Source organism: Leuresthes tenuis, unplaced genomic scaffold (genome assembly GCF_036924035.1).
Source record: "Leuresthes tenuis unplaced genomic scaffold, fLeuTen1.0.hap1 SCAF_10, whole genome shotgun sequence".
Classification (NCBI taxonomy): Eukaryota; Metazoa; Chordata; class Actinopteri; order Atheriniformes; family Atherinopsidae; genus Leuresthes; species Leuresthes tenuis.
Window position 1 is genome coordinate 35241403 of NW_027325364.1, and position 72089 is coordinate 35313491.

The following is a 72089-nucleotide window of genomic DNA, read 5'->3' on the forward strand; positions in this document are numbered from 1 at the left end:
ACCTGATTTGCATTGTTTCTTGTTGGTGGGTGCTCTCTGCGTCCGCATTCCCGTTTGATTGACATGATCAAACAGCCCGCCCCGCCCCCGATGACATTCCTCACTGCATTCTCCACAAAGGCATTTGATAAATACCAGATTTGAAACACGCATTTCAAAACTGGAGTTTGTCAATAACAGTGCGGGACGTCTCAGTTTGCTGGATGTGTGAAAGGTAATGAAAATGCGTGACTGTCCCACACAAAGCGGGAAATCTGGTCACCCTAGGCAGGAAACGTGCTGGTGGAATTTGGGGAGCACACTCTTTAAGTTTGAGTGATTAAAGTTACCTGTAACAACAAGAGCAGCCTCTGGATGATCAGTCTGTTGTTTACTAATGGCCGCATGAAGTTCATTCATTGCGAGCTTGGCATTAGCATCCGGGAGAACATAGGCAGTTGTGATGACGGTGGATGTGAATTCCCGTGGCAGTGAGAAAGGTCTACACTTGAGAAACTCTTGGCTGGCTGAGCAATGACTTCCAAGAGGGACCAAGTTTGTACACCAAACGTTGTTGGCACGAACCTCTGCCTCTCGTCTTGCCGGAGTCATCAGCTGATCTACTCACTCGATGAGCGTCAAGTCCGGCTAGCTCGATAGCACTATCCAGTACACCAACGGTGAGATTCATAACATTACAATCCAAAAGTCTCTTACTGTGGGTGAGTCGTAGTCGTATCTCGTCCATCTTGTTCATCAAAGACTGCACATTAGCAAGGAAGATGCTGGGCAAAGAGAGCCGGTGTGGTGGTAGCCTTAGCTTAGTTCTAATGCTGCCAAGTTTCCCTCACCTTTGTTTGCAATCATGTGATCAGCAATCAACCGGTGAACAAACCTCTTGCTCCATCCCATCAGCAGCGTATCATCACTCCCTCCACAGCCGATTAATTTACTCACAGTAAATGACAATGACTCACAGTTCTTCCCTTGAATGGCTTGGCTTCCCCTATCTGTCCTGATCATTTTCTCTCCTCCTTTCACTCACTCCACCTGTACTGCGACCACCTGTACAGCCTCTTTTATGCAAAAATCTGTCAAGCCAAGAACAGACCCCTGGTTGAACCACACCACCCGCGCTATCAGGCAACGTTGCAGGCAGGCGGAACACATATTGAAGAAGGACAAACTGCATGTGTCTCTGGAAATGTTAAGGGACTGTCTCACTGATAATCAGAGAGCCGTACGTGAAGCAAAATCTCAGTACCTCTAATATTATTTCTAGCAGCAGTCATTGTCCTAAGGTGTTATTTGATACAATTAATGCTGTTGTTAACCCATGTACTTCTGCTGTGACTGATCGATAAAACACAATTGTAACAAAAACAAAATATAAATAAACATGCAACTTAAACCAAATACACAATGCATAACAGAACCAAATATAACAAGTAGTGGATCACACTCGTGACACTCAGCCTAGGTAAAAGTCAGTTGCCACCGTACTACGCAAGATTCAGTCTTTGAAAAACCAGCTCTCAGTGTAAAGTCGGTTTCTGACTGGTGCAGATATCAGGTGCCTGGTTGAAATGTTGCACTTTTGACATGTTGCTTCTCATGTTTATACTTTGTATGTTATAGAGGGGCACTGATACTGTGGTTCGATTACGTTGAAAAAGATGTTAGAGCTGTTTGTTTTTGGAATTTTTTTGGAATTGTTCAAAAATACTTATCGTGTCTCAGAAGAAGATTGTATATCCATCCACTTCTGGCTTTAAGAAGTGAGCAGTGGCAGTATTGTGAACTTGGATATTGTATCGATAGCCACTTGTGAGAATTTTCTTCTTTATTTTGTTGACAAAGTTGATTCTGTCAGAACAAATACTGTTATTTTGAGCACAAATAAGGATCTGCCTGTCCCAACTCATTCTGCTGTTTGATCAGTTTGAGCGGGTTTCCCTCTCTTGTCTCTGTAATATAGTGAAATCTCTGAAACCTACAAATTGCCTATTGGATATTGTCCCTGCCAAAGTGTTGAAAATGGTTTTTAATACTGTGGGGCCCAGTCTCCTGTTTTTAATTAACTCCTGCCTTAGATTAGGAACTGTCCCAGCAGCCTTTAAAAATGCTGTGGTCAGGCCCCTTCTTAATAGGCCTAATCTTGACCCCTCAATGTTATCAAATTTTAGACCTGTTTCCAATCTGCCCTTTCTTTCTAAGGTTTTAGAAAAAGTTGTTTTTATACAAATATGGTTCTTTCTTGAGGATAACTCTGTTCTTGAGAAGTTCCAATCTGGATTTAGGTCTCGTCACAGCACCGAGTCTGCACTGTTAAAGGTGCACAATGATATTGCTCTGTCTGTGGATGCCAAGTGCCCTGTTGCCTTAGTGCTGCTTGATCTCACTGCAGCCTTTGACACGGTGGACCATGCAGTCCTCCTATTACGTCTAAGTAATTATGTTGGCATCCATGGCACTGCATTGAAGTGGTTTACATCTTACTTATCCAGTAGAACCTTCTCCGTTATGGTTGGTGACCTGTCCTCTTCCATTGCGCCTCTCTCCTGTGGAGTCCCACAAGGATCTATTCTTGGCCCTATCCTCTTCTCATTATACATGTTACCATTTGGGTCAATTATAGCCAGGCACAACCTTTCTTTTCACTGTTATGCAGACGATTTACAAATCTATCTGCCAGTGAGGCCAAATAGTAACAGTGCACAGTGTTCTTTGTTTGATTGTATTGCTGACATTAAGCAGTGGTTGGCCCAAAATTTTCTACATTTAAATGATGACAAAACTGAATGTATTGTGTTTGGGGATACTGTGACGGCTGACTTTAGCACCTTGTCTTCAAAGCTCAGTTCAACCATCAAAAATCTGGGAGTGACTTATGATAGTCATCTGAGGTTTGACAAACAAATTAACAATGTTGTCAGGACTAGTTTTTTCCAGTTGCGTCTCCTGGCCAAAGTTGAAATGTTTTTAAGCCGTCACGACCTTGAGAAAGCCTTCCATGCCCTAATAAGTTTATATTGGCGTCTCCCAGCCTTCTCTCAGTCGCCTTCAACTTGTGAAAAATACTGCTGCCCGTCTTTTAACCAGCACTAACAGACATATGCATATCAATCCTGTTCTTAACTCCCTTCATTAGCTTCCTGTCCTTTATAGAATCGATTTTAAACTTTTAATGTTTATTTTTAAAGCTCTTAACGGCCTCACTCCATCGTATTTATCTGAGCTTTTAACTGTCCATAATCCTGGAAGAGCTCTGAGGTCAACAAATCAACTTTTGCTGGAAGTGCCCAGGTCAAAATACAAGCTTACTTATTCTTTTCTTTATTTATTATCTGCTGTAAAGCACTTTGGTACCGAAATGGATTGTTGTAAAGGGCTGTATAAATAAATTACATTTACATTTACATCATGGCGCCGCCTACGGGCGCTTCTGCCCGGCCGGGTAGAGTGCGAAGCCTCCCGTGTTCTGGAGATCTCAGGGATGAGTGGGAGATCAATGATAAGAATGTCTGTGAAACATGATCCAATATCCAAAAGCTCATGAGCAAGAACAACACTGCAAAATAACAAAGACTGGGGAGACGCTGCGCCTTGCGATCTTCTCGCGCTGCCATCTTGTTCTAACAATAATGGGTGATAGTCAGGACAGGTAAACTTTGAGAGGTCCCTGGTCACACACAGGGCTAACATGAAGACAGACAACCATTCACTTATCAACTAATCCAACTTGCATGTACTTAGACTATGGCAGTAAACTGGTTCCCATAAAAAAAAAAACCCACAGAGGAACAGGGATATCATGTAATCTCTGCACAGAAAAGCCACAGCTTCTCTGTCTCATTCCTCAGAGCTTGTGCATATTCATTCGTGCTTTAGAACATACACTTTAAGCCCGGATAAGTTGAATTTACTAAACAAAATTGAGGAAACTGCTTGCCTTAAAATAATTGAGTAATGTATGATGAAAACTTAAGTACATCTAACTTGAAAGCTTGAGTTCAATACACTAAAAGCCAAGTTGATTCAATTTTTTGTTGCAAGGTCAACTGCTTTGCGCAACTATTGCACTTAATATATTTAAGTTTAATGCACTTTAGTCCAAGTTGACTGAATTCAAACGTATTTGTAATGTTCATTTATCTAGTCCAGTTATTATCTTCAATGTGTTGTGTGAACCTTTAAATAGCAGTGAGAAAAAGTAAACAAAGTGGCATCATTTTAGTGTTTTATTTTACTGAAGTTTTACCTTTACCGTGCTACAGGATGGAGACCCATGTCTTTAACATATTTTGAATAAAACATTAAAACAATATTTTATGACAATCTCTGTCAGCCGTTTTAACTTTGGATAGTTAAATATGTTCACACTAACATCACAACAAATGACATTTCAATTATTTGTAGAAAAAGTGTGAAAAAGGTCTGAATTATAAGCTTCAATTTACAGTAGAAAAGTTCTTCACAATATCCAAGTTCACAATACTGCCACTGCTCACTTCTTAAAGCCAGAAGTGGATGGATATACAATCTTCTTCTGAGACACAGTACAAGACAAGTATTTTTTAACAATTCCAAAAACAAACAGCTCTAACATCTTTTTCAATGTAATCGAACCACAGTATCAGTGCCCCTCTATAACATACAAAGTATAAACATGAGAAGCAACATGTCAAAAGTGCAACATTTCAACCAGGCACCTGATATCTGCACCAGTCAGAAACCGACTTTACACTGAGAGCTGGTTTTTCAAAGACTGAATCTTGCGTAGTATGGTGGCAACTGACTTTTACCTAGGCTGAGTGTCACGAGTGTGACCCACTACTTGTTATATTTGGTTCTGTTATGCATTGTGTATTTGGTTTAAGTTGCATGTTTATTTATATTTTGTTTTTGTTACAATTGTGTTTTATGATTTGAGTTCTTGCATGTATTGTCTTTTTCTGTTGACAAGTAAGTGGATCCACCTGATTGGCTGACTGCGGCGCCAGCCAATCAGGTGCTGGGACTGGCGCCTAGATTGTTTTTAAGGAGGCCAAATAGCCAGAACAGGAGGAGGAAAAAGATACGCAACAGGAGCGGTTGGTCGGTGCGGACGTGGACAAGCGAGAGGTGGCGGCGGCGGTGGCGGCGGCGGCGGTGGCAGCGGCAGGGACTCGTGGGTTGGCCAGAGACGCCGGAGCAGTGCATTGGTAGCTGTTGGGACAGCAGGAGCTTCTGCCCGAAAGCTGTGAGTCCCTGATGTACAACGCACTGTTAGCTGTAGGGTCAGGCCCACTCTGGAGGAGAGCGAGTGACCCTCCTGTCCGCATAGTTGTCTGCCGCCCATGTTCTTTGTTTTTCTAGGTCCACGTCTGTTGCTGGGACCACGGGGAGCACCGGGGACCAGCGGAGCCGACTAACCAGGAGACGGGATTGGCTGGCGTGGTGGAGTGGCAGGGATAATGGTCGTCGCGCACGAACTGCAATTTTTAGTAAAGTTTTTAATTGTGTTTTTATTTTAACAGAGGGATCCTGCTGTTTTTAAGGACATTGGTTCTTTTAATAAATGTTGTTTTTAATTGTGCACCCAAGCTGTGGCTCGTCAGTACCGCTCACACTCGTAGTCATAAGAAAAAACTACAATCGGTGGAGAGGGGTAGTTGGTAGTTCGTTGTGGATTATTGTAAATAAACGACCACCCCCCCACCTTCACCCGGTGACATGAGCATCACCTGCTGGACAAAGGAGAAAGTATTTTTCATGGACTTGGGATAGTGCAGGTGCAAGGCGTAAATCAGTCCATAAAGGATGCAGAAGGCCTGAGTAAGACTGGCCAACTCATCCATTACCAGACGTCCTTCCAAGATGATTCCCACTTTGGATGGGTTCAGCTGTGGGCCTTCTTCATCAATACACAGGAGTCCCACTGGAGTTTGAATGTATGAGTCCTGGACAGTTTTATCCTAAAGGAGAAACAAATTAACAAAGAAGACTATCAAAACGGTTAAATAGTATTGTGTTGTACACACAAACTGCCTTTAGGTGTACATTAACCTCCCGCTAAAGTGAAAGAAAGAAAAATCACACTACACATACAGGATGACTTCTGGCTCTGTTTACTTTTCATTTGTATAGACACAGAAAAATGTGTTATGTTAACTGAGCCCATCTCTGTCAAGATTTTTGTAGGCAAGTGTTTTCAGTCAATTTTGTGCCCTTAATCAGTCATAGAGATATTCAAAAAAAAAAAAAAGTTTCTAGTGAAAAAGACTGAAACACTAAATTAATCCTGTAATATATGGGATTCGTTAATGGCTCAAATATGAAAATGGGCAGAAACAACATGCATCTGCAACATGTTCAACAAATTGATTTACTTACAGAGCATGTTTTGAAGAAGGCAGAAGGATCATCTCCCAAGATGACTGGCAGCCCTCAAAGGCAAAGACACCGAATGTCTGTATAAGGATACTAATGTCTATTTAAAATATAATTTGACCTATAAGACATGTAAGGAAAAAACTAAGGATAAGATAAGAGAATGAGGGATGGAAATTTGAAAGGGAAGAAAAAAAAAAGGAAACAGGAGGAAAAAGAATAGAAAAAAAGACGAAAGGAACAGGGGTCAAATAAAAACTTCACAAGATGGGGATAATGTAGACAACTCACCTTTGTGCGATGTAAATGCTCAGCCAAAAGTTGACCAGCAAGGCCTCTCTTGTTCCTGAAGAGGTCCATCAGACTTGGAGAGAAACAGTCTAGTTTTCTCTGAGATTTTTCCCCACTCTTCTGCTGAACTCATAATAAACCTGAAACACAGTAAGACAATATATAAGCACATTGTCAAATTACATTATCTGACACCCTCAACAAAACATATGGGTGAAACTATTTAATGCTCAACATTACAGCTGAAACATAATACATTTATAATAAGTATCAAAAACATGAATACAAACCTGACTTTCTGTGAAAAGAGCAGGTCATCTTTGTACCATCTGGCTGATGGCAGGCTTGTCTTGGGCAACTTCCTTTCTACGAAGCGCAAATGTCATATCTCTTTCTTAACCAGGGACCCATTTGGCTTTTTCTTCATCATTTCATTGACCAGAACCTGACAAGCTCCCTCCAGGTTGTGTTTTTCCATCCCCTCAGGATAATCAGGCAGAAAATGTATTTCCCCTTTCCTTGGCTTCTTAATGTCTTTGTTGGGAGGGTCACCACTTGTAGAGTGCCTTCCACGTTTACCACCATTGACCGTGACATCAAGTCGACCGCACTGGCGCATTTTGGTTCTAGAATTACCCATCTTGAACTTGAGACTGTTCTTCCATCCATCCCAACCAGAGGGTGACCCTGTTTCTTTAAGGCATGGATGTGTTTGCACTAAAGCTTTTGCAACAGTTTCAAAGTCTTCCTTTGTTGGGTGTGCTTTAAATGCATACATTGTCTCTGCCAATTTTGTGAGGATGTCATGTTTCAGTTCTTTTGTCACTTTCAGATCGGTGGCATCCCTGAGATGCAGCAGGTTACCTTGACGTAGTCTATATTCAACATCAACTGGAAATTTCAAATATCTCTGGCCACTGAGAACTTCTGTCTGAAGAGGAGATGGACAGGATATCCGTGTCTGCCAGGCTGCTTGTGTCAGTACATGTTTCATGGACTGGTACAAGTTCAACCACTGGGATGATTTTGATTGTTGGTTTCTCAGGGAGCTCAGACAGATCTGTGAGGTTACACAGTTCATTGTTAAATTCAGGATGTTGGTATTGCAAGTCAAAACTGTAACTTGCTTGGAGAGTGCCTTTGAGCCAGTCAATTAAATATTTAAGTGTGTCTGGTCGTGTTGTCATTGTCAACTTTCTTATATCTCCCTCAGTGACAATAATCCTCATGGTAAATTTCTCTTGCACAGCCATCTGGAGAAAAATGATGGACAGTTATTTAGCAAATAACAAATCGTTTCAGTGTTACCATAAGCTCTCCTTGTACCCTGTATGCTGACAATGGGTGGACATCATTTAACTCTGACATCTTAATCACATATAAAGAGGTGACATCATTGCAATGTAGTTATAGCTCAATGTACCATGCTGTCATTTTGTGGCATACAAACAGAATATCTGCATCAGCTGCAATAATCTTTTCAATCTGGGCAAATTCAGGGAGAACTGAGCTTGACCCAGCAGAAAGTATCATGCCTGGATTATATTTTATTCCATCTACACACACAGATGACACATTAAGCACTGATCCTGGTGTTCTTCTGTTATTCGCAAGTACTGTTTGTACATTTGGAGGGAAAGTGCAAAGCAAAACTGGGATAACCTGTGACATCTCAACTGATGGTCTGAAAAAAGAGCTACAATCAAGGTGGTAACTGACTGCCCGCTGGTGCTTTGTTGCAAGTGTCATGGTGACATTTTTGCGCAGTGCGAATTACCCTTTTAAAGAACTTGTGCTTCCCCTCGAACCGCTTTGTCCAAACTTCACACAAGGGACCAAACTTCCTGATAAGCTGAGGGTAATGTTCCACAAAGTGGTGTTTTGGTCTCAAACGAAAATCTGGAAAGATTAGCTGTAGCAAGTGCCTGTGACCAATAAGAAGTGGAAGGAGCCTAATGAGACACCAGTTCTCATGGGCATTTCCACCAAGTGTCCCTTTGGTGGAAAATCCCTTTCCAATCGTCTGAGGTCGATCTGTTCTGTCACTAAAAGTGTACTTTAAGAATTTGATGGCCCGATTCAGCACATCAAGTGTAAAATAACCCTTGCCTATCAGGTCTGAAAGACACAGTGATACCTCGGTTGGAACAATGCCTTCCAAGATATCGTGCAAGATGTCAGGAGGGTACCCACTCACCACATGAAAAAGCTTAAGATTTTGAGTTAAAGGACATGCTCCTTTAACACATAAGACCGACCCAATCCAGGATCCCTTTGCACCTCTTGCACCTGCCTATCATGGGACTCTTTATCTCGCATGTGAAAAAAACCAGAACATACCTCATGTTGTTGAGTGTCACTCCTGCTGGCTGAACAGAATCTGCAGAATTTCTCGACACTGAAGCTCTCAAAGAATCCTGCAAGAGAGTGAGCAGCAAGATTGTCAGCTGCAACATACAAAACAGTACCTTTGACACCTGTACCTAGCTGCTCCATGAAAATGCCATTTTGCTCAACAAACTGAAGATCATAGATCAGAGGTTGTGGTACTTTTGCATCACCACACTCTTTGACTGTGGAGGTGTTGCACAGCAGAGCTAGTTGGATAGAGTTAAGGGTGGATCTATATTTTGCTGGGATGTTTGCAATAACCCAGTAAACTGCACACATCTTATGTTTCACCTTTGATGTTCCAAGAGGATTGGCTATTTCAAAGTCGTCAATGTAAAGGCCAAGAGCAATTGTGAACTCATCCTTTGAAAGAAGTGAATTTTCACTGAAGTACTGTCCATCTGCATATGACCTGTATTCCTGTGGGACATGGACTTTCTCCGACATAGCTTTGTCTAAAACATCAGTTTTATTCAGCAACTTCTGTAGCATGGGAACAATAGGAACATATGCAAGAGTTTTTTTGCCTTTTCTCACAACACATTCAATTGGATTTACCAGTGGAAACTCTCTGTGCACATAGGATGCTCTTTTTTTGGCAGTTCCTAAAGGTCCATCTTTGGAACAATGTGACATTGTGCTATTTTCTGACAAAGCATGAATAATCTCATTAACAAATGTTTCATCCAGGCGGCAGTCATATTTGTTTAATACAATTCTGACTCTGTGTTGTAGAAGTGGTTGTGACAGCTGATTTATTTGCCAAAGCTGTTGTACCACATCTTGCACAGCACTCTCTGGTATGTGCAAAACTTTAGTAGAAGAGATGCTAAGTCGTGCCCAAGCTGTTTTTTTAAATCATGGAGATCACGGTCACTGGTTACCTCACTGACCTTGTCTATGTCTTCAATATCATCTGTATCTGACATTTGTTCTTGTGCAGCATCATGACTTAAAACATCATCACCAATGATTTCTGACTTAAACCTCTTGCAGTTTTGTTCTTTATGTACTTTGCTCTTGTGTGCTTTGAATGTGGAGTAAACACTGCTTTCAAAGTTACAGTCTTTATAAGGGCATTTGACCTTATGATTTACTTTTAGATGCACATAATGCAGGTGAGTGAAAAACTCCCTCTCTGAACAAGACTCAGTAAACTCACATGACTGACAATTCAATTTTACTGGTCCATCTGCTGATGGCTGATCTGGGGTTTTGGTATGAATGCGGGATAAATGCACTTTAAGTGCATTTAATGATTTAAACGTGCACAGACATTCCTGATGCAAACAAGGAAATGGCTCTGTTCTTGCATAACTTCTATGTTTGAGTTGTCATAACGTTTGGACTTTTTAACAATGTATTTCTAATATTCCTGCATAAGCTAACATTGCCTTAATTGCCTTTTTGAGGGCCAATATGATCAAATGTATGAACTTACCAGTTTCAGTATCAAAGAGAAGAAAAGCGGCTGGACGTGTTTTCTCCCTCCCTGCACACACGACAGCCCGCCTCGCTGAACACCGTCTTCTCAGTTGAGATCCCAGAGTTGTATCTAAAACTGGACGGTGAAACTCTTTACAATTAATTTATATTGCTCTATCAGAATAAGAAACTAGCTCTACAATAGGAAACAGGCTAAGCTGCGCGATAAAATCAAGAATTTGAACAGTTTCCACTGTGACGAAACATCCCCGCCCCCACCGAGGAAAAGTAAGCTAGTGGACAGCCAGCCTTGAAATGTCCGTCAAACTGGTTAACAGTAAATGTCCTAAGCACCACACAGATTAAAACAAAAACTTCATCTTCTCACCAGTACTTCCTCGAATTCATGCAACTGCAATTGCGGTTGCAGTATGGTCGGAGAACAGTCGGCACAGGTCTGACTTTGGCTGAATGTTGAACGTTGTTGTGGTCATGGCCGTTTATGTTCCCGCCACCAGAATGCAATCCCGCCACAACAAATGTCACGAATCAAAATCTCAAAGTACTTTATTTTACACCGGAACATTCTTTAGGAAAATATATTTCAGCCCCACATTTTCTTGTGGCTGCAACTTTTATAGCGTTGCTTAATTCTTTTTAATCCAGTCATACTGTGTTTCATGTGAATAAACATGTTGACAAGAGTGTGAGCAGCTTGTGACAACAACAACATTTACTTTTTTTTTTCTCTTTCAATTTTCATTTACAAATTTGATCATAAAGAAATAATGTCAAAAATGTCTGACTATCATGTCTCCATTTTATTGTTTATGTGGCCAAGGATCCGGTCACATAGACAAGAAGGTGTTCATGATTGTCATTAAAATCTGTACAATGAAAGACAATATTTCTGTCTCACAGGTAACTATAACAATGCTGTTAGAATGTAGATACAGAAAATACATTTTAGTGCCGGCTGCAAATTCAAAGATCTACATCACAAATAAATCACCAAATCACAAGCTTGTATGGAAGTTCAGTTACACTTAATAGTCTTTGGTAATAGTCTAGTCTAAGGAACATTTATTGTTATTCATCAGGTTCAGAGGCCTGATTTTAAGCTCTGTTTAATTGGCCAGATCAATTATCTTGTTGTGAACAAGTGCCCAGAGGGAGAGAGATTCTTCTGAATTATGTCCTGTAGGGTTAGGGTTGACTGAAGAGTCTCTGAGATCTGGAACTCATGAAAAAAGATTATCTTTCCTATTCAGTTAGCATTGGATAGCCATGTGAATCATCTTTTCAGACAATGCTTTTAGGTTTGTCATGAAATAATTCTGTTTTTCCAAATACTATGTAGCGGAGTTTCCTCTCTATTCTGCTGCTGGTTTGGAATATATATGGTTTATTAGCTATTGTTTGAGTCAGATACTCTTAAATAAAACAGGTCATTAGTGTACAGTTATGCTTGTAGCTATGTGAGAGTTAATATTATGCGAGAGTTAATAATAAAAAATGTGTCTGAAGTCAAAAAAAGTTTTTTTCCATTGATTTTTTTAGTTTTGAAATAGCTTTTACAATTATCCTTTAGTTTTCCTCAGTTGTAGTCACCTTTTCGTGTTGGTTTTGGTTTTGCTATTTCTCAATGGTTTAAGCCTACAAGTTTGTAAAGTTAACTCCCAGCTTATTCCTGCCATTTGATCAACCGACGCAGTATCAGTGTTAAATCTCTGTTAAGAAATAAAGCGAGAGCAACTGAAATGTTGCTCTCGTAATTTATTTATTTGTGAATAATGATTAGAAAAAGTTTGGTAAACAAGGAATTAGAATAAATTTTGGCAGTTAGATTATGATGCTGCGTCAAAACTAAATGTGACATGATGGATGGGGTGGTTATGGGCTTCTGTTGAGGTGGAGTAGATGGAATTGGATAGAAAGTGATGCGCGATACACAGTCTGGAAAGAGAATGACAGCAGAAGTGAGATTTAATAATGATGGAAAAGAGACTGATTGGCTGGGTTAGAAAGTGCAGCAGGAAGACCATTGGAGCAGAGCAGTAACGTCAAAATAAATATGGCAGGTTTGACAGTATAAGAAAGAATCAGTGAAGCAGTGGAAAAGCCCAAATGACAAGAAAGAGGAAATTACATGTATCAGATCTCCCTTACTGAACATTTCAAGCATAGTATATATATGCAAGACTGTCTCACTTCTGCCTCTAGTACCAGTGTCACACCTTTTGTGTATAGGACTGTGTTCTCTGCTGTCATTGCTGCCAAATTTTTGCCAGAAAAAGGAACAATTCATGTGATTCATGTATTTCAACTCAACCCAGAGATGGCAGTTAATTGATAGCTATAATCCAGTGTTTTACTTCCCTGACTTGTAAGCACAATAAAGTTTTTTAGCACATAAAGTATAGAAACAGAGAAAGAAGAAAGCAAAAGCAACTGACACAGAAAAAAAGGGTGATTACCCAAAAATGTAAGTAAAATGATTTACACATGATGATTTATTTTAGTCATTTTCCTTATTTTCCATTTCCACAATCACTGTTTAATAAATTCCTCCTTATAATTTCTCACTCATTTTTTAAAATGTTTTATAGACTTCTTCTCTATGCTACACGCTTATCATTCTATAAAAAGAGGCCACAGCTAAAAGTCTGTTCAAATATAAATCTAGGAACAGACAAGTGAAAAGCTGAGCATGGGAGGGAACAGAAGAAATGCAGGAGCAATATCAATTATGACAGCAATGCTGTCAATGGGGTGATGGTAAACAGATGTGGAGACAAAAGGGGCAGAAGGCAAAAGTTGCTGAAATTTACAAGAACAAGAACAATACCACTTCCAAAATGAAACAGGGATTAATGGCAAATGCACAGTTAATTTTAATAATAATAATAAGTTGTTTTTTTTTTTATCTGAATTGCTGCAACAAAACTGAAATCTGTTGTTCAAAGAAAGTCATTAAAAAGAGGAATGAACTTGGCTTATTTGTACCATAAATCCACAAAGATATGGGTCGACATTGCCAAAAAGCAGGCTAAAGATAGTAGACCCTGATAGCCTTGTTAACACTGTGTCTTCTGCCAAGCTAATGGAGACTGAAAGTCATCTCACCTGAAAGTTTTGTGTTTACCACAGGATCAGCCATGTCATCTTGCCAACATCTTTTGCTCTCATGCAGCCCCATTTTCTTACACTATGCATTCATTGTAGTTTCTCTCACCAGGTACACTACCATGTACATAATATGTGTGTCTGTTTAAGCTGAGCAGATTTGTCTCGTTCAATAAAAGAATGTCTATTGGGTTAGTGTCCTTCACATTGAACCCACAACCACCTCAGCTGCAATTAGAGGTACAATGGCATGATATATACCTCCTGAGTAAAGCCATAACAGTGTTTCTAATGATTTATCTATGTAGGTCATCAGTCTTTATGTATTCCTTCCATGTTTGGGAATTTTCACATTTTAGTTCAATTCATTCTGTTATTCCATGAAGAACCATATGCCATAGCGTAGTTGTTCATACAGGACACAGTCCTTAAGGCCAACATAGAGAAAGCTCTGGTATTGGCTGGCACCTGGCCTGGAAATACAAGAGAAACCAGTTATATCTGTTGTCTTCAGTTAGTTACAGTTGAATTCTTTTCAAATAACAATATATTTTCGATTTAAAATGTGACTTTCCTCTTGCAGTCCTGTTATTATTGTGCAGCTCTCCTAAAGAGACCTGCAGCTCACTTGGTTATGAATTTCCAGTCCTATGTTTACCTTGCTGACTACATTCCTTCAGTCCACAAATCTTCCTCATCAGGATACTTGCCTTCAGTTCTGCAGTTCATTGTAACATATATGTTTTACACTTGCCTTTCAGTCTCTTCTACTGCGAAAGAGTCCCACTCCACCCAACACTATGAGCTCTGACATACCAAATGGATTAATGTTTCAGGATCCAGATTTACAACAAGCTTGCTCAGTGTTAATCTAAAGACATGAAAAAAAAATGGAATGCATAAGACCCTCAAAATTATACACATAAGATTATGATTTTAAATGATATATTCTACATTACACCTCTACATAAATCGTTTGCAATCTAAAAGCATGTTTGTATTATGTTTGATTAATGCTTTGTACCACACTGAGATGGTCTAACGCTGATATATATGGTATCCACTTTAGATATTTATGTGTTGATATATATCAGCTTGGCCACAGAAAGTCTGGCAGAACTTAAAGGGACCATATGTGGAAAAACAGAACCTCAAGACAGATGTGATGTTTTGCACGTACATTTGGGTATAAAAAGGAACTGGCTTCTTTTTCTGATATCTTTTGTGTGCAAGCTATATGTTTCCAACCTTCTTGAGTCAAATAATAGTTATTGAGACCTCAGGGCTTCAAAGCTATGATTATATTCATCCAAAAATAAGACTTAATATTATTCAATACAGATGTAAAGGTGTTTCACAGTTTAAGTGAAAACTTGCTAATGCATTGCTAATGTTTGTTGCTAATGTTATTTTTGTAGCTACAAATTGGCTGATGGTTAAATTGAGGGTAAAAATAATACACACAGGAGGAGTATTAAAATAACTTTAGAAGAGACAATGAAATCCAGAGCATAACACTGGGATAAAAGCCTGGATAGTGGTTAGAGTGGGTCGTCCAATAACCGGAAGGTCGATTCCCACTCCCACCGCTCAAAGTAGATTAGTGACAGCTGGAGGGGTGGCAGTCCACCTCCTTGCCATGGCCGAGGAGCCCTTGAGCAAGGCACCTTACCCCTATGCTCCCCAGGCGCTGTATGACATCTGTCTCTATGAGTGTGCATGTGTGTGTTCAACAGGTGCCAACGTGGATGGATTAAATGCGGAGAGTAATTTCGTGTAAGGCACCTGACTAACATGACAATAAAAGTCATTTTAAATCAAAAAAAAAAAAGCTAATATTTAGTATGGCTACGCAAGTCAGCGCATTTGACAACATGAAAAAGGAAAACTAATTGCTAAGGCAGAGGGAGTTGGGAGTGAGATACATTTTAGAACTGTAATGGCTAAAGAAGGATATGTGTGTCAAGCACAGAGCAAGTGAAATGAGCTAACAGTGCTTTAGTTATACAACAACTAATTGGCTAGGATAGAATAAGGTCTATAAATTTAGACTGCAACTGAATCTTTACATGCAATCAAGGAAAACAGTGCTGCAAATTTTAGGCATGAACATGTCATTGGAATCAAAGGTAGCACCCTAGGCTGAATTAAATCATGTTTAGCTCATAGATTCCTGCCGGGTCATGTATAAAATGATTCTTACACACACATTTTCCACATTATCCATGCCTTTATCCATCACATCATCCATGCCATTAGGTAATATTCTCAGACTGCAAGATGTAAACTTCCATTGCTTTACAGATACAGATTTGTAAAAAAAAGCCAGATAAAACTATTCATTTGTTTGACTTCTAAGCATGTCTTACAGAAATGAAGACCTTAGTGATCTGCAATGCTGAATTGGATAAAGCAGGTATACAAAATGGATGGATGAAGTTATTACTTTACCCTGAATCTTTCAGAAACACACTGTCTGACTGTATTATTTATCTGGATGGCATTACTTTGCTTACGAGTGCCACTAACATGCTACTTGTGTTTTCTTTAACTCAAACTTAAAACCTATAACCACCTTTTTTCTTCCTGTGTAATATTGCCAAAAATTTGAAACATCTTATCTCAAAGGGATGGAGAAAAACATGTACGTGACTAATTATTAGAATTAAAAACAATTTTCTTCACTCAAAACTGTGTTAATGACCAAGTTTCATTGTATTTCAAAGACATATTACTTCTGTAATATCACAAAGGAACACTTAACACACAGTGCGCAGGCTTTCTTGTGATTTCTACCCTCTAATATTAGAAAGGGAATCAAAGCCTTTCAGCTGTTAGTTTCCTCTCTTATGGACTCTGTTCCCAGTTTGAGTTTGAGAGACAGACACCCTCTCTACCTTTCAGATAAAATCTATAAACTTTCATGTTTGATTAAGCTTATAGTTTGTAGTGGCTCAGATGACTCAGAACCATTTATTAGTTATGCTGCTGCAGGCTTAGATTGGAGGGAGGCATCCAACATTTACTTAGCTGCTCCCCTATACTCCCCCTCCTTTCTCAGTGCATTTATATGTCATTATTGCACGTTAGTAACTTTATCTTTGTTGTAGTTTGTGCTTCTCTTCCTGTTGATATATTTCAAGCTCTGTGTCATGAATTAGTGTTATATAAATATGATTATACTTAACTGAATGACAAAGACAATCATGAAGAAAACTGCTATTCTGAAGCACCAACTTAAATGTCAACAATGGAAATTAAAATCAAAGGTGGCATTACTGTGCCATTTCAGCAATGTTTAAGCTCACTGCAAGCCATAACTGTTGAACAGACATCTAAGGAACTTGGCTGCAAGATCATGTTCAAGAGTACATTAAGATAATGTCAAGACTTAGACTATATTCATCACTTATTGTTCTCACAAAGTTGGGTTTTGTGTCTTCTAAAGAATGGGTTGCATAGGTTGTTAACATGGCTGCAGCAAACAAGTGAGCATAAGGTTAAAAAATCCACGACCTACTCCATTTAAGCTCACTAACTAATATGTTATACAGTATAGTGTTCACTCAAGTGAAACTGAATTTTCTTTCCATTTTGACAAAACTATGTTAGCTATTTCACCTGACAGCCAGTCTTTGTTTTAAGTTAAGCCAAAGTAAGTATTCTTGCAGAGCTTTATACTTAGTCATATTTATGAGTGAAATTCAACTTCTATCCTTCTCTGAGAAAGAAGGAAAAATAAGTGGTTTAAACCTTTTCTATTTCAGTGGGCTGTGAAACTACACAAACATCAAATTCATTGCTTTGATTTGTGCATTGAAATAGAAGCAATTAGTGTCTGCAGCATACTGACAGACTCAATTTCTTGTCATTAGTCAACTTATTATGCCCAATTCAATCTTGCACTTCTTTCATTCATCTAAAATGAATGTTCTGAAAATGGAAACATGTTTTTAGGTTTAGTGATTCATAAATTGAGAAGCTAGAAAATAAATTTAAGTGTCTCCTTTGCTGTTAGATCATTGGAATGCTCCTGTTGCTCTTTGGAGATGAATAATATTAGGAATAAACAGATCACTGGAAGATGCAGTTGCCTCTGAGGATTAATCTTACATTAAGGTAAGAATATATAAAACAAATTAAATAAAAGGTCTGAATGATTGCAGACTCAGAGCAGAAGAGAAAAGGATGGATTGTATATGAATAAAATAACTGTAGTTTGGGCTGTTCTGCAACATATAATCACTCCAGGGACTTTGTCCAATCAGTAAACACAAAGGAATAAATCAAATGTGTCTGAAGTCAAATTGATTGAAGTAATTACAAAGCAAAAGGTAAATCAATCAAAACAATTTAGCAAAACACATTTTTGTAACAGAAAATGTCATCCTTAGTCCTCATATAATTCAACAGGAAGTTATTTTCTTTATATTTTCTGTCACACTCTGACATAAGTGTATTATCAAGGGACTTTTTGTAAACAGAATTTCAAGTATTCTTACTTAAAGTTGAAAACATACAAACAAGTAAGACAAAGAAAAATGTGTTATTTAACAAGGTTATAGACTTATGAATTCAGAACCTCCTGACTTAATTAAAATACAGAACTTCCAATTAAAGACTAAAATGTGTTTGGACATTTACAGTAATTAACATCCTTGTCTCTTTGTTCTCACGTTCAAAGTCTCCTATGCTGCATGTAGAAGATTAAATGCATTTCTCCTCCACGCTCTGAGGCATCAGAATGGGCCCGGACCAGGTCCTGTGCTGCCGCCGAGAGAGAAGAGGAGCGAGAGAAGAGCTCCTGCCTCGCCACCCAAGAACCCAAAAAAGGATTCAACCACAGCAGCATCTCCAGCATCTCCAGCATCTCGAACACATTATTCAGCAGCTCCTCCATCACCTTCACCACAGCCATCACCACAGCCCTGGGACCCACCTGCTGCATCTACACCCTTCAGAGACGTTTGACTATCGTTCTTTTCTCCAGCGTCACCCATGAGACTTCCTGATCATCTTGAAAGCTTGGTGAAATCAGGGATTAAAATGGTTCCTCTCACACCAAACATGGCAAGATCAAGAATTCTATCCTCAAAGAAGCATTGAGCCCCTCTCCCTCCTCAGCCTACTCCACCGACAAAAGCCCCCCCAGCTCGGCCCCCACCATCGGTGCCCACAGCTGTTATTTCCAACAACGTCAATGCTGTTGTCTAGGACACGAAGTGCCTCTGTGTTGGTAAACCCCATCTCAACCAGAGGTCCAGGGAAGGAGTGAAGAGAGGGACAGACAGACTGTCCAATCACGGAAATCTTATCTATATCCCTTGCAAGAGCACAGAGTTCAGTTAAACTTTAGCTAATCTCAAACACGCAGTACTCAATGTCAGATCTTTAAGTAACAAATCATTCTTGATCAATAGTTTTAATTCCTCTCACAATCTTGATTTTATGTTTTTAACTGAGACATGTCTAGACAAAAACACAGCTGATGCAGTCCTGATTGAGTCTAGTCCACCTAACTTCAGTTTTGTGTCTGAAACACGAGAAAACCTGAGGGGTGGGGGTGTTTGTGCCATGTTCAGGGACAATATACCCACCCACAAATTGTCATTTGGGGTTTTTTCATCATTTGAGTATGTGCCATTCAAAATGGAGATAAAACAATCTTCCATATACCATAACACCATTTACAAACCACTAAAAATTATTATTACATTATTTTACTGATGATTGTACTGAATTACTTTCAATTGTGTGCACTGCTTTTGACTGTTTAGTCATAACGGGGAACTTTAATGTGCATTTGGATGTAGCCCAAGATAAGCACCCTAAAGAACTCATTGCTGTCCTTGAAATGTTTGGTCTAACTCAGCATGTGACTGAGTCAGCACACTCTAAATGTGCTAATTTCAAAGGGTGTTGTTATTTCAAATGTGGATGTCGTCGATGCTGCTTTATCTGATAATTTTTGTGTTTCCTTCAACCTGTCTGTTACACCCAAACCAGCACTTGGGTCTGCAGTTGTTCGGGGAAGTCTCATAAATGACAGAACAGGGACACAGTTGTGTTTGAGAGCATGCCATGTTCTAATGTTGATGATCTGTTGAATTCTTAGTCTCTTAAATGTTTTGGATACCATTGCTCCTGTCAAGGTTAGAATGGTTAAAAGTAGGTAAAGGGCACCGTGGAGAAGAGAAGAGTTGGTCAGGGCACAGAAAAGGTGCCGGAGAGCCAAAGGGAAATGGTGCAAGTCAAAACTCCAGGTTCATTATGAGATTTACAAAGAAAAGCTATGTGTGTTCAACCAGACTTTACGTAGAACAAGGGAGAGTAATTTTTCTGAAATCATCAAAAACTGCTGTAATAACTCTCGTGTCCTGTTTGTGACAGTATACAGATTAACAAACCCTCCAGTTTCACAGCCTTTAGAACTCATTTCTACACAAGTGTCATGAGTTTGCAGTATTATTTAATGACAGAGTTCAAGGCATTAAAAATGCAATAATTTCCACAACACAGACAACTACTCTGCAGCCAGCAAGACACCTAGAGCTGACACATTTCACACCTGTTACTGACAAAACAGTCGAAGAGATCATCTGCAGTCTGAGTCCATCGACATGCTGCCTTCATGAGTTGCCCTCTAGATTTCTATAGTCTGTGCTCAGCAGTTTGTTACCACAACTCGCTCATCTAGTTAACATCTCACTTCAGACTGGAAGATTTCCAAAGGCCTTAAAAACTGCTGTCATTAAGCCTCTTCTAAAGAAGAGCAATCTTGATGCCACAGTACTGAACAACTACCAGCCTATATAAAACCTGCCATTCTTAGGCAAAGTTCTAGAAAAAGTTGTATACCAACAGCTTTCTGACTTTCTCCTGTCTAACAATGCTTTTGATACTTTCCAATCAGGTTTGAGGCCCCACCACAGCACCGAGACAGCTCTGATCAAGGTGACAAACGATATCCGCCTGAACACAGACGCAGGCAAAGTCTCAGTCTTAGTTCTGCTGGACCTGAGGGCTGCCTTTGACACAGTTGACCATGCAATCTTATTACAGAGGTTAGAAGACTGGGTGGGAATCTCTGGTAGTGCTTTAAACTGGTTCAAGTCCTATCTTGAGGACAGGAAGTATTTTGTTTTCTCCAGCTAAACATTGTCTGTGGCCCACAGAAACAAAGAGAAAGTGTCATAAGTCACCTTGAAACTCTCTATCTAAAATCTAAAAGCTAATAATCAAGTTAGAAATCTAGGAGTAATATTGGACTCAGACCTGAACTTTAACAGCCACATTAAATCAATAGCATCAGAAGCTTTTTACCATCTGAAAAACATTGCCAGAATCAAAGCAATAGTGTCTAAACCAGACTTAGAAAGACTAATCCATGCGTTTGTCTCCAGCAGGATAGACTACTGTAACAGCCTGCTCACTGGGCTCTAAACGGGCTGTAAGACAGCTGCAGTACATCCAGAATGCTGCTGCTCGAGTCCTGACTAGAACCAGGAAATACAACCATATTAGTCCAGTGCTCGGGTCTCTGCACTGGCTTCCTGTCGCTCAGAGAATAGACTTTAAAACGGCTCTGCTTGTGTACAAGTCTAGCGCCAAAGTACATCTCTGACATGTTAGAACCATATGAACCAACTCGGACTCTGAGAACCTCAGGGAGGGGTCTCCTGCTGGTGCCCAGAGTCAGGACTAAACAAGGTGAGGCTGCATTTCAGTTTTATGCTCCTAAAATCTGGAACAGTCTTCCAGAATATGTGAGACAGGCCTCAACTCTGACAATGTTTAAATCCAGGCTGAAAACAGTTTTTATGTATTTGTGCTTATGACAACTGAAAGTATTTTATCAGCACTCTTCACTTTTAAATGAATTAATTAATGATTTATTTTTATATTTATGGAATGAATTTATTTGCCTTCTTCTGATTTTATGTAGCTGTAAAGCACTTTGAATTGCCTTTTGTACGAATTGTGCTCTACAAATAAACTTGCCTTAGCTTGCCTTGTTGTTTGTTTAGGTTATAAGAAAAAATGGCCAAAGCAACTGACTGTAAAAAACTCAACCTGCTTTCTTGTCAGTTTATTAGTTCACATTACAAAAACATGAAAAAGAACCAATATGATGAAAAATTCCCTTCAATTTAGATGTTGACCAATCTAGCTAGTAGCAATCTGTTATTATTGTTTGTGCATTGCAGTATGTTATCAGATGAAAAAGGATGCCCCCCCCCCACCCCCCTTTCTGTTTATGAGTGCTCTCAGAAGGACACCAAGAAAAACAAAGCAACAGCTACACACAACATGAGATTGTGGTCAAAATTTAAGTTCTGAAATTGAGCAAAACACTGGGACTGATTGAAAACAAAAAACAGTATCACCTACCCTCCCATTTTCAAACTGGAGTCCACTAACAAGGGCCTGGGAGACTTAAGGCCCCAGTATGGTTGCCGCGATGACGTCACGGTGTTGGGCAGGTCATATATAGTGGCGCGAGTCGAAGCGCCAGTAGTTGCAATCTTCTCCGTCACAGAGGTGTCGCTGCTACGTGAAGGTTGCCGCTAACTACTCTACAACGACGAAAGTGAAGAAGAAAACAATGCTCCCGTCAAGAGCAGGAGCAGCTCTGTCATCAAAGATCAGCATTCTCACCTCTGCTTACATAATAGCTGATGAGCCTGCAGAAGCTGAAATTTCAATAAGAGCGTTATCACCATTATAGTCTGATATAGTACTTAGAATATTGTTATAGGACTTTTAAGTGCATTGTGTTACCTTTTCTTTGTTTGTTTGTTATGAAATAATGTGCTTCAATGGACACACTTGGGAATTATCGTTGCCTTACAGGATACAATAATAATAATAATAGATCGGTTTGCTGTATTACTTGCTTATGTTGTTTCAGTGCAGTGTCTGAGCATGTTTTCAAATGAGTCCATCCGGTTTGTCGTTCTTCGCACACGCCAAGTTACAAATTTTAACTGCGTGCCGGGCCGCCTTTTCATGGCGTGTGCCAGGCAGAAAAATATGTAATTTTCACACCACGCGCTGTCCGCGCTGTGACCAACGCGTTAACTATAAAACAAGCTTTAGGGTTCCTAGCTGGATCTTAGCTACTCCTTGGATTGCCTTCCTCTGTACAGAGATCTCTTATGAGGTGTTGGAGCCACTCTCCCAGTTTTGGGCTTACAAGCCAGTACCGACTGGTACCACTGTTGCCTTCACAGTGCTCATCTATTATATTTCTCCTTACAGTCCTTGATATCTCTGAGCATCTTGTTTTTCTTCTTATTAATGTAGCTTGCCACTTCTTATAGCTGCACCTCAGACCAGGAGAAACTCATCCATGCATTCATCTCCAGTAGACTCCATTACTGTGATGGTCTTTTAACCGAACTTCCCAAAAAGAGCATTAAACATCTGCAGCTCATCCAGAACGCTGCTGCTAGAGTTTAAACCAGGACAAAGAGATCTGAACACATCACACCAGTTTTAAAATCTTTACACTGGCTTCCAGTCAGTCACAGAATAGATTTTAAAAGCCTGCTGATGGTTTATAAATCCCAGAATGGTTTAGGCCCAAAACACATCTGTGATATGTTCAGAGAATATAAACCCAGCAGAGCTCTTAGATCCAAGGACTCAGGTCAGCTGGTCCAGTCCAGAGTCCAGACTAAATATGAAGAAGCAGCATTTAGCTGTTATGCTGCAAACAAGTGGAACAAACTGCCAGAGGAGATTAAACTGTCACCAAATGTAAACATTTTTAAATCCATGTTAAAAACATTTCTTTTCTCATGTGTCTATGCATGAAATCTGCACGGTATCTTTTAACTTATCTAGACCGTTGCTTGTTTTTATTCATTTTAATTATTTTATTTCTTTAAATTTATATTCTTTTACATATTTTTAATGCTTTTTCCACTCCCTGCTGCAATGCTTTTATTTTATGTAAAGCACCTTGAATTGTTTGCAGGGTCGGTTCAGATGCGAAGAGATGTTTATTAACATCTCCAAGCAGAGCAAAGCAAAAGGCTGTGAAACTCCTAGAGCGCTCTCCACAATAACTATGGCTGGGGAGATTTCTGCTATGAAAGTTATCAAACATAAACCGCTCTACTCTGGGAGGAAAACAAAGGGCTCTTTAAATATAACAAAACAAAGACATGCTCTCCTAATGAGGCGGATTTAACAAAGGACGCTCTCTTAAAAACCAAGGCACTATGAAACTTTAACTATAAACTTAAAGCACTCCTTTAACGGAGGCGTGACAGATCTTACAAGAACACGAAAACACAAAACACTCCACTAGAGGAGGAACTATGAAACATTATTTTAACCGAACGTAAAGCTCCGCTAATCGGAGATGACTATGAAACATTTACAAATCAATAACTCTCAAAAAACAGAGGAACAAAACAAAGCTATGAAACTTACCGTGCATAAATAGATAAACTATGGCTATGAATAAATTACAAATCAAGATAGCTCTGCAAAAGGGTCGCTCACTGCAGGCTCGTGGAAAATATGGCTGTGATTCAATAGATGGCTGGTAATGAAGCTCATGGATGGAGACAACATGCTGGCACAAGACAAGGGAAACGCAGACTATTTGAACACATAGGGACCAAGGGGAACAGGTGGAAACACTTGGGAATCAGGGAAGACAATCAGACACTTGACACGGGAGGAAGAGCAAGATACCTGAAACAAGAGGGGAAAGTTAGTGATTTCAAAATAAAACAGGAAATGGCGAGACCAGATATGAAACAGAACGTAAATCTTGACAACTTGTGGTTCCCAGAGTTTCTAAAAGTAGAATGGGAGGTAGAGCCTTCAGTTATCAGGACCCTCTCTTGTGGAATAAGCTGCCAGTAAATGTCCGTGAAGCAGACACCCTTTCCACTTTTAAGATTAGGCTTAAAACTTTCCTTTTTGATAAAGCTTATAGTTAGGGATGGCTCAGGTAATCCTGAAACATCCCATAGTTAAGCTGCTATAGGCTTAGACTGCTGGGGGACCTCATCTGTCACACCTTTCCTCACTTTGCTCTCTTTTCCTCTCGTTTAATTTCTCAAATGATATTATGTACATGTGACATTATTGTGGTTATTAACTTGTGTTTCCCTGTTCCAACAGGTATCCTTTGAATGGTATTACGATGTTTGTTGTCCCCTCTTTTCTGCCATTATCCCAGCTGGTTGAGGCAGATGGCCAACCTGAGTCTGGTTCTGCCAGAGGTTTCTTCCTGTTAAAGGGAGTCGTTCCTCTCCACAGTCGCCTCATGCATGCTCAGGACGATTGGACTGACGAGAAGTTTCGATGCAATCTGTTACTTTCCTTAGCTAGGATAATGTTTTTGAGTTTGCTCTATATGAATGAATTGGATTATTCGATTTGATTGGATTATGATTACAATGAATTGAACTCCAATCGGCTTGAATTGGACTATATTATTTGTGTGCCTTGAGATGACATTTGTTGTAATTTGGCGCTATATAAATAAAACTGAATTGAATTGAATTGAATTGAATTTAATTCACCTATGGCTTTTCTAAGAGCTTGAATAAGGGAAACTGGACTTCTGCTTAGATCTTGAAGATGTTTCACCTATCATCCAAAAGGCTTCTTCAGTTCTAAACTAGATGGTGGGGAGTATCAGCTAATAAGCAGCGAGGTCGTTACAATCACCTGTGTCACTGAACCCCCTGACCAATGTGTGAGTCGTTTAGAGCATTCTTACCTACCAATTGTCTACCTGTCTGAAGTGACGAGTTTTGGTCACAGGATCCAAAGTGTGAATGAAGATATTTGTTAAACTTAGTTGAACTTATCTTTCATCTTCCTCAGGAGTCCTTGATTCTCACCTTTCTGCTCTGCTTAGTCCAACCACTAACCTGGATGTTGGAAGCCTCCGTGCATAGTCCAGGTGCCACCACCCCACTTAGGAATGCAAAAATGTATATATAACCTCCACTGCCACCTGTCAGTCTCAGTTTGAACATCTCACCCCATATTCATATATCAATCTGAAATACAACTTAGGTAAAATTTTCCGACAAAACTGGCATTCTCCTGCAGAGGCCAGCCATTACTCGGTGCACCCACCTTCTGCTCTGAGATGCCTAACATCAAGATATTTTTATTCCAAAAGTTCTTAATTGTTAAATAAAGATGTTAAACTTGCATCTCAGTATCATGCCCCTGCTTAATGGTTCCACCCATTCTATTGAAATCTATATTAGTGTTGTTTGATCTGATTATTAAGATAATTTATTCTTTACATTTTAATCCATTGACAGTCTCATGACTGTGGTTCAGTGGTCAGAGTGGGTCGTCCAATATTGGTGGTTCGATTCCCACTCTTGCCACTCAAAAAGATTGGTGAAACTGACAGCTAGAGGCGTCAGTCCACCCCCTTGACACGGCCGAGGTGCCCTTGAGCAAGGGCATCGTAACCCCATGCTCCCCGGGCGCTGTGAATAGTTGTCCACCGCTCCAGTATATGGCATCTGTCTCTATGAGTGTGTGACCATGTGCATGTGCATGTGTGTGTCAACAAGTGCCAACCTGGATGGATTAAAAGTAGAGGACACATTTTGTGTGTATGCTGACAATGAAATCTGATCTTAAGTCCTAAAACATTTAGATATCAGGAAATCGGTAGTTCTGAATAATTTGGAGGCTTACTTGGAGCAACTTTTTACATCTAAAAGATATCTTTTCACTTCTGCTTCGATACATCTTTCTAATATCTAAATATCATTTACTTTCTCTCTCTGTGGATGTGTCCTTTTTAAATGTTTTCTTTTGTTTCAGTGGTTTAAACAAATTACTCCAATTATTACAACCATCTAGGCAACTTTTTCCTAGCCTTCAATATGACCCATACCTGAAATGTACCACCCCGACAAGGTGCAAGAGAAATCCAGTTGACATCGTTTCCACACCTTGAACAAGCCACAGTCCTCGTAAGAATTTAAGGAGAGAGGGCTTTGAGTGGCATGTCATACACAGAGCTTTTAATTGAGAAACACCTTGAAACAAGTTTTAAAGACCAAAATATTATCACTGTCTTTTCAATTCTATGTTCAGTTAATAACACAATAATAATGTGACAAACCAATCTATCATGCAAATTTCAGCGTAAGCAGGTTGAAGATAACTCTTCTATCTGTAGTTACCTCAGCATCATCAAGGCCCTGGTGCCAGTACTATAGATTTTATGACATATGAAATGTACTGAATGCCAATTTCTAATTTTATGGTGATACTGTAAATCTCTGCTGCTTCTACTCCTACATATACATCTACATACATCAGTCATTCGCAGGCTAAATCAAACTTTTCATTCTGTCCATGATTTTTTCAATTCAAAACCTGTGACAGACAAGCAACCTAACCAGGGTGTGCCCTGCCTCTCGCCCAATGGCAGCTGAGATAGGCTCCAGTCCCTGCAACCGTGAGTTAGATTGAGTAAAGTGGATCCATGGCTGGATGGATGGATCATCTAAAATGTCTTTTGAGCGCCAACAGTCAAACTCTTGAAATTTCAGACTTTGACCACCTTTCAGGTTTGTGAGATTTAGTCAGTATCTCATTACAAATTCTTCATTGTTCTGATTGAAGATTTTTTCATTTTCACCTCACATTCAGCAAAAGAAATGAGAAAATGAATAATTAAGATAAAAAGAAAGAAATTAAACTGAAGTTAAAACAGTTAATTCTTTAGCATCAAGTCCTGCACCTTCTTTGAGACCAGAAAAAGATTTGTTGCTACAACCTTTATTTGTATGCTGGATTGTAGCAATATCATTTTGGGATTTTTCTTTTGCAATGCTTACACACATTGGATAATCTACCACAACGCAGGAATATCCACTAACCTGCAGTCATCTGTCTCGAATACATTTTAAATTACTGTATCTTTCAAGAGATATTTCTTTTGATTGATGCCAAAGCCTTTACTTAGGTAAAAGCTTGTTTAAAATGCTGCTCCTCTATTGGAAACCAACTGCAAAATCACATGAATTTCATGGAGCTTGTTTCACTTACCCAATACAAGCTAATTAAAAAAAAAATCTGGCATCACAAATGGCTGCAAAGGTCATTAATGACTATTGCTACCCTTTTTCTGACCTGCAATGATGTTTATAATTTCAATTGTATTGTATACTGTTGTAACTACTAATGAACTGAGCTAATACCAGTTTTGGCCAGAATACTTTTGAGAGATTTTGAAGTAGAATGGATTCTGTTTGATTCACCTTGTTTACAGTTTGGGCTTCTTCTTATGCTACATCGCCATACTTTTTGGAGGCATACAAACAGAAGATAACAAGTGATGTGAGGTGAAATAGCATGCTCCTTTTTTAAGATGACGGCGTGGTGTTTGAAATGAGCATTGCATGGGCTCTTGAAGTGTGGGTACAATCACATTTGCTTGAATATGAAACTGAAAAAGACTTTTCACACTTTGTTAATTGCATCAAAACAGAAACAAAATGACAGAGAATGATTGGTTACTGAATGGAATGTAACAAAAATATTCTAAAAGTTGCATTAGAATACATCTTGTTTTCTTTTCATTCTATGCTGCTACATCCATTTAAGATGGACCTCCTGACTATCTTTATCAACATGCAGGAAGCTTGTTTGGCTGCTGCTTCCTCCATTTTGCTGTGAGCAAGGGATGGCTAGATATCGCTGGGATTGGCTGGATGCCGTGTCCACACCGTCAGAACAGGAAAGGGAGTTTCTCACCCATTCTCCCTCTCTCTCCCTGTGTCTCCTCCTATTTCTTTCACACTCAGCTCAGCTCTCACAATGCGTAAATCCTCCGGTTTGATTCTCCACAGAGACACTGTTCATTCTTTCTGAGCTACTTGGAGAGAGAAATTGAGTAACTGCTCCTGATAAGGGTGAGTCATTCTTTGCATAATCTCCCCATTCATGATTCTAACATCATTTCTGTTACATCAGGAAAAAAATCGTAATGTTTTTTTTAACTGATTTCATCAAAACTCTACCTAACACAAAAAGCTGGTATTAAACAGTAATTTGTGATTTTACACTGATATCATCACATTTTTTCTTTTATATAATTCTTGGATTCATCACTATGACATTTATGGGAACTTGATAAGCATCTCACACCAAATGCAAAATTTATTTGACAGTGTTATATAATTGAATATGCTGGATCTGCTTCAAGTTTATTTTGTAATATTTGGACTTTATCTCCCACTTTTTGTTCATGGTTGTCTTGTCAACTATTACATATCACAGTTATTGATATTTTACAATGTAAACTATAACTACTGCTATAACTTGGAAATTCTGAGATAATCAGCTCTTAACGTCTGCTCCTGAATGAACAGAGTCTATGCAGTCGTCATCACGGTTCACACATAATATGCTTTCAAAATTAATAGACCCAAAAATGAAACAGTACCATTTCGTCCTGTGAGTAACTTTGCTGCCAGCACAGTAGACTTATACCTGTGGAGAAAAGAAAAACAGGGGTAACATGCAATAAATCTAGTAGCAATATTTTGCAGCAAAATGGAAATGATTCTTATAGCACTGATAAAGCTTCGATCTGATCAAAGATCCCTGTGAGCTGCTGTGCTTCATCCTATGGAAACAAATATGCAGCGAGGTCCAAATGCTGCTGAGTCTCGTGGCATGCCACCAGATCTGCATCTGCTTAAGCTGAAGTTGCTATAGCTACTGTCCTATCAGAATTACACGAGTCAGTCATTGTGTAGCTGAAAATGCTTTAAGTTACCTGCATTTAATCACAGAGGTGCCTGTTTACTGATAGAAGTAATCTGTTGGCACTATGCTGCACAAAATCCATTCTTAATAGGGGCAAAGCAACAGTGGCAATGCACATCATTCAGTGGAAATCAAGGAGCTTCTTTTTCACCCAATGACTTGTATCTGGCTTCTGATAAACACATCTCCCACTGGGGGGAAAATACACACCTCCTCATGTAAATTGCTTTCAGTTCTACTGTTTGGCTGACGCCGTGACTGTTTCATCTCCTCTGCATCCCTGTCAGTGATATCTGTAGAGAAAGATATCACTTCCAAGAACAGTAGTGATTCAACAGACTTTAATGGAACAAAACTGGTAACGAGCTGCTTATAATACTTGTATGAAGTACAGACAGATCAAGTGAAAAGGTCTCCTTCAGTTTCACTGGCTGTATCTGGCTTATTGCTGTTTGTCAATATGTGTAAGCTATGAGTTTGGATTGTAAGATATTTAGTTCAGTGACTGTTGTTTTGCAAAAAGTTAAATATCTTCCTGTGTTTCCTTCTCTTTGTATCACAAACAGGTGCATGGTATGTACATTACTAGAAATGAGTTTATATTTTCTCTATACTCTAAAAAAAAAGTATTTTGTATTCAAGATATTCAATTTTCACCGAAATATAGAAACAATCTTTACCTTTACATTTGATTGCTTCGGTTGAACCATTATCCTTAGATATTTATATGGAGAGATTTAAAAGTTGGAAAAAGACATTTCAGAGTGCCCTGATAGGTGAATAGTAAGCGTGTGTACCACATGCTAGATTTTGCTCCAAGCACCCCTGATTCATGTCCTGGCGAGACTAATAACTGCATTTACTTCATGACTTTCTGTTTCCTGTATTCTTTTTGTCTCTATACTCTCCTTGTCAGTAAAGACATAAAAATGTATGCAAATTCAAGGTATGAAATAGTACTAAAGCACACCGAACAGCTATTACAGAGACCATTTAGTGATGTAATCACACCAACTGGATACAGTAGTAGAGTTATGGGCCGATAGCCATAAACTGCCAACTTTAACCCATCAACCATACGTTTCATCACACCCACTTAATCTTCATTTTGAGCTGAATACATCCATCCACCAATTCTCTAGACCCGTTTAATCCAATTTTGGGTTGCGGGGGTGGCTGCAGCCTATCCCAGCTGTCATTGGAGGAGAGGCGGGGTACACCCTGGACAGGCTGCTAGTCCATCACAGGGCCACACAGAGACAAACGAGACACACAGCCATGCATGCTCATACTCACTCTTAGGAGCAATTTAGAGTCACCAATTACCTAACATGCATGGTTTTGGATGGTGGAAGGAAGCCGGAGTAGCAGAATACATAACCTGCAAATATGCATAAATGTATCTTGCACATGTTAACAAAATGTCTCTACAAACAAACAGACATATAGATACTTTCCAAAGTAGCTTTTGCTACAGAAGGTGACATCAAAAGCCTTTATGATATTTACATACAGACAGATTCATGAGATTAAATCATACCAACCACACTATTAGAACCCGTAATTACAAATTGTTATAATTTTCCATTGGACTGCTGTCAGCTGACTTTGATATTTTATTTAATTTTACCTCAAATGAATCCGCTGCTGGAAGCCACCACTTGTTAATTCCAATTACTCTTCATACAGCTACAAGCCAGCAATCAGACTTAGCATTGTTATTTTTGAGCAAGAGAAAGAAAACACAAAACAGTATATTTTTTAAAGGTAGCCATAGCAACCCTTCAAAAGTGTCTCTGACATGCTGTCTTGCCTACATAAATGCCAGTCTCTTGGATTCAGTCAGATCATGAGATGAGCTGAAGATTGAGTTCCCAGTGTGGTGGGTAGCTGTGGTGGATCAGAAAGATCAGAGCCTGAGGAGATCTGACAGTAGCTGCTCTCAGCTTCACTGTCAATTGTTAAATCCTAGCAGTCATCAAGAAAAGTTGGTCAGAAAAGAGGAAAGCCCAGCACAAATATAGACATATTAAAGATACTGACAATGATATGAATGAAGTATTATTTATTGATTGTTATGAGTAATATGGAGCTTCATTCTTATCTTTCTGGCCAGTTGATAAAGAGATTATTAGGTTTATCATTATTTATAATACCCCCCCACCCAATGACTGCTGGGATAGGCTCCAGCCTCACCTCCGACCTGACCGACGGATTAAGTGGTTATAGAAAATGGATGGATGGATTATTTATCATTATTTATCAAAGTTTTCAGTGTTGTGTTTCTCTTCTTTCTTCAGTTGATGGTCATGGCTTGTGTTTAATTGCCAGTTGATTCCCTCTTCCCCCTGTGGAACAATGTTCCCATTGATCTGTTCACACAGTGTTGGTAGAAAGGAAAGAATAGCAAAACATCAGATTATGTCCTTTCATGGACCTTGTTGCTACCTATAATTCAGCTGGGTGCAATGCTTGAACAGCTTTATTGATTTTATCACAAGTTATATGAACAGGAGTGTTCACTGTACCCTTAGCCTTTGTGCTCAGCCCTTCCCTTGTGAGGACCTATTTGGATAACTGCGATGAACTCAGATAATAACTTTTTAAGCTACTGTATGTGCATCCACTCTAACTTGTGATCTCCATTACACACAGTTCCATACTAGCAGAAAAAGTTATCTTAATCTCTGTAGTGCTCTGGCAGGAATCCTGGGATGGTCCAGAATGCAATGACATTTATGGTGTTGGACTATAGCTCATTAAACTTTATTGGGTAACCATAGCTTACTGAATTAAATTAGTGACCTACAGAGGGGTTTCTGGGTTGGCACTAAGCTATCTAGTCTCAGTTATATAGGATTATCATTTTCTTTAAACTACTATGTTTCTCCCCAAAGCATCGTCTGATACTGCCATGCATAAGTTAGTCTAAATCTATACTGTTCTAATTGTTTCAACAATTGTAGAACAAGCTGCCAAATACATTGTTCTCTAACCTCAAGAATCTTGAATGTGGTTTCTCATTTGCAAAGTCTCTTTTAATAAAAGTTTCTGCGAAATGAATCATTTTAAACTTGTAAATACAAGTGGAATACAAATTTGAAAAAAGATTATTTAATTTTGGTGAATGACAAGGGTTTTTATTTTTTGCTAACTGATGAGGTAAATAAGGTGAAAGGAATTCAGTGTACATACTGTGATTTAACTAGTAATCTACTGTCATTCCAACTTGAATTCTTAACATTTTTTTATTCAATGAGTTTGTTGCTTGTTTTATTACTTTTGTGTCACTGATCAGGTTGAGCTGACATTTACTCAATTAGATTTGAATGATTGCATTAATATTCACATTGTGAGAAAAACAGGTAACTTTTCAAACCCAATATCATTGGTTTATTTCTGGAAAGGCTAAATTTAGCTCTTTTTGATGTCACTGTAGCGGCTTGTTTGTTGTAGAACTGTTACTGCATTTAGGCCTGTGTCAGTCTGACTTATTTGGTGCATTCTGCTCTGTACGTGTGAACAGTGCACACAAGTTTCTGTTTTGATGTGAAAAACATACCCACCTGATTAGATTTAATTACATCTGTGTCATTGTGCTTAATCATTGTCCTGATCTCTGCATGAATAATGTGGAACATGTCCAAAGATGCAACCCCCACTTTTGAGAAACTTGTTCTGTGTTTTGATTTGGTCTGCCACATTAATATTGAAACAATGTTGTGACCTGTAAGGATACTTGGAAAAATTAATAGCTCTTTGCATAATTCATAAAGCTGTTCAGTTCCCTATAATATAATATCTTCATGTGTGGGCAGAGACAGTATTTGCTACAATATAAATTCATTCTTTTTTTGGTTCCTTCTTGGTCTGTGAGACCTATATCAGGTATCCGAAGAGTTTTTATATAACTACATGAGATATGTTTTAGGAAAATCTAAGAACACAACTGTTCCAGTGACATATTCAGGCATGCTTACATTTTTAGAGCAGCCTTATACACTATGGGCAGTTTACACACAAGGTTACTGTTACACGAAAGAAAATAAGTTGCAAGATGTTTCCTTTGATCAAGGCACTGTGGGTCTTGTTCCTTGTTTTGTAATAACGACACAAAATCCAACTCCGTCCCCCCATAGGACCATTACCACAGTAGGTGGATGGAGTGGTGGTGGCTTGATGTAAAAACATAAACGAGAAAGAGGAGAGATGAAGAGAGAACAGCTCGAGGAAAGCGTGAGGGGCAATGACAAACACGAAATTATCAATATAGTCAAATTTTAAGTGAACAGTAGCATTTGGGAACGATGCATACGTGTCAACAAGTAAAAGACTACAGCTTGGTTAGATACATTATATTGCACTGATGATTCCTGGGAGCAGAATTTACACAATGCAGTGGCTGAGCTCCTCACATCCCAGCAGTCCCATTTCATGTGCTGCACATGTCCTCTGTCTCTGAGATCACATTATCAAACTGCAAGAAAACAAGTCAATTCACAGCAGTAAGAAACTAAATGTCCACCTGTAGACACACCGCTGGCTGCAACCTGCACACGACTCAAACATACATAACTCATAATGAGTCTTTCTTTTTTGTCAGATGAATGTTCACTCAGGCTATTCTCTCTTATCAATGAGTCACTCTGGGCAACGCGGTTATCTCCTTGGCTGATACAAAAATGCCTACTGACGGATTTTTAAAGAGTTTACAGTCTCTATGAAAAACTAAGAGCCCTTTCCTAAAGCAGATAGGGTGCAACATGTGGGACAAAACATTCAGACATCAGAATTGTTAAAGAAGGTCTCTTTGCTTATGTAGAAATCAGTTTTAGAATAGATCAAATTTGTTGTGTCAATCTGTTTGCTTGTTCTATTAAGTCATATGAAAGTGGTATATCTCTGAAATGTTGCCAGAGGTGATTGACGATGTTCTACAGATTAAAAAAACAAAGCAGTGCATTTAGAATTAAAATTAATAAATAAATAAGCAGCCCCAAACAACCATCATCTGTCTTCTTTAAACTACAGTAGGTCATTGTTAATACCTCAAATAGTAGGCTTCTTTGTGTCATTGATTATGACTTTTGCTTCCATACTTTCCATTTGTTGCATCACCCTAGCATGCATAAATAAAAAACCTAAATGCTCCCTTGGAGGCAAAGCTGTGTCAATTCTCTTCAGAATATTTTGATGTGAGATTTTGCCTGTTGCAGTTGATCCAATATTATGTATAATGGCTGCTGTATTTTTCATTGTGGAAATGAGAGGCCATCTGAAGTTTCCACTGGGATTTCTCCCACAGCAGATATACTCTACAACCTCTTTAATTATAATACAGGAGAGGCAACACTAACATACCAGTCCTTACATACCAGCCTCATTTGACTTAATCAGTGCCACTGTAATATATGTTCTTTGTTACTCATTCAAGTTTCCAGTAATCATAACTGAAAAACTTATTTTAGAGAAGTTCAAATTGAATTAAATTAATTTGCCTAAGCACTTTTTGAAATACCAAGGCACCTCAGTTGTGCAATTATCTGATCAGTTGCAAGAGCTTTAAAAAGAAAAAAGCCTGCAGACATAGGTACTCTGACCATTTTGCCATGCAAAAAAGGATCTCAGAAGGAATTCAGACACTGGAAGCAGATAAGCAATAATAATAATAAAAAACACTTCAGGTTCTGCTCCTGTTAGCAACATGAATCCATGTATCGAGCCTGTCTTCTTCCAGGTACCCAGGCTGCTGGTGGTGAGGCGGTGTGTGTGATATTTCCTCTTAACACATTTTGGGACCTTTGATACAGATTATCAATGGTTAGCATTCAACAACCTCTGCAAGTGTTCTTGCTGAACATTCTCATGTTTCTATCAGCAGTTTACTTTCTAATAGCTACTTCAACCATAATGCACCTGGACCCCAGGAAGACTAGCTCGTCCCATTTTTGGTGACAGTGTCAAACAGGAAACTCACGGAGAGGACTCGGACACAGAATACAGGAGTAAGCTGACAGAGACTTTATTTTCCAGAAAACAGGGAAATCCCAGGGAACAAAAAGCACCTCAAAATGAGGGATGATCAGAAAAAGGCTCTGACTATAAGGGAATATTAATAAGGAGCTATGAAAAAAGGCAAAAGGCCAACCAAAAATCACCCTTATGAGGAACTAGAAGATAACAAAGAAAAAACTAGACTACAAGGTAGAAAGACTTGACTATGACAATGATGCTTGTGTGCAGGACGACAGACATGACACACTGACACAGGACAAAGGGAGACGCAGACTATATGGAGGGAAATGGGGAACAGGTGGACACAATCAGGAATCAGGGAAGACAATCAGACTGGTGACACATGAGGAAGGGCAAAGAACCTGAAATGAGAGGAGAGTTAATTACCAAAATAAAACAGGAAGTCACAAAACAAACGTGGAGACAGGACAAAAACTCAACCTGACAAACCAGAGTGACAGACAGCTAACGGGGATCCTTTTAACAATAAACAATAATGCACCATGTCAAATGGCAAAAGTTCTCTCAAACATGACAGTGAGGATAACTATGACTTAATTGATTCCCCATTTATCAGTTTCAACTTTATCTCACAACAAATGTGAAATAGCTATTTCAGTTAGGTACATGGTACAAAATGTTGCAATTTCACAATAACTGCTCAAAAATGTTGTTACAAATTCTTTTCTCAATGATTTTCATACAAAGATGTATTGATATATACTTTACAAATTAAGCACTGTTGTATTGGCCAAATACTTCTAATAAGAAGGAGTGGTCAGAAGTGTTAGTCTGCTGATTCCAATGGAGATTTGCCCATATAAAGACATTCTCTAGCCAATGTTTTCGACTGTCCTTTAACTTTTTCATTCTTATTTTTCACTTTGCTCTCACTCTCAAACAGTTGGGGTTAGGATTTAATACATGGTTAGGAAATGGAAACTATTTTGATGGTTCACCCTCCCTCATCTGTCATCTTCTCAGTTTTGAATGTTATGAACGGGAAGCCAAAGCCAGATTCAACCCTGAATTGGATTAAACCGGTATTGAAAAGAGATGAATGGATGGCTAATGTAGGGGACTGGTGTGGCTCAGGAGGAAGAGCAGCTGTCATTCAGAAAGTCAGTGGACCTTTAAGTGGTCACTTTAAGTAGTCAACAAGACTAGAAAAATGGCATAGTCCAACGTATAGTAAATAAATTTATGATGCAGATGAAGGAGCAGAATTTCAAGAGAATGTTTCCAAAGCCTGTCACAGGCTCAGGCAAATGGAACAAATGATCCAGTATTAATATACAGTGTTAATACGTGTATTTCATTAATACTTTGGAATTACAAAAATGTAGACAATGCTCCTATTAGATCATGGCATTTTGCAGGAATAAGACAGATTATGTCTGTTATGTAGAAGAGGGGCTACAGTGGGCATAACGAAGGAATAAGTTAACTGCTTAATTCTTCACTGAGTTTAGAAAGCTGTTGGAAACATCTAACGTATCACATCATGCTGGGGAATTTAAAAAACGCATATAAATATACATAACCTCAAAAGAAACTCAAATAGCATCATATGACATTACTGTGGTATCCATGTGACGGGTCATGAGTTACAAAACATTTGGCTGCAAGGAAAAGTTAAAGTGTCTCTTTCAAGCCTGTTTTCTTCACACCTCATCAGCGGAGGCTTATAAGACAGATGGGTTTTTATGTGCTCCATTCACTTAAAAGTGTCATATAAGGGCCCTTCATCCCTTTCCTTTCATAACCAATTAGAAATGTTCAAAACAAATGTCAGTGCCATTTTGTTTGGCCAGATGACACTAACTTGGAAAAACAAACAATGTTTTTTGGACAATGCTGACCACATGAAGAAGGTTATAAATCATGGGGGCGCTGGATTTATTTCAGAAGCAGGGCAAAGACAAAACATGTGAGACATCACATCACTTTGTTATCTAGAGATGCCACTACCGACAAGTGAACTGCTAATCCTGAAGTGGACAAAAGAGCTTGCCAAAAAGATTTATTGCACCTTTAAAACTATCATTTGTCTGATCATCAATATGACAATATCCCAAAGTTGTAATGCATGAACATGCATGAAACGTGACTTTTTTTCACTCTTTTGTTTTTCATGACAGTGTGCTTGAAAAATGACATGCAGATAGAGTTGCAAGCAGGGATGAATGTGACTAATAGGTCATCCTACCAAGGAGAGGAGCTTCTGGAAAACTCCACCTTGGCCTACTCCTACTATCATCAAAACTACACCCTCGACCCCTCACTTCTACAGGACAAGAGTAGCACCCCCATACCTGCAGCATGCGAGCAGGTCCACATCGCTGTGGAGGTCTGTATCTGTGTGTATGTGAGTGTGTAAAATACCAATTACATTTTCTTTAAACATTACAGATTCATCTTGTGACCCGATGATGATCTAAACTCTCATGGTGGATACCATTAACTGTGCTAATACTGTATTAGTCCCTACGCTTCTCATAGTTGCATTTTCTTTCTTTCCTCTTCTCAGGTGTTCCTGATCCTCGGTATCGTCTCTTTGCTGGAGAACATCTTGGTCATTACAGCCATCGTAAAGAACAAGAACCTCCACTCCCCAATGTACTTTTTTGTCTGCAGGTAAAAGATTCATGTTAAACTGTAATAATGTAACACTGTTCCAAGTTCAGCAAAATGTGTTTTGGGCACAGCAAGTATGTTATTCTTTGTGCATTTTGTCATTTAAACAATTTAAGGTTACATTACATCTTCATTCAGGCATTATTGATGAATTAGGTGATTATACAGCTGTCCTTATCATTTTGGTTCATACTCATACAGGAAAAAAAGAAATAAAGTGCTTCTTTTGTGTTCAGCTCCTATGAAAACAGAGGATATGCTCATTATTGAATAAGAAAAATTAACAGAGAATTTACTCTTGTGAAAGCTGACAAGAGTGTGAGAGTATGCCTGTGTGTGTGTGTTCCAGCCAACTTTTTTATAAATGTCAATGGAAATGTGTACTTTAAATGACAACCAACCTGGCAAAAGTTTGCCCCAGAGAAATAAATTCAGGATTCATGAAAATGAATGTAGGGACAACATGCTACATGCTTATTAGTTTACACCATGAGCACCAAGTTGCTTACCAAGAACAGGTGGTCATTGTGATGGCGCACACTTTTTTGCATTTAGCTCAAAGCATCGTAGCTTTAAAGAGTAGTTAACATTATTGGACTCAGTTGTTTTGTACTATAAGTCAAGGACATCACTGGTTTCCCTTGTATCATATTTGGGAAGGACATCTCAATAAGTCTCAGGATAACTGTTCAACCTTTTCTTCAGAAAATGTCAAGAGCACATTCAATCATCAAATCCTTGAACTGGTTTTCCCACTGAAGTGCGAATGCGCCATTACACAGCAGGAGGTTTTGTCAGCTCGTTTGCTGTATCCTGGAATCATAGAGAAGAAACACTTTTGTATATTGTGAATATCTATGTGTGTGAGAAAGCTTCTGTTAACCTGTCTGGTTCCGACAGTCTGGCAGTAGCGGACATGCTGGTGAGTGTGTCCAACGCCTGGGAGACCATCATCATTTACCTCCTCAACAACAGACAGCTGGTGGTGGAGGAGCACTTTATCAGGCAGATGGACAACGTATTTGACTCTATGATCTGCATCTCTGTTGTTGCATCCATGTGTAGCCTGCTGGCCATCGCTGTGGACAGGTACAAATTCTGAAGAGTAATTACGTCAATTGTAATTCTTTCTATCATTTACTTAAATTTACCTGAAGATCCCGTTCAGTGATATATATAGAAAAGTGTATTCTTAATTACTAAATGTAAGAGGAAATTAAATTGCATCAAAGTAAGATTAATATTATGTTTCTTTTTTATCTATTTTCCATCTGGTGTTCTACATATACTAGAAGTAATTTCATGAGTGAAACAATAAGACAAGCATGAAATAAATCTTGTGAAGCTGGTTCACAAACTTTCACTGTTGCTGAGAAAGACTGTAGTTTTGATTAACAGAGTAGTATTGATTACATAGCTGTGGCAACTGACATGGCTTTAAAGTCATTGTTTATAAGTGCTGTAACTGATTTATATATCATATATTTGTATAGACTTTTCTGCCAGTTGACTACAAGCCACATTCATCCATTTACACATACAGTCATACAGCATGTCTTAGTCTATACAGTGTTACAAGGCACACACCCTTTTCTCTATCACACACATTCACACATGGACACTTATGGGGGCAACTTGGAATTCTTACCCAAGGGTAGTTAGACATGTGACTTGGGGAAGCGGAGAATCAAACCTCCAACATGCTTGCCAGTCCCTGAGCTACAGCCCCATATAGTGGTTGTTTGTGTTGAATTACGATTTTGCTGCCAGAGGTTTGGACTGAAGACAGTTGTTTTTTTAACTCCTGTGGTGAGTACAGTGTTTTGAAGCACCATAGATTCAAACAGCTTGACATATCCACAGCACCAAAGATTGACCCACAGTAGCAGCCAAAGTAAAAGCAATAGCAAAATACAGTCACAGGTGCCTGGCAGGGTTCAAAACTAATGGTAGTACTGCACAGTTTTCACCTTAACTTGCAGTGTATTATACTGTAATCAGAAGGAATGTAAAGGTGATGGATATGAGCTCCCCCCAAAGGTTGGCTGGCCTCACCCTTACAGATACTGTGAGGTGGTGGGTCATTTTGGAGGGGCTCAGATTAGAATCACTGCCCCTCTGCATCAAAAGAAGCTAGTTAAGGTTGTTCAGACATTTGGTCAGCATGCCTAATGGAGACGTTTTGTGTAGCTCTTATAATGACAAGATCTCAGGGCCCCTTAATGTTCCTCTGGAAGAGCTTAAGAAGGTGGCTGGGGAAAGGGAAGTATGAGGATCTCTGCTCAGACCGTTGCTCCAGCATGCTGGTCCAGGATGAGCGGGAGAAAATGAGTAGATGAAACGTTCATTACCAGTTAAATCATGCTCCGTGATAACCAATTAAGAATTGCAATGTTATGTAAAAGTAGTATGGCATGGTAATACCTATATTGTCCTCATAAATCAATAGTTTTGTAATAGCTGATTATATTAACTTAATGTAAGAAAGTAATTTAGCATTCAGCATTTTTTGAGCCTACCTCAAACAACCCCTGGCAAAAGCTATGGAATACCCACACTTGGAGGATGTTCAATGAGTTTTATCTAAAAAAAAAAAAGACGAAACACAGATATCAGACAAGACATTTTTATTTGTCTGTGGAACAATTTGGCTTTGTAAAACATGAAAAAAAATGCAATTATATTGAAGAAAAGCAGTCATGGACTGTGGATGATTGTATGAAAGTGATATTCAGTGACAAATCAAAAATCTGCATTGAGCAATGAAACATAGAAATTAGTGCCTCAAGATGACAAGCAAATATCTACATCAATTGATGATAGGGTAAAGGACAAGTTGAGATGACTGTCTTTACCTCTACTGTAGTAAACAAATGAGTTAACACTGTAATTTTGGAAACTTTCCATTTGGAAACATTCCATTAGTTAAAATTCAATTCAATTCAATTTTGGACTGTGGAAAGGAACGACTCCCTTTTAACAGGAAGAAACCTCTGGCAGAACCAGAACCAGGAAGAAACCTCTGGCAGAACCAGACTCAGGAAGGGTGGCCATCCGCCTCGACCAGCTGGGGTTTGAGAAGACAGAAAAGAGGGAAAAGAGGGGGGAAAAACACCATAACTCCATTCAAAGGATACCTGTTGGAACAGGGAAACACAAGTTAATAACCACAATAATGTCACATGGACATAATGTCATTTGAGAAATTAAACAGGGGGAAAAAGAGAGCAAAGTGAGGAAAGGTGTGACAGATGAGGTCCCCCAACAGTCTAAGCCTATAGCAGCTTAACTATGGGATGTTTCAGGATCACCTGAGCCATCCCTAACTATAAGCTTTATCAAAAAGGAAAGTTTTAAGCCTAATCTTAAAAGTGGAAAGGGTGTCTGCTTCCCGGACATTTACTGGCAGCTTATTCCACAGAGAGGGGCCTGATAACTGAAGGATCTGCCTCCCATTCTACTTTTAGAAACTCTGGGAACAACAAGTAAACCTGCAGTTTGGGAGCAAAGTGCTCTGTTAGGAAAATATCTTACAATGAGATCTTTAAGATATGATGGAGCTCGGTCATTAAGAGCTTTATATGTGAGGAGAAGAATCTTAAATTCTATTCTGAATTTAACAGGGAGCCAATGAAGAGAAGCTAAAACTGGAGAAACATGATCTCTCCTGTTAGTTCTCATCAAAACTCTGGCTGCAGTGAGCTCGGCTGAGGTCATTTCTCAGGATGATAATGCATCTTGCTACAGCGTAATGAGAATTCAAACTAAACAACATGGCCAACAAACAGTCCAGATCCAGGAAAAACAGTCCATGATAAGGACCATTTAAATAAATATATACTTCATTCTGCAAAGCTGGTCCATCAGTTGGAATCGGGATATTGTTTTACACCAGTGAAGCCCTCACCTCAAAGAATTCAAGTTGCCATTAAAGCCAGACGAGGTGCAATATAGTAGTAACAATGACTGTTTTTTTGGTCAATTCTATTTTTTTAGGTATGTTTTACAAAGCTAGGATATTCTGCTGTTAAGTTAAATCATTTTGTGTCATGTCCATGGTTTTTGTGTTACAAAATAAAAAAGCTGAATGAACATCCTCCAAGTGTGTTGATTCCAACATATTTGCCAGGTGTTCATCATTAATGGAGGTCATATGACCTCCATGGTTGAAGTCTTCTATCTAATCTGCTGCTGCTAGGTTCTACCTCAGTGACAAAGCAGTATTATTCTTCACAGTAATACATTTTCCCTTCTTCTGACATTTCAAGGGTCTTTGCCCATAATAGTTTCAGTAATCCCTCAGAGGGAGTGTGAATGCTGCAAGAAAATTCTAGTTTACTGATGTGACCTGACAAATCAATAAAAAGTGTTTTATTATCTACAGGTACGTCACTATCTTCTATGCACTGAGGTACCACAACATCATGACAGTCAAGAGAGCTGGTTGCATCATCGGAGGAATCTGGACCTTCTGCACTGGCTGTGGAATTGTCTTCATCATCTACTCTGAAACAACCCCTGTCATCATCTGCCTGGTCTCCATGTTTTTTGCCATGCTGCTAATCATGGCCTCCCTGTACAGCCACATGTTCATGTTGGCCCGCTCGCACGTCAAGCGGATTGCCGCCCTCCCTGGCTACAACTCCATCCATCAGCGAGCCAGCATGAAGGGAGCCATCACGCTAACCATCCTCCTAGGGATCTTCATTGTCTGCTGGGCTCCCTTCTTCCTTCACCTGATCCTGATGATTTCCTGCCCTCGCAACCTCTACTGCGTGTGCTTCATGTCCCATTTCAACATGTACCTCATCCTCATCATGTGCAATGCAGTGATAGACCCACTGATATATGCTTTCAGGAGTCAGGAGATGAGGAAGACTTTCAAGGAGATCATCTGTTGTTACAGCCTGAGAAACGCATGCACTAACATCTGTGCCCTAACTGGTAAGTACTGAGAGAAACAGAGTGAACTGACAGGATGGGTAGAATAAACTCAACTAACTCCAACACTGGAGCAAAAACACAGGATATTCAAAACACAAGGCCTGATGACTGGTTCACTTTCACATTTCAGTCAGTGCAATTGCCATCAAACATTCTATCCAACAAATATTGAAAAATATAATCTGGAATGGAGACTGCACTATTAACGTGTCTCCTAATGTCCTAGTGTATTATATCTACCATTTAAACAAAGAGGCTAGTTCATTAGGTGCATTATCTATCAAATACCATCTGAAATCACATTTTATTTGAAAGTGCCTCACAAAAAAATCATGGCTTGCTTTTCATTCTCCCTGACATTTCTGCTCTTTTTTGGCTTTTATCATCATTATTTTTTTCTGCCAGTGTATGACTGCAACCAGATGGATGGAGAGGATTTTTTTCACTAATATGAGTAAACCATGAAGGTTGAAAGATTGCTTATATAATTGCTTTTAATGAAACTATAGCTACCCCCCTAGCTAATAATAATAATAATGATAACAATAATATATTTTATTTATAATGCATTTTACATTTACAAAAAAAAATCTCAAAGTGCTACAGTGGGATAAAAACAACTAATAAGATCAAAGCTGGGACACAAATAAAATACACAGAGCATTTAAAGGGAGATAGATAAAAACATTGGGTAAAAAGTAAAAAGGTTTTCAGGCCTGTTTCAGGACAAGTGGTTCACAGTCTGTAGAGCCCTCAGATGTGGAGGCAGAGCGTTCCACAGACGAGGGGCAGTGCAGGAAAAGGCTTGGAGAATTTTTTGTTGTTGAATTTGCTGTGAAGTACCAATTTGAATCACTTCAGTTTTTGAACTGTTAAAATGGAGAAAATTTTGCTGCATTTATGCCTTTATGTCCTCCAGACAAGCTGCAAGTGTGGAGCGAACGGATAATTGGCAAGGTGAAGGGGCTGGCAATGATGAAGATGGAATGAGTGGGGTCTCAGACACATTGCTACCTAGATTAAGGTACAGCTGAGTATCATCAGCATAGCAATGAAAAGAGACCCCATAGCTGCTGATAATGCACCCAAGTGGTACCATGTACAGATTAAAAAGAAGAGGTCCAAGAATTGATTCTTGGGGCACACCACAGGAGACAAGATGTACTCAGTGACCTGGCACGACCAATGGAGACAAATTCGGACCTGTTCTTCAGATATGATCGTAACCTCTCCAGGGACATGTCAGTGAGTCCTGCAAGGTGCTGTAGGCGGTGAAATTTTCGACTCGACTTAGAGATGACATTTTCTCATGACATAAAAAGGATGTGGTGGTCTAGGTCAAAGGCTGCTGACGAATCAAAAAGGATGAGTAGTGAAGAAGAGCCACGATCAGCAGTCATCAACAGGTCATTTGTAACCCGGATCAAAGCTGTTTCAGTACTATGGGCAGCACAGAAACCAGACTGAAATTTGTCCATAATTCTTTTGCCATGGAGACTAATTTCTCCAGAACCTTATCGAAAAAAAAAGGGAAGGTTGGAAATTGGTCTGTAGTTTGCTAAATCCTGGTTCCAGGATAGGTTTTTTTAAGGAGGGGGTTGAATATGGCAGATTTCAAAGTGGGGCCAGATTGGGGGGATTTCTTCACTATGGTAGTGATGAGGGGACTGAGGGAGGCAATATGGGCTGTTGGGAAAGGGTCAATGGCACATGTAGAGGGTTTCCTGGCCCTAACAATGGCCTCAACTTCCTTTACACAGACCTCTGGAAAAGAGCAAAAGGCAGGAGGGCTCCTGAGCTATGAATCGGTAGTTGGGGTAAGTGCTGGGGGGAGAGTGGTGAGGACTGATCTGATTGTCTGGATCTTACTATGGAAGAAAGAGAGAAATTTATTACAGGAGGTCATTGGTAGGGTCAATGATTGATGCTGTTTGTGGCTGAAGGAGTTGAGTGATGGAGGAAAAAAGTACTTTGGAGTTACCAGGGTTATCTGAGATAACAGATGAATAATATAGTGATTGGGATTCCTTGCATACATTGTACAGTGCTCCTGATAAGCTAGCTTGTGGACTAGCAGACCAGAGGCTAAAAAGCGTCTCTCAAGCACACGACCAGCTGCCTTCATTTTCCTTTTAGATACGACTCAGAGTGCCGGATGTGCACATCCTTTGTAATTAAGACAGTTCTCAGTTCTGCTTTCTGATATTGGGAAGCAGTATTTCATGCTTCAAACAAGTCAGACTAAGACTTTTGTGTATGCATAAGGAGAAATTTGAAAACTTTTGGATATCAAATAAAGAATAAATAGAAAAATAAATAGATTTCTTATAATTTTCTTAATGCTGTATTTGATGTATAATCCTATATGTAACTGCTAACAAACAATAGCAAAACACAATAATTAAATTGTCGTCTGAGATTAACATAATTCCCCTACACACACTTTGAAAACCAACAACATTTAAGACATTTTTTCAAGATGCTCAAAGTGCTTTCTGTTGGGGTTCAGAGATAAAGAATATCAAATCATCAGCATAGAGAGCTATGATTTAAAATAGCACAACAGGGGTTGTTTCCTAAAGACCCATGTATCTCTCCTTGGCTTTGCATCATTCATGCTGTTTGTTTGGTCTGTCATCCTCATTCAGAGGCAAAATCGCCTCTCATGATGAAAAATATAACGTTTAAAGATATATAAACATTTGACACGTTATGAACTTTTCAATTGCTATGCAGGTTAAACTTTCGCCATTATTTCACTGTAAGTAACACCAATTACTTATAACATAAGGGGGTTTGAAAACTGTTGACGTGGACCACAGTGACAAGCTCTTTATCTTGGCTAATGGCAAAGTCCAGCTTGCAAGGTCTTTTCACAGTTGATCCGTAATCGCACATAAAGTTATCATAATTTTATTGTCTAAGACAATATGAATCAATAAAGAGAAGAAGGCAGTTTTGCAGCATCTATTGAAATACTTTTTCTTTTCTCTACACCATAAGCTACATTCACATCAGGGATAGATCGTTTTAACATTACACTAGTCAAATACAAATGTTCTTGATGTTGTTGTGTAATGTTCCCCTAGTGGACATCAAAGTTTCACATAAAGTATGTAGATGGAAACATTGGAGAAAAACACACAGAAAAAAAATTTGTCTTGACAGACAAAGCACAGAAGTTTCACAATTTGAAGTTATTCTGCTGCTTATTTCTGTCCCTTGCTCCCTGATGATTTCCTAATACCACTTCCCTGCCCAGTCTACTGTGTTCATTTACTGTGTATAAGATGCCATAAGGTTATTGAATGTAAAAATGAATGTATAAACTGCTTCACAGTGCTGTACCAGTTTTTATCTAGAAATAGAGCCATTCACTGAAGCAGGATGCTGTACATTACTGCAGAGAAATAGTTCTCATATGTAAAATATTTATTGGGACAAAAAGAGTGAGCCAATTGTATTGATTTTTCTCTTCGGGCTGATCGGCAGTATTTTTTATGCATATAAACAGCAAAATAATATGTGTTTTTAAAGCCAATGAAGTGAAACACTGTTAAAGGATTATTTCCTGTTTTGTGTTGTATTCACTGTTGCTTCCTTTACAGCTTGCTGTAAGTCCTTTGCAATTGTGAGAACAAAAGCAGACCATGGGAATATGTACACAAAACTGTACCACAAGGAAAATTACTTTGTTTTCCATTGTAATGTAGTATTTCTTGTTTTTCCTTGTGGATTTATTTTGAACTGTACATTCAGCTCCAACACATATGTGTAATTAATGACTGAAAAATTATTGATTAACAGCGGGGGAAGGCACAATTTATGTAATCGCCTGGCGGCATGAACAATTTTAATTATGAACTTCAGTTGAAAAGGCTGATGTTAGTATTGGCCATGTGGCTTATGATGGACTTTCCAAATAACATATTTGCATGTCTGAATAAAAGTAGATGGTAAAATTGAGAGCTGTTTTTTTGCCCATATCAATTTCTATTTGCACATATGTGTCTCATAGCATGACAAAAATCTCAAGCATATCATGTTTGAAAGGGCACAGCAGAACAAGCCTGACCCACAAATGCCCCTTTTCAAATGGCACCAAAGTTTCTTTTTCAGCCTCTTGGTGCCTGAAAACACAGGGCACCTTTAATGGTATAAGAAGGGCCCACAAATGATCAGGCAGGCAATTTCAATGTTCTGTGTTCTGTGAACATATCTTAGCATGTAAAGGAGTATTCAGGGTGAAGGTCAAAGGCATCCTTACACAAATAAAACAGAAAAAGGGGTCAACACACTTTGTCTATGAACACAACTTCCAGTCTGAACAAAGTAGCATCTTCCTGAAGGTGTGCCTGAGCTCAGCACAGCGGAAGGCATAGATGGCTGGATCTATCAGGGCATGGCTCATCATCAGCACCACATGTAGCTGGAAAAGGGACCGGTAACACTCGCAGTATGGATTCATGGGGCACACCATAATTATGATTAGGTGCAAGGAAAATGGTGCCCAACACACCACAAACGCTCCAACCAGGATAGTGAGAGTCAGAGCTCCTCTCATGTTGCTGCCCCATCTCCTCTGCCGTCGACACTTGCCCTCGCCACCAGCAGAGAGAGCTGCAATGTTCTTGGCATGGATACGTGCTAGCATGAACATGTAGACATATAGGAAGCAGATAACTGCCAAAGAGACGATGAAGAAGACAACGAAGCAGATCATGATGAACTTGAAGGCAAAGAACCTCACCATCAGTACAGAAAACACCCCACATGCTGTCCAAATGACCCCCAAGATAGCTCCAGTACGGTGCATTGTCATGATATTGTGGTATTGCAGTGCATGGAATATGGTGATGTACCTGGAAAACAGAGAAGAAATAATTCTATGATCTGATCAATTTTTTTTGGTTAACTAAATTTCCCCCAAACCACCTTCATCAATATTCTGCAAGACACATATTTAAGTGCCACATAATTTTACAAGAGTTGGTGGAGCCCACAACGGAGTTTAGACAGACACTTGAAAATCATGTGACCATGTGAAAACATTTTCATGAATTTTGCCAGCTTGTTCTACTTCTTCCTAGTGAACAAAAATCTATGTTTGTGAGAAACTGAGAGACAGTTAACAAAAGAATGTAAACACACACTCACATGATGTATAGATAGCATTTTCAGTGTTTAGCACTTGTCACAATTTCATGTGGGTGTAATCTGCTTGCTATTGTTGTACTATTGCAAGAAAGGGTTTAGGTTTAAATATATAGCAATTGTCAAATTAAAAAGCCAGGTTAAGTTTTTTTTGTGAATGCGAAGATCTAAGCTCTAGAGTAAGATGATATAATAGCTGTAATGTAAATTATACATGATCCATGTTTAGACACTCAAAAACCATTGCAGCAGTCCTTTAACTACACATCAATGATTCATATATCAGACAAAAATTTTCCAAACTGTCCTTGGCATACAGTTAGCAAGACACGATCCTTTGCCAATTCAAATGATCAGTAAGGGCAGATTTTTTTCTTCTCTTTGGACAAAAATCCAGAGAAATGGATCATAGCAGGCAGTTCAGTAGCAAACAGAACAATTATTTGATTCTTTTTACCTAGTTGTTGCTCCTATGATTCTGCTAATAGAATAAAGTAGTCTGTTATGATATCGTTTCAAAGGATAAAAATAGTATAATGCCGAAAAGGAATTCTGATAGCGTGGGTAGATAATTGTCATCATCGATTAAAAATCCATCCCTGACATTGTTGAATAAATAGTTAAAAGTACAGTGCAATTCTATATGCAAATCCAAGTTCTGCTTACATACCGGTCAACAGCAATAGCCAGGAAACTGAAAATTGAGCCCACAAAAGACATGCAAAGGAGGGAGTCCATCACATCATCCAGTTTGGTCTCAGAAGGACCTCTCTTCTCCAGTTGTCCCACATCAGCAAAAGCTATCATCAGGTTCTCCCAGGTTTTTGTCACACTGGCAATGGTATTAAAGGCAGCCAGGCTACATATGAAGCAGTACATGGGTGTATGGAGGTTTCTGTTTCGAAAGACGGCTACCACAACCAGGAGGTTCTCAACCAGGCTCACAACTCCAATGGCGAAAAAGACAGGGAAAGGTACTTTCACATCTGGGCAATCCGTCTGGTTCATTGTGGCAGTGTTCACAGTTAGCACAGATACCATTATATCTAGAACAAAAGCTGATTAACATGAAAATCAGATTTACCTATGACCAAAAGTACATTTTGAATGAAAAAAAAACGGGTCAAGATTTAGCACAAAATAATAATAACATAGACGGTACAGTCCAATGCAGTTTTCAAGATGTTGATCTCCACTGTTCACAAACTGTTGCAGCTTTGTCCTTAGAATATATTTAATGGCTACATGAACTAGTGCTCAGGGTTGTATCAAGATTCGGCCTTGGTTACACAGTTTGAATGTCCAAAATTCAAATATTTCTTTAACTTTTTTGTCTGCACTATTTTTTTTGTTGACAATCACACAAATGGGATAGAAAGAAAAGTAATGAAAAAACGAGAAAGCGCTAAACTATTTCAACAGCAGCAAAAGTGTACATAGTTCTATACAGAGTGCCATTGAGCAACATTAAAGTTTCAATCTCTGTATGTGTAAATAGTTTTAAGGGACTAAAGCTTCATTATCTATAGCCTACTAAGACATAGACTGTGGAAGCATAAAGATACTTTTCTATCTGTACTGAAAAAGTGGGAGAACACTGGATGAACCAAAAATAGCATCTGTTCATATTCATAATACAGTTATGCATGTTATGTATTATGTACAGAATTGTAAACTGCAGTTTCAAAAATATCTTTTCTTATATTGCAGAAAAACAGCATTCAGTTCCCTAAGTACACACAAGCTAGGTATATTCAATGGTCTGAGTGATCGTCTCAGTGTTATATGTCCTCTTCAGTTAACTACTGAACAGAATTGTGAGATATTCGTAATCTTCACAAAGTCCACTTAACAATGATATAAGTTTTCATTTGTGAACCCCCCCACGACTCAAATCAGCCAGCAGCTCACCCTGCTTAATGACATATCAGCTTCTTTAGAGAAAGCAAGAAGCTGTGCTAATGTTAATGCTAATGCTGAGCAAGTGGGAACAATAGAGGACAATGCTGTTCAAGATACAAAAGTGAAAAATGTCTGGATTTACTTACAGCAAGTCAATTTTCTATTGCCTTAAAGTATGAAGATAACATAAAAATAAAACATTCCAATCAAATGAATAAACAAAAAGCTGATTTACAAGGGAAAGCTGTGCAAAAGTGTTCTTGTTAACCAAACTTTTTAAAATCAAATTCCTTAAATTACATAATTTTTTTAAATTGATTTAAGTTATTTGTTAAAAGACAAGAGGTACTAAAATTAGACAGTGTTGAGGCAAGAATTCAGTCTGACCTAATACCCAGGTGGTTGGTAGTGCTCAGCTGACAGAACATGACTAATTCCTCCGGCAATCACATGAGCGAAGGTCACGTTTAAGGAAACTCACACAAGAATACTCAGAAACAGGCACGTCTTTGCAGCTGCTTTGTCACAAAATGTTTCACATATGTATATCCTGTTTTCAACAAGGTGGGCAGTCATTTTTATCTCCAGCCATGTAACCACATCTGCCTTTCCTCTGCTGTTTACACAAGGGAATGCAATCAGTTTTTTCTCCTGTATTTCTTTCTCTTTTTTCCCCAGCACTGCAATTACAGTTAGTCTGTTATTGCCAAAAAGTGGTTTACAGGATGTTGTAGTCTTGCTGTGTCCATCTAATCCTCTGTACTCTCTCTGTCAGGTTGGTAAGTCTCTGCTTGATGCTTCACCTGTGAAAAAACAATAACAAATCATTTCACTAAATTCCAGCACTTTTTTGCTACTTATGTTTAATTAATGCTTCATGTACCATATGATATGTTACTTGGACTGAGTTCTTTTGAATGAAGGAAGCACACTTTGATCTGAGCTGTGAATCTGTCTGATGATTGAAGATGATTATTTTAAATATACCAAGTTTTAATTTAAAACATTCATCCCTTGCCGCATAGGCGATCCCCCAGTAGTCTCATTGCATTCAAAGGAGCCACAATAAATCCAACAAAAGACACTTTGCTAACTTATTGATGAGCTTTAATGCTAAACTATCGGTCCGATGATGTAGATGAAAACTATTGATCTTTTCATTCTAAACAAGTACTTAAACAACAGATGTTTTAGTCTTTGTTTTCAGTATGAAACAAAACATATACCTCCACCCAACTATTCAAGGTGTTAAATATTCTATTGACACTAATGATATATCAATAAAATAATAATAATAATTAAATGGGCTGTGTACATATCCATAGGTCCATTGGAGCTGAATTCTCAGTCATCAGTGTTATTAAATTTAAATACAAAATTTACAAAAAAAATAGAGAGAAATTGTTTAATGAATAGTGTACAAAAAATATGAAATTTGAATAGAAACTAAATGTGATGATTTGCAAATGATTTCAACCCTAGATTTAGATAAAAAAAACAGTACATTGCAACATACTAAATGTTGAAACTGAGAAATTTCGAAGGCAGCAACATGTCAAAAAAGTGAAAAAAAATCTAATAAAATAGAGAACAGGTAACCAACAACCAGCACATCTGCAAAGACTAGTTAAGTAACAATAGAACAAAACAAAACAGGTGGAAAACCTCATCAGAAAGATGATGTGTTTCTGATGAGTGGAAATTACCACTGTGTTAAAAACTGTACAGACAATAAGGTCAGCTATTTGAAAATGTTATTGAACATAAAAACTGCAAAGGATTTTAACATTGCATCATGAAAACTTGTTTAATTTAGAAAAAAAAATCTAAAGGGACGGAGTCAAAAACCAGAATGGCCATGACCTTAAGCCCCCCAGGCAACACAGCATTAGAAACACACTTATGGAGTGGAAATCACAACTACAGCTGAGGAACATATCTGGAAATCATTGTCAGAGAAAACATTTTGTCAAATGCAGAGAAAAAGAAAACATGCATTGTATTATATATGTAAAAGAAAATAGCTGTCTTCTTTGGGGCTGAGCTCATTTAAGACGTATTGAGGTGAGAGGGAAAGCTTTCCTGTGGTCTTTCTTTTTGAAAAACATGGACCAAATAATATAGGAACGATTCAGCTTGTTATTGGCACATCAGAGTAACTCAGCAGTAAACAAACCCTAAACTTTTCCCTAAACTGCAACTTTTCAGAAATGTGCAGCAGGCATAAAAATTTAAGATATGCATAAATTTTCAAACAGACTGTAAGATATAACTATTGCGTTGTATCTGTTATATTTTCAGTTCAATATAAAGTTTAACTAATTGCACAGATCACTGCATTCAGATTCATGTCACAATGTTTTTTGAAAATGAAAATAGAATAAAAAAATTTAATTAGAATAAAATCAAAAGCATTGCTGAATATTAAAGTGATACACTGAAGATCTCTCCTGGCTGCACAATTATGCTTTACGTGTGTATGCATGCTCGTGCGCTCGTGTGTATGTCTGTGTGTGTGTGTGTGCATGCAGCACACAGTCAATTTTCAGACGTCATTAAACTCAAGGTCATGTAAACCTTTTGGGGGAATAGTTCAGGGATCTGTTTCATTATTGATTAGTTGGCAATATGAAACTGAGTTAACTCTCCGAGACCATTCCTGTTTTGTTAATACTTACATTTTCTCATCATGTAATTTCTGTTACATTTCTGTGATATTTAGAAAGTTCTGGTGTGGGCTGAGAATGTCTGGCTCACAGTGAGTTTCCTTATCCCAAAGGTTACGGATAAGTTGGGGGCCTCTTTACAGACAACTCCCCCGTTTCTTTTAGGAGCTGGTTTTGTGCACGAGGATGCTAATACATTACAAGACACAACCTCACAAATATGGAGGAAAAAACTGCCATAATAAACATATATGTAACTAACATGTAACTAATATGTAACTATTTTACTTCTTACCAAGAACATGTATGATCAACTTTTAGATCATGTCTCGGCATCAGCTAAATCAAACAACAATGATGTGCAGACCAAGGAAGGAGGGCTTCCAGGGTAGCTAAAGCATCCTGCTGTCATAAAAGAGACTTGAATTTAACGCAGCCAGGAAACTACTCTTGCCCTTTTGTTTAACCTTAGATCTTACTGTTTCACTCTGTGGAAAGTCCTGTCACTGGCATTACTTATTTTCTTTGGTAACGTATATGCATCACGAAATGTAGCACATGTGAATATCTCAAAAAAAACATTACTGTCTTGCACTGCAGTTGACAGACTAAACAGTTGAGCAGTTGTTGCACTTTGAATTATACTGAATCCTTTGGTCAGACTGTGCTTATGAAGCAAAGACAGGAAAATCCTTTACAAAACATTGTAGCATTTAAAGTGTCCTTCAAATGTAATTAAGACCAGCATTTGATTTTAATTAACCACTTTCTTTGTAAAATGTTTATGTTTAACATGACCTGAATTCTGGAAGTCTCAATTAACCTTGGGTTACACCTTTGGAAGGTTATTTGGAAGGCATTCAAGATCAACTATCCACATGAGAGTTGAGAGAAGCAGCCTGGAAGAGCCTGGAAGATCAAATTCAAATCCTATTTATTCCCTCAAAACGGTTTCAAACATCAGGCCAGTTTCTGAGTAATGTTATTGCTACGACTATTGAAATGTTTAAGAAAGTTTTAAGAAAGCAGGCATAATAATGTCAAAAACACATGAAATCAAATCAGTCATGTCTTCAACACTAACAGAAAAAATCATTTTAAATGTTAGTGTTTTCGGTCTTATGATCTCCAATCCTTTTCCTCTGCTCATACCATCTCCAATATGACAATGCACACTTATCTGATCTATACTTCCTCCCTTGTGCCTTATTACCACTCATGCATTGAGTCCTCTTCATTACCTCCAGAACTTCTTCCCTGCATCTTTTTTTAATGCACCAAAGATCAAACAGTCGGCTTAACAGGGGCCGACATGCTGTTGCACTAGTGTCTCTCCCCTGTCTGATTATATAAGACCTCCTTTTACTGCACTTGAAGACAAAAAAAACCAAGGCTTTAGGAACAGTTCTTAAATGACTTATTATGCACTTGCTCTGTACCAGTTTGGTTAAATTACTAAATGTCATTAGCCGGAAAAGGTGCTGTATAATTTTTTCCAAGAACCAGAGTTGTAAAGATTGTTGTTTTTGGATAATTGTTGAATTACAACAGGACTTTTTTCTTTTACTGCCAGGTCTTTTCATTTTTATCCCAAGATTAGAACATTTGGTATTTGTTAAGCTAGAAAAAAACATCTCTCCAAAGAGTTCTCATTGAAAGCTGATCAAGGCGTTTGAATCAGCCAGAAACACTCAAAGTGGAAGCAGCAGTGATAATGGACTGAGTTTAGTTACATCTGGACAAAATATCAGCCCGTTACACCTCTGCTTGTATTTTTTATCAAAAATAGGCTGAGAGCCAAGGTGTTTTTTTTTTATTTCCCTTAAGAATAAAATATTTTTTCTTTTTTAAAATGACTTAATGTAAAATTTAATGGTTTGCTCTTGCCCTCCTCCTTAATGTTCACCTGAAGTAATGCATAGCTCCTCTACCATCAACTAGGCAAAGCTGAAAATTGAATTTGAGAGTACTCGCTGAATCCTTGATAAGACATTGTAAATGTTAAAGATTTGATAAATGGAAGAATCATGTAAAAACCTTACTTGTTCTCAATACGCCGCTGGCAGTGAAAAGAAACCCCTCTTCTTTAGAGGCCTTCTCGTGAAAGATTTGTAATTTGTTTGCCATTACTTTTGCAGAGCATCTCCATGGAAGGCACCAAATGGAAAGAGTGGGGTTTTTTTTTTACAGTGGATTGGATATAAATAGGATAGACAAGACTCTGTTATTTTAGCCCTGAAAGGCTGTCTCATCAAGGCTGCACTCATGTTATTTTGTCCATCTCTTTGTTATTACTTTCCATCAATGTCTTCATGTCTGACTAGCACAAGGACAGTGAGTGTAATGAATGCCTGTTTTGGCACACATACATTTATGTATATATATGAACATACGTTGACAAATAAGATCTTATCAGAAGTATTTTAAATTTAATTCAGAATAAAACAATACCAAAAACTAACTAAACTAAATTAAAAAGCCATGTCAGCTTGTTGGTACAGGGCGCTCACAACCCACCGCATCTGCAGCTGAAGCGGCCAAAGAGGCCGAAGCAGGCATATTTAATAATCCATCTTTACATCGGTTTCTGCAATAATAAGTTTCTTCTCCATGGTTTTTACTCTCACGCTGCCCTTTTCCGCCTTTTTTCCGCCTTCGGAATCCAGATAGGCTGTGTTGCATCGCTGTTCATTTGCATAAAGTTGAGCCTCCCACAACTTTTGAAGCTCACGACGCGCCGCTCACAACGCCGGCCGCTCATCGACGACAGTTTACATTGAAAATGAATGGGAGCTGGCCGCCTCGGCCGCTAAAGACGCTTTTGGTGTGAGCGCCCGGTAACAGGTGATTATGCTGTGTGCCTGTCCGGACTCTAAATGCGCGGTGATAATAAAGCAGCGGAGCCGCCTACTACTGAAACTCTGAAACCGAGATGTGCGCGGTGCACCCGGTGGACAGCGACCAATGCCAGTGGCCGCCATTCCGCAGCGTGGATGGATTGGTAGAAATATACAGTCCCTGCGTTTTAATTCCCGACTCGGAAACTCCCGAAAACTGCTGAGATGGTGTCTTTGGTAACCTTACGTCATAAATTAGGAAATCAGTCAGTGGGTCTGGATCAAAAGTAGCTAACAGCACTGGCCTGGAGGGATGGGATAAATGGCGCGAGAGGCAGAGGGAGAAATAGCGGGAAATCAGCACCATTGAGGGCAGAAAGTTAGACTCGGTTTGGTATGTTAGAAGTTGACTGGTGTGATCAACAACATACTCTACTGCTCCATTATCCAACTTGATAGTTTCCTCTCTGCATGGGCGCTATTGCCCAAAAAAGAAGTTGCACTTACCTCGGAGTCAGACGTCCCGCTCCGGTGTCGCTGGAATCTGGATCGCACCAAATGCATCAAGAAAAAAGTGACGTCTATGAGCGTGACGGGTGCGGTAGTGAGCGCGCATTCTTCCTCTCGCTTGGTTACGGGTGGTAAGAAAGTACAGTTGTGGAATGGTCTGATAGACTGGCAGATCTTTTTTGTTGTTTTCGCTCTCTCTCTCTCTCTCATTTCTCTCTCAGACTGCAGGTTTCCTTGTGGTTCCCAGAGTTTCTAAAAGCAGAATGGGACGCAGAGCCTTCAGTTATCAGGCCCCTCTCTGAGGAACCAGCTGCCAGTTTGGATTCAGCAAGCAGACACCCTCTCTACCTTTAAGATCAGGCTTCAAACGTTCCTTTTTGATAAAGCTTATAGTTAGGGATGGTACAGGACTCTCTGAAACATCCCATAGTTAAGCTGCTGTAGGCCTAGACTTCTGGGGCCTCCTGTGATGCACCTCTCCTCCCTCTGCTCTCTTTACTCTCCATGTACATATGACATTATTGTTGTCATCAACTTGTGTTTCTTTTTCTCAACATGTATATTTGCATGTTATATTTATGGATTGCATGAAAGATATTTTTTTGCTGCAATCTGTTGTTTTCCTTTGCCAGACAACTTTTTTTGAATTGGCACTGTATCAATTGGACCAATTTAGAATTTGATGAATTTGCTGTGATTATGATTATATTACAATGAAGTGGATTGGCTTGAATTGGACTATGTTTTTGAAGTGCCTTGTCATTTGTTGTGATTTGGCGCTATATGAATAAAACTGATCTGAATGCCTCTTTTGCTCACTTTACTGTGTTTTCTGAGATTACAGCTCCACTGTTTGACAAATTGTTCAAAAAGTTTTACGTTGTTTAGTAAATTTATGAAAGTAAATGTTTATTTGTAATGGGAAAATTATTTTGATAATTATATCAAAGAAGTAAATACTTCTAAATCTCCCTTTTGATTCAGATTTGATCAGACATTCAAATGGAAGTAAGCTCATCTGAGCCATCTCTACCACACTTAGATATAGGTATATAATAGGTATGTTTCGGTATGTAATGCTCAAAGTGAGTATATGTTTGTTAAATTTTTCTAATTTTTACTATGAAGTGATATCTCAACCATTAAAAAGCCATTTGTCATGGTGAAATTGAAAAATAAAAAAAACATTTTTCCTTTCCTCTATTGAGGACATTAGAGTTAATGCAGTAGAGATTGTATGGTATTTGTTTTTCTTTTATGCCTATACATGATAAATGTTAGATGCTAATCTCTTATCTGAGTCAATTTTGTCTTGCACACATGGGGAATGTTAACTTGTGTTTACATGTGTTTCTCTTTCTCAGCAGGTATCCATAACACTTGTGGTGTTTGTTGTCTCCTCTGTCCTGTCTTCTCAAAACCCATCTGGTTGAGGCGGATGGCTGTCCTTCTGGGTTCTGGTTCTGATGGAGGTTTCTTCCTGTTAAAACAGAGTTTTTTTCTTTCCACAACCACCTCGTGCACGCTCAGGACAGGGGATTGGATTGAAGAGAAGTTTTGGTGCACCAGATATGTATATATTATATTTTGACTATGTGCCTGTTGAAGGGGACGCAGCATCTTCAGGGTTACCAAATATGGGAAGGTTTTACCCTACTTAACGCGTGAAGCGCCCACAGTGAGACAGAGATTGCATTGGACTTTTGATCTTTGAAGATCTCTCCAGATTTGATGCATCATTCTGTAATTCTGGCTTTGTATGTATGTATTAGACTGATTTTGAATTCAATTAACTGGATTTTATTGGATTGTGATTGTATTACAATGAATTGGATTAATTATCTTGAACTGTATTGTGTCTTTGAAGTGCCTTGAGATGACATTTGTTGTGATTTGGCTCTATATAAATAAAACTGAACAGAATTGAAATTGAATTGATCAAGTTTCCCTACCACATTTACACACACACGTCTTCTCTGGGCTTGCTGACCTCCTGCAAATAGTTATGTTGTGCTAATACATTGCTGAGAGATATAACATAGATATTTGTAGAGTACAGCAAAGTAGATTTTGGTTGATAGCTGACTGAGGCTGAGAGACAGGTAGTGAGTAATACAGTAGAAGAAAAAAAAAAACAAGGCAGCAGGCAAAGATAACGGTAGATACAAAGAGACAGTCATTATGGCTGCTTGAGTGAGGAGGTGTTGCAAGGTAGGCAGCAGAGCAGACAGGATTGGAAAGTGGTTGAAAGTAGGAATGGTGAGTCACCACAAGGGCATCTTCATTCATAAGGTGTACACTCAGTAACCACTTCCCCTGTTCTCATTCAGGTTTACTCCATGCATGACTAGAATTCAACAGCTCTCATTATCATCCGTGGATTTCAGCAAACATGCTGTTTGTTACATTACAGATAAAAGCAAAGAAGCCAGTGCTGTATTGAATATGGCACTCCATCTTTTATACGCTTTAGCAATAATAGCTTGGTTTAAGACATTATTGCCTATCCTTGCGTAATTCTGTAAGACTTCTCTTGGCTAGAATGACCATCAGATTATTTATCTTTTTCTGCAATGATCTTTCATTGCTTACAGGGAAAGTGATTATGATTGTGAAGAGACACCTTAAGGATTACTTATATGAAAAATCATCATCAGACCTTTGAATTTTAAGGTGAAAAAGGGCAAAAGACAAGAAGCTATAATCAGATTTGGAGTTCAGGGGAATTTTTTCATAAAAGGACATTTTATTTTAATAATATTTTGAGATTAGAATACAACCAAAAGATTGATCAAATATTTCTTGATTAAGTTTTGTTCATTTAACTGCACTGAATTACAAGTGCGAAATAAATAAAAGAGATTGCTTTAATGTGCATGTTTTCACTGAACTGTGAAATTCCTTCTTCTCCAGCTTTTCCAACCTTGCCTCATCCTGCCTCACCAGTATACATTTACAGTATCTCAAGCGCATTCCCCCTAGATGTTAAATACACACACACTCCACAATTATGAACTAATATTTCTTACATGAATTTAACATGAATGAATGAATGAATAACAAACAATAATTTAAAGCAAAATACATTTCTCAATATGCCTCTTACACTTTGGTCCTGATGACAACAGAACAGCTGCCCAGGAAACCCTCTTTACAGTTGTCTAAATTGGAAACACGGCTCAGCACCATTGAAAACCACCTGATAACTAGCCAGGTCCCCTAGCCAGCTAGTGTAGTGTCCTGTTAGCTGTCCTCCAGCAAATCCCGAGCAGCCAAGACCCCAGACTGGCTGGATGACGATTAGGAAGAGGAGACATAGCCCTAAAGTCAAGCTCGTGGTACACCACCAATGTGTTCACATTTCTAATAAATTTTCCGCATTCAGCGACACACCCTCTGAGGAAAAAACCCTGGTAACTGGCAGCTCCATAGTCAGAAACATGGCATTGGAGACATCAGCCATCATTGTCAAATGTATTTCAGGGGACAGAGTGGGCGACGTGGAATCCTATTTGAAACTGCTGGCTAACGATAAGCGTAAATACAGTAAGATTGGGTGTAGAACTTAATTAACTAATTAATTGATTAAGTTCTAGACACAAGTTCTAATACATTTAGTTCTAGACCCAATAAGCGCCCTCATAACTACTGATGAAACGCCATTCCGTCTGTCCATCTCTTGCTCTTTCCAAACTGCCATTACTCATGAACAAGGTACCGAGATATTTAAACTCCTTCTGCTTGGGGCAGGGACTCATCCCTGACCTGGAGAGAGCATTCCACTTTTTTTCCAGTTGAGAACCATGGCCTTAAATTTTGAAGAGCTGACTTTCATCCTGGCCACTTCACACCGCTATCCACTCCAGTGCGTGCTGACGATCTTGGCTTCAAAGAGCTAACAGAATCACATCATCCTAAAAAAGCAGAGCAGAATAGAAAGACTTGAATTTGGCTGGAGTTGTACCACATAGAATAGCCAACGACCTGGCAACGAGAGGTAGAAGACTGAACATAAAATGTACGGATACCGGGAGTCCCACACAGGTGAGTTGAGTTATTGACCAGTACAGCAGCAGCCACCTCCACACCCGGCAGGAAGTCCAGGAGCCACACATGAAACAAAAAGGAGGTTAAATAAAATAAAAGCATAACAAAACACAAACCCTGATACTAGGGGGACAAGTCAGGACATGTCAAGACATGCCCAGTTCACCCTTACTATGCATTTACAGGCTTACCAGGTCTGTTCGGCAGTCTTCACGCCAACGGATCCAACTCACTACCAGGTGGTGATCGTCCGACAGCTCTGCCCCTCTCCTCACCCAAGTGTCCAAGACATATGCCCACAGGTCTGATGATCTGGCTACAAAGTCAATGACCTACCTTTGGCCTAAAGTGGCCTGGTATCAGATACACTTATGAGCCACCTGGTAAAGGATTACACACACAGTCAGTCCCCTCAGTTCCCTCACACACACACACACACACACACATGCACACGCACACGCACACACACACACACACACACACACACACACACACACACACACACACATCTGAAAAATAGTAACATGAAAAGAAAGTGCAGGTTAGCTAACCCCATGCAGCACTAGCCATTTTATAAACAAAACAAACAAAAACACCATCAACTATTTATGCAAAAGGACGTGCTCGACTGTACGGGAGTTATATATTCATAAACTGAATACTTAAACCACACCTTAATATTAAAGTTATGCAAGCGAATCATGGATAATTAAAATGCATTTGCACAAATGCTTTTTCATTAGTAATCAATCATCCTATTTGCATTTTAATTTTCTTCTTAGAGAGTGCTCAATCTTTCACTTAATTAAAATGAAAAAGAAATAGACATTTGAGATTTAATTTTCAAAATATGCCCCAGCAAATAGACACCAAAATTCAATTTGAAATGTAAATTTTAAAAATGAAAATGCATTTGCAGAAATCCTTTTTCATTTTAAGAATGTGGCTGCATTTTTTGACTCATAAATTAAATTAGTAATCAATCATCCTATTTGCATTTTAATTGTCTTCTTCAAGAGTGCTCAATCTTTCACTTAATTGAAATGAAAAAGAAATAAACATTTGAAATTTAAGTTTCAAAATATGCCCCAGCATATTTTAGTCCCGTGTCTGCATCTGGGTCCTCCTCCTTCGTCTCCATCGCTAAAACCTTGACACCCAATGTCGGAGCTAAAAGGTTTGCTTCAAACCACAGGACAGAAGATAACCTGCTCTTTTCAAAGGGACTGCTACACTTGAAAAGGCTGGCTGTGTGGCTGTGCTACGAGAAACCCCCTTTACTGCTTTCCCTGCCTTTTATTCTCAGTGTGCAACAATGGAAAAGTCTACCAAGAAGCCTCAGCAAACATGAAAGATCAACTACTCATGTTCAAAGCCAAATTGCTTTAAAATGTAACAAGTATAGACTAAATATCAGCATCCACAATGTTAGGGTTAGGGAAAACCGAGAGATTTTAGAAGACCTTGTTAATGAAACCTGCTTCCCAGCCTAACAGGAGCTGCCATTCCATGGTGATGATGAGAGTTCAAGCTCCTTTAATCTGGAAAAATTATGTAGAGTTTTTAAATACTTTAGCTTGTCAACTACAATACAGAACGGTTGGATTAAAGCAGTGGGTCAAGTGATTAGAAATTATATTCAGTTTATTTATATAGCGCCAAATTATAACAAATGTCATCTCAAGGCACTTATATAATATTGTCCAATTCAAGCCATTTGGAGTTTTATTCATTGTAATCATAATCCAATGAAATCCAATTAAATAACATAAAAATAATTAAATCAATTCATATAGAGCCAATTCAAAAACAATATCCTAGCTAAGGAAACCAACAGATTGCACCTTCTCTTCGGTCCAATTTCCCATCCTGAGCATGCATGAGGCGACTGTGGAGAGGAACGACTCCCTTTTAACAGGAAGAAACCTCTGGCAGAACCAGAACCAGGAAGGGTGGCCATCCGCCTCGACCAGCTGGGGTTTGAGAAGACAGAAAAGAGGGGAAAAAACACCATTCAAAGGATATCTGTTGGAACAGGGAAACACAAGTTAATAACCACAATAATGTCACATGTACATAATATCCATCCATCCATTTTCTATACCGTCAATCCGTCGGTCGGGTAGCGGGTGGGCTGGAGCCTGTTTCAGCAGTCATCGGGCGAAAGGCGGGGTACACCCTGGACAGGTTGCCAGTCCATCACAGGGCCACATAGAGACAAACGAGACAAACAACCATGCACACTCACACTCACTCCTACGGACAATTTGGAGTCACCAATTAAACTGACATGCATGTTTTTGATCGGTGGGAGGAGTACATAATATCATTTGAGAAATTAAACTGGTGGAAAAAGAGACCAAAGTGTGTGACAGATGAGCTCCCCCAGCAGTCTAGACCTACAGCAGCTTAACTATGGGATGTTTCAGGATTACCTGAGCCACCCCTAACTATAAGCTTTATCAAAAAGGAAAGTTTTAAGCCTAATCTTAAAAGTGGAAAGGGTGTCTGCTTCCCGGACATTTACTGGCAGCTTATTCCACAAGAGAGGGGCCTGATAACTGAAGGCTCTGCCTCCCATTCTACTTTTAGAAACTCTGGGAACCACAAGGAAACCTGCAGTTTGGGAGTGAAGTGCTCTGTTGGGAAAATATCTTACAATGAGATCTTTAAGATATGATGGAGCTCGGTCATTAAGAGCTTTATATGTGAGGAGAAGAATCTTAAATTCTATTCTGAATTTAACAGGGAGCCAATGAAGAGAAGCTAAAACTGGAGAAACATGATCTCTGCTGTTAGTTCTCATCAGAACTCTGGCTGCAGCATTTTGGGTCAGCTGGAGGCTTTTCAGAGAATATGTGGGACAGCCCAATAATAAAGAATTACAGTAGTCCAATCTTGAAGTAACAAATGCATGAACTAGTTTCTCTGCATCACCCTGAGACAGGATGTTCCTGATTTTAGCAACATTACGAAGGTGAGAGAAGGCAGTTCTAGAAACCAGTTTTATATGTGCGTCAAATGATCAATTCTGGTCAAAAATAACTCCAAGGTTCCTCACTGTAGTATTAGAAGCCAAGGAAATACCATCTAGAGTAACTATATTGCTCGACAATTTCTCCCTGAAGCGCTCAGGTCCAAAGAGAACAACTTCAGTTTTGTCTGAATTTAAAAGCAGACAGTTCTGAGTCATCCAGGTCTTTATGTCTTTAAGACAGGCTTGTAGTCTGACCAACCTATTGGTTTCATCTGGTTTTATAGACAAGTACAACCGACTATCATCAGCATAACAATAACCCCTTACTCTGTTGTGTGAGGAAAATTATTCATTTACATGAACAAATTAAATCTATCAGATAAATATGACTTAAACCAGCCTAATGTAGTTCCTTTAATCCCAATGACATGTTCATGTCTCTTCTTATTCTCTTCTATCAATGATGAATAATAAGCAGTTCTAGCTTTACGAAGGGGTTTCTTATACGTTATTAAACTATCTTTCCAGACTAATTGAGACTCTTCTAAATTAGAGGAACGCCACTGTCTCTCCAGCTTTTTTGCAGACAAAAGAATAGATAAAAAAAGAAAACAACAATCAAAGTTTAAAACTGAACAACATGGATCTTTTTTGTGTGACTTCAGAGGAAACTTAAGATTGGTGTGGGCATCCAGAATCTGATCTGCCAGTAATTCTCAAAGGGAAAGTCTTTCGACAGGAGGAAACAGGCAGAGGAGAACCTGCAATGCACAATGGGAGGAAGGAAGAATTTAAAGCTTAACCAGCTGCATTGGTTACTGCAAGTTATATAACCCAGGAATTCATTGTTGAGAGATTATTTGAAATGCCTTTCCTGAGACTGACATGGTTTCAGAGGATTGGAAAGAAGGGCTATCTTTTAATTGGAACTTACAGTTCAGTGGAAGATAGGTTGCACGGTCCCACACATCTTTAGGGTACAATGCTGAGGACAAATCGTCTACCTGTTGGATGGAAGAAAAGTCCTCAGACATATGAAATCTCAATCACGTTTGACACTGACTCTTATTTAGGGTTACATTTTCTTACTATAAGTGATACATCTCACATGGGAAAATGCTGCAGCGTGGACAAAAGTGAGAAACAGGCAGGATGTTCTGTACATGTTTATGTAACTGTACATGTTCTCCACATGATGCAATGTACAGTTGGATGATTCTCTGAATTTAGTTATTTCTTTGAACTCATGAAGGGTTCCGTCTTTCTTGCCTGAAATGATTATTACGCAGAGCTCCCCTCTCTGTGGACACCTCCAAAGTGTCACTGTCACATGACGGTTTTATGCTGACATTTAACTGTCCTTTCTGAATGTGCTGTGTGAAGGTTGATCGACATCCTGTGATGTGCTTTAAAGTAAACGCAATAATAAAAGACAAAAAAGCTGATTTCAATGACAGAATATGCACAGCACAGTGTACTGTATATGATCAAAAACTTTGACCATGCAGTTGTCAGTGCAGCACTGCCCTCTAGTGATAAGTATGTAATTAAAAAGTAGTTTCAAAGTATTTAAAAATCATTACCATTTAAGGTCAAATTAGTTCAATTGATGTGCTTTGCTGTTTTAATTATCAATTGATGACTGTGTCTTATTTTCTGCATTGCAGTACAAAGGTGAAGATATCACCCAAACGTTACATAATTTACATTCTAAAAAGCTGTCACTCTGACTTTAAAGCAAATTGGCACGCTAGCTTCTGGATGTCTTTAGTATTAAGGGTCACCAAGTGGAATTTTGTCCCCTTAACTATGGCTTGGAGACCATACATACTGTAAGTTATGATGAGTTGCTGTTCCATCAAACTTAGTGAGGACTGCCACAAGAAAAAACAAACAAAAAACCAGGAGTTCCCTCTGCCGCAAAGGAAAAGCTCAATAACAAACACAGAAATGAATAATAACAGCACCCCAGGCAAGAGCCCAGATTGTTGGGCCCTTACAGTTTACATGTCTCAGTGTTTACATGTTTACATTAACATCTCAACATCAACTGTTGAGAATATGTTGTGGGAATAAAGCCATCATGTCAGAAGTGATTCAATAAATAGTTATTGATGGAGGCCATTAAAAAGAGAGAACTCCTTGGGCCTCTGATGGACCAGAGATCTTCCAGGTGTAACCTGTCTATCACCAGATGGCTACCGCGATAGACTCAGGGCCCAAAGCTGGTATAGAGGATGGTTGGAAGGCTGAGGTAAGAGGTTAACAGATGGGTTTTTTCGCTCCTATGCGCTGCAAACAGTGGACGATCCTAATGGTATTGTTAAAGGTCTTAAACCATTTTTTAATTCAAATATTACATGTACTGAGTTTTGATAGTGTTTAATTTTTTAATCTTTCAGTTTTAGCTTAATAAAGCTTCATTTATTGAGATGATTGGTTTTCATGTTGTTGTGATAATTTTTTTGTCTTCATTTTATTATTTTTGTGATGTCTTTGATTCATAATTTATTACGTTTTATATATATACTGTATATAAATATATATTATCATTTATTTATTTTATTCCATTTCTTGGTTAATTTGTTTTAATGAATTATTAATAATTTAATTAATTATTTCAATAATTTTGTGTTAATTATGTGTGGTGATAGTTTAGGTCTTCAGGTTAGATTATTTACTTATCAAATCACTGATAAGTGATTTCAGGGGGATATGTGGGGGATAGCATGGCCTTGACCCTACTTGAACCATATTGTGTAGGGTCAGAATGACGTCTGTAAAGACGATGACGAAAATGTTGCAACAGTCTCAGACGCAGTGGTGCCGGACAGAGATTGGGTTTGGGCCACATAAGCACAGAATGATATCAGAAAGTATAAGAGGATCTCACAAGCTGTTGTCGTTCGGAATTCTGTGTATGCTGCCATATAATATGTTGCTATGTTGTTCCTGTTAATAAATTCCCCATTAGAGGCTGCAAAGGTGAATCCGACCGCTCTTTTCTCCGCAAAAGTACAAACAATATAAGGAGGTGGGTAATTAAATTGGTGAGAAAAAAAAGAGAAAAAAACGCAAAACAATATCATGATATGTTACGGTCATATTAAAGAAGTATAGTTGATGTATAGTTGATGTTAGAGACCCTAAGGACTCAAAGACCTTCTCAGTTTAAACCTTTTAGTCAACTCATGGCAAATCCGGTACGAGGTGAAATTTAGTGACTCATTTAGAGACTAATTTAGTAACTTGTTCAAGTTACCAGAAATTAAAGAAAAGAGAGAAAAAATGAAAACAAACGCAAAATGTTGTGACTTTCCCATTGGCCCTGTTCATTACGCCATTACGTCATCTTTGTGAAGGGGCGGGGACAGGCTCAGATGTAGTGGAAGGGCTACCGAAGCAGCGACAGACGGCGAGCAAAGGATACTTATCTTGCAGGTGAGATTCAGAGGGTTATATTGACAATCAATCTGAGCCGAAGACAAATAAACACTTTCTGACGTGTTCGACTTTACAGCTGAAGATAAAGACATGTACAGAAATAAGCCAACGGGTTACTGCAGATGCTCCCCTGTTAGCTTAACATCTAGCTAAAATGGACTGACGTTTGAATCGGTTGCTGTAGTCAGTGAGGTTTTCCAGTCAATACAGGTCAATAAATGTGAATAGAAACTTGCCTTGCCTTTTGCGTGTTTACTTAATATTACTTGTCACCGTTTTATGACGTTACCCGGTTAAAAAAAGACTGTTAGCTTTTTTTTTTCACCGAGCAAAAATGCAGAAACATCAACGCTCATCGAAATTAGCTCGGAATCGTTGACCCAGTTTTTTTTCTTGTCAAATGAATCAAGCCCAGGTTTGAAATCTGACACCAATGATAGTGTTTTTGTATCATGTCTTGATTAGTTAGTTACTTACTCATTGCAAGTTGCTGCTTATAAGAGAATATTACTCTCGCTGGGTTAAAAGAGCATGATTAGCCCACAAAGTGAACACCTAAGTATCAGTGAGCTGCATCTGTGATGTCTTGGGCAGCTCCAGGTGGTGCAGCTCCAGATGGTGCAGCTCCTGGTGGTGCAGCTCCAGGTGGTGCAGCTCCTGGTGGTGCAGCTCCTGGTGGTGCAGCTCCTGGTGGTGCAGCTCTGTGGTGCAGCTCCAGGTGGTGCAGCTCCTGGTGGTGCAGCTCCAGGTGGTGCAGCTCCAGGTGGTGCAGCTCCAGGTGGTGCAGCTCCTGGTTGTGCAGCTCCTGGTGGTGCAGCTCTGTGGTGCAGCTCCAGGTGGTGCAGCTCCAGGTGGTGCAGCTCCTGGTGGTGCAGCTCTGTGGTGCGGCTCCAGGTGGTGCGGCTCCAGGTGGTGCGGCTCCAGGTGGTGCAGCTCCAGATGGTGCAGCTCCTGGTGGTGCAGCTCCAGGTGGTGCAGCTCCTGGTGGTGCAGCTCCTGGTGGTGCAGCTCCTGGTGGTGCAGCTCCTGGTGGTGCAGCTCTGTGGTGCAGCTCCAGGTGGTGCAGCTCCTGGTGGTGCAGCTCCAGGTGGTGCAGCTCCAGGTGGTGCGGCTCCTGGTGGTGCAGCTCCTGGTGGTGCGGCTCCTGGTGGTGCGGCTCCAGGTGGTGCAGCTCCAGGTGGTGCAGCTCCTGGTGGTGCAGCTCTGTGGTGCGGCTCCAGGTGGTGCGGCTCCAGGTGGTGCGGCTCCAGGTGGTGCGGCTCCAGGTGGTGCAGCTCCAGGTGGTGCAGCTCCTGGTGGTGCAGCTCCTGGTGGTGCAGCTCCAGGTGGTGCAGCTCCAGGTGGTGCAGCTCCTGGTGGTGCAGCTCTGTGGTGCGGCTCCAGGTGGTGCGGCTCCAGGTGGTGCAGCTCCAGGTGGTGCAGCTCCTGGTGGTGCAGCTCCTGGTGGTGCGGCTCCAGGTGGTGCAGCTCCTGGTGGTGCGGCTCCAGGTGGTGCAGCTCCAGGTGGTGCAGCTCTGTGGTGCAGCTCCAGGTGGTGCAGCTCCTGGTGGTGCAGCTCCAGGTGGTGCAGCTCTGTGGTGCAGCTCCAGGTGGTTCAGCTCCAGGTGGTGCGGCTCCAGGTGGTGCGGCTCCAGGTGGTGCAGCTCCTGGTTGTGCAGCTCCAGGTGGTGCAGCTCCTGGTGGTGCGGCTCCTGGTGGTGCAGCTCCAGGTGGTGCAGCTCTGTGGTGCAGCTCCAGGTGGTGCAGCTCCTGGTGGTGCAGCTCCAGGTGGTGCAGCTCTGTGGTGCAGCTCCAGGTGGTGCAGCTCTGTGGTGCAGCTCCAGGTGGTGCAGCTCCTGGTGGTGCGGCTCCAGGTGGTGCGGCTCCAGGTGGTGCGGCTCCAGGTGGTGCGGCTCCTGGTGGTGCAGCTCCAGGTGGTGCAGCTCCAGGTGCAGCTCCAGGTGGTGCAGCTCCAGGTGGTGCAGCTCCAGATGGTGCAGCTCCAGGTGGTGCAGCTCCAGGTGGTGCAGCTCTGTGGTGCAGCTCCAGGTGGTGCAGCTCCTGGTGGTGCAGCTCTGTGGTGCAGCTCCAGGTGGTGCAGCTCCAGGTGGTGCGGCTCCAGGTGGTGCGGCTCCAGGTGGTGCAGCTCTGTGGTGCAGCTCTGTGGTGCAGCTCCAGGTGGTGCAGCTCCAGGTGGTGCAGCTCTGTGGTGCAGCTCCAGGTGGTTCAGCTCCAGGTGGTGCGGCTCCAGGTGGTGCGGCTCCAGGTGGTGCAGCTCCTGGTTGTGCAGCTCCAGGTGGTGCAGCTCCTGGTGGTGCGGCTCCTGGTGGTGCAGCTCCAGGTGGTGCAGCTCTGTGGTGCAGCTCCAGGTGGTGCAGCTCCTGGTGGTGCAGCTCCAGGTGGTGCAGCTCTGTGGTGCAGCTCCAGGTGGTGCAGCTCTGTGGTGCAGCTCCAGGTGGTGCAGCTCCTGGTGGTGCGGCTCCAGGTGGTGCGGCTCCAGGTGGTGCGGCTCCAGGTGGTGCGGCTCCTGGTGGTGCAGCTCCAGGTGGTGCAGCTCCAGGTGCAGCTCCAGGTGGTGCAGCTCCAGGTGGTGCAGCTCCAGATGGTGCAGCTCCAGGTGGTGCAGCTCCAGGTGGTGCAGCTCTGTGGTGCAGCTCCAGGTGGTGCAGCTCCTGGTGGTGCAGCTCTGTGGTGCAGCTCCAGGTGGTGCAGCTCCAGGTGGTGCGGCTCCAGGTGGTGCGGCTCCAGGTGGTGCAGCTCTGTGGTGCAGCTCTGTGGTGCAGCTCCAGGTGGTGCAGCTCCAGGTGGTGCGGCTCCAGGTGGTGCGGCTCCAGGTGGTGCAGCTCCTGGTGGTGCAGCTCCTGGTGGTGCAGCTCCTGGTGGTGCAGCTCTGTGGTGCAGCTCTGTGGTGCAGCTCCAGGTGGTGCAGCTCCAGGTGGTGCGGCTCCAGGTGGTGCGGCTCCAGGTGGTGCAGCTCCTGGTGGTGCAGCTCCTGGTGGTGCAGCTCCAGGTGGTGCGGCTCCAGGTGGTGCAGCTCCTGGTGGTGCAGCTCCTGGTGGTGCAGCTCCAGGTGGTGCAGCTCCAGGTGGTGCAGCTCCTGGTGGTGCAGCTCTGTGGTGCGGCTCCAGGTGGTGCGGCTCCAGGTGGTGCAGCTCCAGGTGGTGCAGCTCCTGGTGGTGCAGCTCCTGGTGGTGCAGCTCCAGGTGGTGCAGCTCCTGGTGGTGCGGCTCCAGGTGGTGCAGCTCCAGGTGGTGCAGCTCCAGGTGGTGCAGCTCCTGGTGGTGCGGCTCCAGGTGGTGCAGCTCCAGGTGGTGCAGCTCCAGGTGGTGCAGCTCCTGGTGGTGCAGCTCCAGGTGGTGCAGCTCCTGGTGGTGCAGCTCCAGGTGGTGCAGCTCCAGGTGGTGCAGCTCCTGGTGGTGCAGCTCCAGGTGGTGCAGCTCCAGGTGGTGCAGCTCCAGGTGGTGCAGCTCCTGGTGGTGCAGCTCCAGGTGGTGCAGCTCTGTGGTGCAGCTCCAGGTGGTGCAGCTCCAGGTGGTGCGGCTCCAGGTGGTGCGGCTCCTGGTGGTGCAGCTCCAGGTGGTGCAGCTCTGTGGTGCAGCTCCAGGTGGTGCAGATCCAGGTGGTGCAGCTCCAGGTGGTGCAGCTCTGTGGTGCAGCTCCAGGTGGTGCAGCTCCAGGTGGTGCAGCTCTGTGGTGCAGCTCCAGGTGGTGCAGATCCAGGTGGTGCAGCTCTGTGGTGCAGCTCTGTGGTGCAGCTCCAGGTGGTGCAGCTCCAGGTGGTGCAGCTCCTGGTGGTGCAGCTCCTGGTGGTGCAGCTCCTGGTGGTGCGGCTCCTGGTGGTGCGGCTCCAGGTGGTGCGGCTCCTGGTGGTGCAGCTCCAGGTGGTGCAGCTCCAGGTGGTGCAGCTCCTGGTGGTGCAGCTCCTGGTGGTGCGGCTCCTGGTTGTGCGGCTCCAGGTGGTGCGGCTCCAGGTGGTGCGGCTCCAGGTGGTGCGGCTCCAGGTGGTGCGGCTCCAGGTGGTGCAGCTCCTGGTGGTGCAGCTCTGTGGGTGACCTCTGCCGTGACAAAGCTTTCATATATCAACTATCTGCTTTGTTATCCTGCGTTTTTCTGTACTGAAAGCTGAATTGAGTGAAGACTCCCCAAATATTGGTCAAACTCACATTGGCCACCATTCTCTGACAGTTGCTTTTATGGGTTAAAAGAGAACAGAAAACCACCGTGTGTGTATCAGACTTACAGTTCACCTGTGTTAGGGATGCTGGAGATTGATGCTTGGTGCAGGACAGGAAACTTCTGTATGTTCTTGATTTAAGAACTGATGCACTCAAAGTTAATTGTTCACTGGGAAGTTGGATGTTTTGAATATTGTTCAGTTGGTTCTTTTGGCTAAATGAACAATCCTAGTTCCAAACAGGTTTGGAGAATGTGTAAAATGTAAATTAAAAAAAATAATACAACGATTTGTAAAACTCATAAAACATACAAATTCTTGAAAAGGAGACGAGACATTTAGTATTTCATGGAAAATATGAGCTCATCTTTCATTTGAAGGTAGCAATGTATCTTGAAAAAAGTTGGGACGGCGTCATGTTTACCATTGTGTACCATCCCCTCTTCTTATAACAATAATCCGTACACATCTGGGGACTGGGCGGACCTGTCGGTAGACTGTGACGGTCGGGACTTCTGGCAGGACAGTCCCAGACTTCACTACGATGCCAAGCTGTTGGAATGGATTCATGTGGTTTAGCATTGTCTTACTGAAATATGCAAGGCCTTCCCTGATGAAGTAATCATCTGATGGAAGCATTTGTTCCTGTGTGTAGCTCTCAGCTTTGATGGTGCCTTTCCAGATGTTGACAGTGTCCATGCTCAAATTTGGCCTCTTCTTTGCATGACGGACTGCTTTTTGGGCAGCACAGAGAGCTGATTTCTCGACATGTTCCAGAGCCCATGCAGTGATTCCATCTCGCCTGTTTTTAACGAAGTGCTGTCTGAGGATCACAGGCACACAGAGAGGTCTTTAGGTTCTTGAAATCCTTTGTGATAGTTTGTTCTGCAGATGGAATATTCAACGTTTTTCTCCAGCTGTTTCATTTTAGTACCACTTACTTTTCCACCCTGTCGTTGCCACTGCATTTTGTTTTTGAATATATTTTAAACAGCATCTCAACTTTTTTGGAATTGAGGTTGTAAAATAATTTCTTGATCCAAGACGACGATATATCAAGGCTCATTTATGTAACTCAGGCTATCAAAATGCTTTAGAATAGCATAAAAAAGACTATTCTGCATAAACAAATAAGAGCAATTGTTTCATTACGTGTACTTTGCTGTTTGTAATTGATCATAATTTCAAGGTGCTCAAGGGAATCTTTTCACAAAGCTGTTTTTAAATCACAAATGAATTAAGATCAGCTGTAATTGAATGAGACATTTGTGATATTTATTGCTTTTTTAAAATGTTGTTATTTTTTCTCAATGATATATGTTGCAGTCATATGTGTGTGATTTGGGGGATTAATAAAGCATAATTCAATTAAATTTATTTTCTTTTGAGTGCCATTGTTCTAAATTTCAAGCCAGAAGCTCAGAGCCCAGACA

General features: G+C 40.2%; 3 protein-coding genes across 6 annotated transcripts in view; 2 read left to right on the plus strand and 1 right to left on the minus strand.

Annotated features, from left to right (window-relative positions):
* Positions 1-28411: 28411 nt before the first annotated feature.
* Positions 28412-45139, plus strand: LOC140316909 (melanocortin receptor 5-like). Of its 2 annotated transcripts, XM_072394982.1 has the most exons (5): positions 28412-28511; positions 37527-37735; positions 37916-38022; positions 38923-39111; positions 42407-45139. In XM_072394982.1, exons 2-5 carry the CDS (start codon positions 37544-37546, stop codon positions 42975-42977), a joined length of 1059 nt encoding a protein of 352 aa, XP_072251083.1. In that variant the 5' UTR covers positions 28412-28511; positions 37527-37543; the 3' UTR covers positions 42978-45139. The 2 variants fall into 2 exon arrangements, with proteins under 2 accessions (XP_072251083.1, XP_072251082.1); XM_072394981.1 differs by lacking the exon at positions 28412-28511 and having other exon boundaries at positions 37444-37735.
* A 2045-nt stretch (positions 45140-47184) lies between these two features.
* On the minus strand, positions 47185-50453 carry mc2r (melanocortin 2 receptor). 2 transcript variants are annotated; one of them, XM_072394984.1, is made up of 3 exons: positions 50410-50453; positions 48791-49166; positions 47185-47828 (listed from the first exon to the last, which is right to left on the minus strand). In XM_072394984.1, exons 2-3 carry the CDS (start codon positions 49159-49161, stop codon positions 47270-47272), a joined length of 930 nt encoding a protein of 309 aa, XP_072251085.1. In that variant the 5' UTR covers positions 49162-49166; positions 50410-50453; the 3' UTR covers positions 47185-47269. The 2 variants fall into 2 exon arrangements, with proteins under 2 accessions (XP_072251085.1, XP_072251084.1); XM_072394983.1 differs by lacking the exon at positions 50410-50453 and having other exon boundaries at positions 48791-49293.
* Positions 50454-66422: 15969 nt separating this feature from the next.
* Positions 66423-72089, plus strand: part of zdhhc3a (zinc finger DHHC-type palmitoyltransferase 3a) — a 19529-nt gene continuing 13862 nt past the window's right edge. For both annotated transcript variants that reach the window (XM_072394985.1, XM_072394986.1), the window contains exon 1: positions 66423-66500. The gene's annotated coding sequence lies outside the window, so the exon portion shown is untranslated. The remainder of the gene's footprint in view (positions 66501-72089) is intronic.

Excerpts from the sequence above, each read along its gene's own strand:
- LOC140316909 (XM_072394981.1), top strand. The coding sequence starts at position 37,520 with ATGACAGTGTGCTTGAAAAATGACATGCAGATAGAGTTGCAAGCAGGG. Across the intron at positions 38,023-38,922 it reads ATGTACTTTTTTGTCTGCAG|TCTGGCAGTAGCGGACATGC; the intron begins GTAAAAGATTCA and ends TGGTTCCGACAG. Across the intron at positions 39,112-42,406 it reads CTGGCCATCGCTGTGGACAG|GTACGTCACTATCTTCTATG; the intron begins GTACAAATTCTG and ends TATTATCTACAG.
- mc2r (XM_072394984.1), bottom strand. The coding sequence starts at position 49,161 with ATGGTATCTGTGCTAACTGTGAACACTGCCACAATGAACCAGACGGAT. Across the intron at positions 47,829-48,790 it reads CTGGCTATTGCTGTTGACCG|GTACATCACCATATTCCATG; the intron begins GTATGTAAGCAG and ends TCTGTTTTCCAG.